Below are 72,089 nucleotides of genomic sequence, written 5' to 3' on the forward strand. Positions count from 1 at the left end.
GGAATGTAAAACTAGTGACACAGGAAACGCTCAAAACATAGATAGTAGGAAGACTCAATCTTCCTGTTCCTAAGTCGGCATTGTGTCTCTTATATTTAATTCCGATGCAATTTCTGTGTTTCAGCGTCAAAGTGAAGGTCCAAGGGATACAGTAGACGTGCAGAGGAGCTTCGGAATGTAAAACTAGTGACACAGGAAACGCTCAAAATATACACAGTAGGAAGACAGTCATCCTGTTCTTAAGTCGGCATTGTGTCTCTTATATTTAATTCCGATGCAATTTCAGTGTTTCATCGTCACTGTGACGGTCTAAGGAATACAGAAAACCTGCAGAGGTGCACCGGAATGTAAAAGTGGTTACACAGGAAACGCTCAAAACATAGACAGTAGGAAGACTCAGTCTTCCTGTACTTAAGTCGGCATTGTGTCTCTTATACTTAATTCCGATTCAATTTCTGTGCTTCATCGTCACTATGAAGGTCCAAGGGATACAGGAAACCTGCAGAGGTGCAGCGGAATGTAAATCTGGTGACACAGGAAACGCTCAAAACATAGACAGTAGGAAGACTCAGATTTCCTGTACTTAAGTCAGCATTGTGCCTCTTATATTTAATTCCTATGAAATTTCTGTGTTTCACGGTCAAAGGGAAAGTCCAATGGATACAGTACACCTGCAGAGGTGCATCGGAATGTAAAAGTGATGACACAGGAAACGCTCAAAACATGGACAGTAGGAAGACTCAGTCTTCCTGTCCTTAAGAGGGCATTGTGCCTCTTATATTTAATTCCGATGAAATTTCTGTGTTTCACGGTCAAAGGGAAGGTCCAATGGATACAGTTCACCTGCAGAGGTGCATCGGAATATAAAAGTGATGACACAGGAAACGCTCAAAACATAGACAGTAGGAAGACTCAATCTTCCTGTACTTAAGTGGGCATTGTGCCTCTTATATTTAATTCCGATGCAATTTCTGTGTTTCATCGACAATGGGAAGGTCCAAGGGATACAGTAAACCTGTAGAGATGCATTGGAATGTAAAACTGGTGACACAGGAAACGCTCAAAACATAGACCCTAAGAAGACTCAGTTTTCTGGTACTTAAGTCGGCATTGTGCCTCTTATATTTAATTCCGATGCAATTTCTGTGTTTCATCGTCAATGGGAAGGTCCAAGGGATACAGTAAACGTGCAGAGGAGCTTCGGAATGTAAAACTAGTGACACAGGAAACGCTCAAAATATAGACAGTAGGAAGACTCAGTCTTCTTGTCCTTAAGTCGGCATTGTGTCTCTTATATTTAATTTCGATGCAATTTCTGTGTTTCATCGTCACTGTAAAGGTCCAATGGATGCAGTAAACCTGCAGACGTGCATCGGAATGTAAAACTGGTGACACAGGAAACGCTAAAAGCATAGACAGTAGGAAGACTCAGATTTCCTGTACTTAAGTCAGCATTGTGCCTCTTATATTTAATTCCGATGCAATTTCTGTGTTTCATCGTCAATGGGAAGGTCCAAGGGATACAGTAAACGTGCAGAGGAGCTTCGGAATGTAAAACTAGTGACACAGGAAACGCTCAAAATATAGACAGTAGGAAGACTCAGTCTTCTTGTCCTTAAGTCGGCATTGTGTCTCTTATATTCAATTCCGATGCAATTTCTGTATTTCATCGTCACTGTGAAGTTGCAATGGATACAGTAAACCAGCAGATTTACATCAGAATGTAAAACTGATGACACAGGAAACCTTGAAAACATAGACAGTAGGAAGACTCAGTCTTCCTGTACTTAAGTCGGCATTGTGCCTCTTATATTTAATTCCTATGCAATTTCTGTGTTTCATCGTCAATGGGAAGGTCCAAGGGATACAGTAAACCGGCAGAGGTGCACCGGAATGTAAAACTGATGACTCAGGAAACGCTCAAAACATAGACAGTAGGAAGACTCAGTCTTACTGTACTTAAGTTGGCATTGTGTCTCTTAGATTTAATTCCGATGAAATTTCTGTGTTTCATCGTCAATGGGAAGGTCCAAGGGATACAGTAAACCTTCAGAGATGCATCGGAATGTAAAACTGGTGACACAGGAAACGCCCAAAACATAGCCCCTAAGAAGACTCAGTTTTCTTGTACTTAAGTCGGCATTGTGTCTCTTATATTTAATTCCGATGCAATTTCTGTGTTTCATCGACAATGGGAAGGTCCAAGGGATACAGTAAACCTGCAGAGCTGCATCGGAATGTAAAACTGGTGACACAGGAAACGCTCAAAGCATAGACAGTAGGAAGACTCAGATTTCCTGTACTTAAGTCAGCATTGTGCCTCTTATATTTAATTCCGATGCAATTTCTGTGTTTCATCGACAATGGGAAGGTCCAAGGGATACAGTAAACCTGTAGAGATGCATCGGAATGTAAAACTGGTGACACAGGAAACGCTCAAAACATAGACCCTAAGAAGACTCAGTTTTCTGGTACTTAAGTCGGCATTGTGTCTTTTATATTTAATTCCGATGCAATTTCTGTGTTTCATCGTCAATGGGAAGGTCCAAGGTATACAGTAAACGTACAGAGGAGCTTCGGAATGTAAAACTAGTGACACAGGAAACGCTCAAAACATAGACAGTAGGAAGACTCAGTCTTCCTGTTCCTAAGTCGGCATTGTGTCTCTTATATTTAATTCCGATGCAATTTCTGTGTTTCAGCGTCAATGTGAAGGTCGAAGGGATACAGTAGACGTGCAGAGGAGCTTCGGAATGTAAAACTAGTGACACAGGAAACGCTCAAAATATACACAGTGGGAAGACAGTCATCCTGTTCTTAAGTCGGCATTGTGTCTCTTATATTTAATTCCGATGCAATTTCAGTGTTTCATCGTCACTGTGACGGTCTAAGGGATACAGAAAACCTGCAGAGGTGCACCGGAATGTAAAAGTTGTTACACAGGAAACGCTCAAAACATAGACAGTAGGAAGACTCAGTCTTCCTGTACTTAAGTCGGCATTGTGTCTCTTATACTTAATTCCGATTCAATTTCTGTGCTTCATCGTCACTATGAAGGTCCAAGGGATACAGTAAACCTGCAGAGGTGCAGCGGAATGTAAAACTGGTGGCACAGGAAACGCTCAAAACATAGACAGTAGGAAGACTCAGATTACCTGTACTTAAGTCAGCATTGTGCCTCTTATATTTAATTCCTATGAAATTTCTGTGTTTCACGGTCAAAGGGAAAGTCCAATGGATACAGTACACCTGCAGAGGTGCATCGGAATATAAAAGTGATGACACAGGAAACGCTCAAAACATGGACAGTAGGAAGACTCAGTCTTCCTGTACTTAAGAGGGCATTGTGCCTCTTTTATTTAATTCCGATGAAATTTCTGTGTTTCACGGTCAAAGGGAAGGTCCAATGGATACAGTTCACCTGCAGAGGTGCATCGGAATATAAAAGTGATGACACAGGAAACGCTCAAAACATAGACAGTAGGAAGACTCAGTCTTCCTGTACTTAAGTGGGCATTGTGCCTCTTATATTTAATTCCGATGCAATTTCTGTGTTTCATCGACAATGGGAAGGTCGAAGGGATACAGTAAACCTGTAGAGATGCATCGGAATGTAAAACTGGTGACACAGGAAACGCTCAAAACATAGACCCGAAGAAGACTCAGTTTTCTGGTACTTAAGTCGGCATTGTGTCTCTTATATTTAATTCCGATTCAATTTCTGTGTTTCATCGTCAATGGGAAGGTCCAAGGGATACAGTAAACGTGCAGAGGAGCTTCGGAATGTAAAACTAGTGACACAGGAAACGCTCAAAATATAGACAGTAGGGAGACTCAGTCTTCTTGTCCTTAAGTCGGCATTGTGTCTCTTATATTTAATTTCGATGCAATTTCTTTGTTTCATCGTCACTGTAAAGGTCCAATGGATACAGTAAACCTCTAGCCGTGCATCGGAATGTAAAACTGGTGACACAGGAAACGCTCAAAACATAGATAGTAGGAAGACTCAGTCTTCCTGTACTTAAGTCGGCATTGTGTCTCTTATATTTAATTTCGATGCAATTTCTGTGTTTCATCGTCACTGTAAGGGTCCAATGGATACAGTAAACCTGCAGACGTGCATCGGAATGTAAAACTGGTGACACAGGAAACGCTCAAAACATAGACAGTAGGAAGACTCAGTCTTCCTATACTTAAGTCGGCATTGTGTCTCTTATATTCAATTCCGATGCAATTTCTGTATTTCATCGTCACTGTGAAGTTGCAATGGATACAGTAAACCAGCAGATTTACATCAGAATGTAAAACTGATGACACAGGAAACCTTGAAAACATAGACAGTAGGAAGACTCAGTCTTCCTGTACTTAAGTCGGCATTGTGCCTCTTATATTTAATTGCTATGCAATTTCTGTGTTTCATCGTCAATGGGAAGGTCCAAGGGATACAGTAAACCTGCAGAGGTGCACCGGAATGTAAAACTGATGACTCAGGAAACGCTCAAAACATAGACAGTAGGAAGACTCAGTCTTACTGTACTTAAGTTGGCATTGTGTCTCTTATATTTAATTCCGATGAAATTACTGTGGTTCATCGTCAATGGGAAGGTCCAAGGGATACAGTAAACCTTCAGAGATGCATCGGAATGTAAATCTGGTGACACAGGAAACGCCCAAAACATAGCCCCTAAGAAGACTCAGTTTTCTTGTACTTAAGTCGGCATTGTGTCTCTTATATTTAATTCCGATGCAATTTCTGTGTTTCATCGACAATGGGAAGGTCCAAGGGGTACAGTAAACCTGCAGAGCTGCATCGGAATGTAAAACTGGTGACACAGGAAACGCTCAAAGCATAGACAGTAGGAAGACTCAGATTTCCTGTACTTAAGTCAGCATTGTGCCTCTTATATTTAATTCCTAGGAAATTTCTGTGTTTCACGGTCAAAGGGAAGGTCCAATGGATACAGTACACCTGCAGAGGTGCATCGGAATGTAAAAGTGATGACACAGGAAACGCTCAAAACATAGATAGTAGGAAGACTCAGTCTTCCTGTACTTAAGTCGGCATTGTGTCTCTTATATTCAGTTCCGATGCAATTTCTGTATTTCATCGTCACTGTGAAGGTCCAATGGATACAGTAAACCAGCAAATTTAAATCGGAATGTAAACTGATGACACAGGAAACCTTGAAAACATAGACAGTAGGAAGACTCAGTCTTCATCTACTTAAGTCGGCATTGTGCCTCTTATATTTAATTCCTATGCAATTTCTGTGTTTAATCGTCAATGGGAAGGTCCAATGGATACAGTAAACCTGCAGATGTGCATCGGAATGTAAAACTGGTGACACAGGAAACGCTCAAACATAGACCCTACGAAGACTCAGTTTTCTTGTACTTCAGTCGGCATTGTGTCTCTTATATTTAATTCCGATGCAATTTCTGTGTTTCATCGTCACAGTCTAGGTCCAATGGATACAGTAAACCTGCAGAGGTGCATCGTCATCGTCAATGGGAAGGTCCAAGGGATACAGTAAACGTGCAGAGGAGCTTCGGAATGTAAATCTGGTGACACAGTAAACGCTCAAAAGCTAGACAGTAGGAAGACTCAGACTTCCTGTACTTAAGTCGGCATTGTGCCTGTTATATTTAATTCCTATGCAATTTCTGTGTTTCATCGTCAATGGTGAGGTCCAAGGGATACAGTAAACCTGCAGAGCTGCATCGGAATGTAAAACTGATGACAAAGTAAACGATCAAATCATAGACAGTAGGAATACTCAGTCTTCCTGTACTGAAGTCGGCTTTGTGTCTCTTATATTTAATTCCGATGCAATTTCTGTGTTTCATCGTCACAGTCAAGGTCCAATGGATACAGTAAACCTGCAGAGGTGCATTGGAATGTAAAACTGGTGACACAGGAAACGCTCAAAACATAGACAGTAGGAAGACTCAGTCATCCTGTACTTAAGTCAGCATTGTGCCTATTATATTCAATTCCGATGCAATTTCTGTGATTCAACGTCAATGGGAATGTCCAAGGGATACAGTACACCTGCAGAGGTGCATCGGAATGTAAAACTGATGACACAGGAAACGCTCAAAACATAGACTGTTGGAAGACTCAGTCTTCCTGTACTTAAGTTGGCATTGTGTCTCTTATATTTAATTCCGATGTAATTTCTGTGTTTCATCGTCAATGGGAAGGTCCAAGGGATACAGTAAACCTGCAGAGATGCATCGGAATGTAAAACTGGTGACACAGGAAACGCTCAAATCATAGACCCTAAGAAGACTCAGCTTTCTTGTACTTAAGTCGGCATTGTGTGTCTTATATTTAATTCCGATGCATTTTCTGTGTTTCATCGTCAATGGGAAGGTACAAGGGATACAGTAAGCGTGCAGAGGAGCTTCGGAATGTAAAAGTAGTGACACAGGAAACGCTCAAACATAGAGAGTAGAAAGATTTAGTCTTCCTGTACTTAAGTCGGCATTGTGTCTCTTATATTTAATTCCGTTGCAATTTCTGTGTTTCATCATCAATGGGAAGGTCCAAGGGATACAGTAAACCTGCAGAGGTGCGTCGTACTGTAACACTGGTGACACAGGAAACGCTCAAAACATAGACCGTAAGAAGACTCAGTTTTCTTGTACTTAAGACGGCGTTGTGCCTCTTATATTTAATTTCGATGCAATTTATGTGTTTCATCGGCAATGGGAAGGTACAATGGCTACAGTAAACCAGCAGAGGTGCATCGGAATGTAAAACTGGTGACACAGGAAACGCTCAAAGCATAGATTGTAGGAAGACTCAGTCTTCCTGTACTTATGTCGGCATTGTGTCTCTTATATTTAATTTCGATGCAATTTCTGTGTTTCGTCGCCACTGTAAAGGTCCAATGGATTCAGTAAACCTGCAGAAGTGCATCGGAATGTAAAACTGGTGACACAGGAAACCTTCAAAACATAGACAGTAGGAAGACTCAGTCTTCCTGTACTTAAGTTGGCATTCTGTCTCTTATATTTAATTCCGATGCAATTTCTGTGTTTCATCGTCACTGTGACGGTCTAAGGGATACAGAAAACCTGCAGAGGTGCACCGGAATGTAAAACTGGTGACACAGGAAACGCTCAAAACATAGATAGTAGGAAGACTCAGTCTTCCTGTACTTATGTCGGCATTGTGTCTCTTATATTTAATTCCGATGCAATTTCTGTGTTTCATCGTCACTGTGAAGGTCCAATGGATACAGTAAACCGGCAGACGTGCATCGGAATGTGAAACTGGTGACACAGGAAACGCTCAAAACATAGACCGTAGGAAGACTCAGTCTTCCTGTACTTCAGTCGGCATTGTGTCTCTTATATTCAATTCCGATGCAATTTCTGTATTTCATCGTCACTGTGAAGGTCCAATGGATACAGTAAACCAGCAGATTTACATCGGAATGTAAAACTGATGACACAGAAAACCTTGAAAACATAGGCAGTAGGACGACTCAGTCTTCCTGTACTTAAGTCGGCATAGTGCCTCTTATATTTAATTCAGATGCGATTTCTGTGTTTCATCGACAATGGGAAGGTCCAAGGGATACAGTAAACCTGCAGAGGTGCATCGGAATGTAAAACTGGTGACACAGGAAACGCTCAAAATCATAGACAGTAGGAAGACTCAGTCTTACTGTACTTAAGTTGGCATTGTGTCTCTTATATTTAATTCCGATGAAATTTCTGTGTTTCATCGTCAATGGGAAGGTCCAAGGGATACAGTAAACCTTCAGAGATGCATCGGAATGTAAAACTGGTGACACAGGAAACGCCCAAAACATAGCCCCTAAGAGGACTCAGTTTTCTTGTACTTAAGTCGGCATTGTGTCTCTTATATTTAATTCCGATGCAATTTCTGTGTTTCATCGACAATGGGAAGGTCCAAGGGATACAGTAAACCTGCAGAGCTGCATCGGAATGTAAAACTGGTGACACAGGAAACGCTCAAAACGTAGAGAGTAGGAGGACTCAGTCTTCCTGTTCTTAAGTCGGCATTGTGCCTCTTATATTTAATTCCGATGTAATTTCTGTGTTTCATCGTCAATGGGTAGGTCCAAGGGATACAGTAACCTGCAGAGATGCATCGGAATGTAAAACTGGTGACACAGGAAACGCTCAAAACATAGACCCTAAGAAGACTCAGTTTTCTTGTACTTTAGTCAGCATTGTTTCTCTTATATTTAATTCCGATGCAATTTCTGTTTCATCGTCAATGGGAAGGTCCAAGGGCTACAGTAAACGTGCAGAGGAGCTTCGGAATGTAAAACTAGTGACACAGGAACCGCTCAAAACATAGACAGTAGGAAGACTCAGTCTTGCTGTTCCTAAGTCGTCATTGTGTCTCTTATATTTAATTCCAATTAATTTCTGTGTTTCAGCGTCACTGTGAAGGTCCAAGGGATACAGTAAACGTGCAGAGGAGCTTCCGAATGTAAAACTAGTGACACAGAAAACGCTCAAAACATAGACAGTAGGAAGACTCAGTCTTCCTGTTCTTAAGTCGGCATTGTGTCTCTTATATTTAATTCCGATGCAATTTCAGTGTTTCATCGTCACTGTGACGGTCTAAGGGATACAGTAACCCTACAGAGGTGCACCGTAATGTAAAACTGGTGACACAGTAAACGCCCAAAACATAGAGAGTAGGAAGACTCAGTCTTTGTGTACTTAAGTCCCCATTGTGTCTCTTATATTTAATTCCGATGCAATTTCTGTGTTTCATTGTCAATGGGAAGGTCCAAGGGATACAGTAAACCTGCAGAGATGCGTCGGAATGTATAACTGGTGACACATGGAACGCTCTAAACATAGACCATAAGAAGACACATTTTTCTTGTACTTAGGTCGGCGTTGTGTCTCTTATATTTAATTCCGATGCAATTTATGTGTTTCATCGTCAATGGGAAGGTACAATGGATACAGTAAACCTGCAGAGGTGCATCGGAATGTAAAACTGGTGACACAGGAAACGCTCAAAACATAGATAGTAGGAAGACTCAGTCTTCCTGTACTTAAGTCGGCATTGTGTCTCTTATATTCAGTTCCGATGCAATTTCTGTATTTCATCGTCACTGTGAGGGTCCAATGGATACAGTAAACCAGCAGATTTAAATCGGAATGTAAACTGGTGACACAGGAAACCTTGAAAACATAGACAGTAGGAAGACTCTGTCTTCCTCTACTTAAGTCGGCATTGTGCCTCTTATATTTAATTCCGATGCAATTTCTGTGTTTCATCGTCACAGTCTAGGTCCAATGGATACAGTAAACCTGCAGAGGTGCATCGTCATCGTCAATGGGAAGGTCCAAGGGATACAGTAAACGTGCAGAGGAGCTTCGAAATGTAAAACTGGTGACACAGTAAACGCTCAAAAGCTAGACAGTAGGAAGACTCAGACTTCCTGTACTTAAGTCGGCATTATGCCTGTAATATTTAATTCCTATGCAATTTCTGTGTTTCATCGTCAATGGTGAGGTCCAAGGGATACAGTAAACCGGCAGAGCTGCATCGGAATGTAAAACTGATGACAAAGTAAACGATCAAATCATAGACAGTAGGAATACTCAGTCTTCCTGTACTGAAGTCGGCTTTGTGTCTCTTATATTTAATTCCGATGCAATTTCTGTGTTTCATCGTCACAGTCAAGGTCCAATGGATACAGTAAACCTGCAGAGGTGCATTGGAATGTAAAACTGGTGACACAGGAAACGCTCAAAACATAGACAGTAGGAAGACTCAGTCATCCTGTACTTAAGTCAGCATTGTGCCTATTATATTTAATTCCGATGCAATTTCTGTGATTCATCGTCAATGGGAATGTCCAAGGGATACAGTACACCTGCAGAGGTGCATCGGAATGTAACACTGGTGACACAGGAAACGCTCAAAACATAGACCGTAAGAAGACTCAGTTTTCTTGTACTTAAGACGGCGTTGTGCCTCTTATATTTAATTCCGATGCAATTTATGTGTTTCATCGTCAATGGGAAGGTACAATGGCTACAGTAAACCTGCAGAGGTGCATCGGAATGTAAAACTGGTGACACAGGAAACGCTCAAAACATAGATTGTAGGAAGACTCAGTCTTCCTGTACTTACGTCGGCATTGTGTCTCTTATATTTAATTTCGATGCAATTTCTGTGTTTCGTCGCCACTGTAAAGGACCAATGGATTCAGTAAACCTGCAGAAGTGCATCGGAATGTAAAACTGGTGACACAGGAAACCTTCAAAACATAGACAGTAGGAAGACTCAGTCTTCCTGTACTTAAGTTGGCATTCTGTCTCTTATATTTAATTCCGTTATAATTTCAGTGTTTCATCGTCACTGTGACGGTCTAAGGGATACAGAAAACCTGCAGAGGTGCACCGGAATGTAAAACTGGTGACACAGGAAACGCTCAAAACATAGATAGTAGGAAGACTCAGTCTTCCTGTACTTATGTCGGCATTGTGTCTCTTATATTTAATTCCGATGCAATATCTGTGTTTCATCGTCACTGTGAAGGTCCAATGGATACAGTAAACCGGCAGACGTGCATCGGAATGTAAAACTGGTGACACAGGAAACGCTCAAAACATAGACCGTAGGAAGACTCAGTCTTCCTGTACTTCAGTCGGCATTGTGTCTCTTATATTCAATTCCGATGCAATTTCTGTATTTCATCGTCACTGTGAAGGTCCAATGGATACAGTAAACCAGCAGATTTACATCGGAATGTAAAACTGATGACACAGGAAACCTTGAAAACATAGACAGTAGGAAGACTCAGTCTTCCTGTACTTAAGTCGGCATAGTGCCTCTTATATTTAATTCCCATGCGATTTCTGTGTTTCATCGACAATGTGAAGGTCCAAGGGATACAGTAAACCTGCAGAGGTGCATGGGAATGTAAAACTGATGACACAGGAAACGCTCAAAACATAGACAGTAGGAAGACTCAGTCATCCTGTACTTAAGTCAGCATTGTGCCTCTTATATTTAATTCCGATGCAATTTCTGTGTTTCACCGTCAATGGGGAGGTCCAAGGGATACAGTACACCTGCAGAGATGCATCGGAATGTAAAACTGATGACACAGGAAACGCTCAAAACATAGACAGTAGGAAGACTCAGTCTTCCTGTACTTAAGTCGGCATTGTGCCTCTTCTATTTAATTTCATGTAATTTCTGTGTTTCATCGTCAATGGGAAGGTCCAAGGGATACAGTAAACCTGCAGAGATGCATCGGAATGTAAAACTGGTGACACAGGAAACGCTCAAATCATAGACCCTAAGAAGACTAAGTTTTCTTGTACTTAAGTCGGCATTGTGTCTCTTATATTTAATTCCGATGCAATTTCTGTTTTTCATCGACAGTGGGAAGGTCCAAGGGATACAGTAAACCTGCAGAGGTGCATCGGAATGTAACACTTGTGACACAGGAAACGCTCAAAACATAGACAGTAGGAAGACTCAGTCTTCCTGTTCTTAAGGCTTCATTGTGTCTCTAATATTTAATTCCGAAGCAATTTCTGTGTTTCATCGTCAATGGGAAGGTCCAAGGAATACAGTAAACCTGCAGAGGTGCATCGGAATGTAAAACTGGTGACACAGGAAACGCTCAAAGCATAGACAGTAGGAAGACTCAGTCTTCCTGTACTTAAGTGGGCATTGTGCCTCTTATATTTAATTCCGATGCAATTTCTGTGTTTCATCGACAATGGGAAGGTCCAAGGGATACAGTAAACCTGTAGAGATGCATCGGAATGTAAAACTGGTGACACAGGAAACGCTCAAAACATAGAAACTAAGAAGACTCAGTTTTCTGGTACTTAAGTCGGCATTGTGTCTCTTATATTTTATTCCGAAGCAATTTCTGTGTTTCATCGTCAATGGGAAGGTCCAAGGGAAACAGTAAACGTGCAGAGGAGCTTCGGAATGTAAAGCTAGTGACACAGGAAACGCTCAAAACATAGACAGTAGGAAGACTCAGTCTTCCTGTTCCTAAGTCGGCATTGTGTCTCTTATATTTAATTCCGATGCAATTTCTGTGTTTCATCGTCACTGTAAAGGTCCAAGGGATACAGTAGACGTGCAGAGGAGCTTCGTAATGTAAAACTAGTGACACAGGAAACGCTCAAAATATATGCAGTAGGAAGACAGTCATCCTGTCCTTAAGTCGGCATTGTGTCTCTTATATTTAATTCCGATGCAATTTCAGTGTTTCATAGTCACTGTGACGGTCTAAGTGATACAGAAAACCTGCAGAGGTGCACCGGAATGTAAAACTGGTTACACAGGAAACAATCAAAACATAGACAGTAGGAAGACTCAGTCTTCCTGTACTTAAGTCGGCATTGTGTCTCTTTTACTTAATTCCGATTCAATTTCTGTGTTTCATCGTCACTATGAAGGTCCAATGGATACAGTAAACCTGCAGAGGTGAAGCGGAATGTAAAACTGGTGACACAGGAAACGCTCAAAACATAGACAGTAGGAAGGCTCAGTCTTCCTGTACTTAAGCCGGCATTGTGTCTCTTATATTTATTTCCGATACAATTTGTGTGTTTCACCGCCAATGGGAAGGTCCAAGGGATACAGTAAAACTGCAGAGGTGCTTCGGAATGTAAAACTGGTGACACAGGAAACGCTCAAAATATAGACAGTTGGGAGACTCAGTCTTCCTGTACTTAAGTCTGCATTGTGTCTCTTATATCTAATTCCGATGCAATTTCTGTGTTTCATCGTCACTGTGAAGGTCCAAGGGATATAGTAAACCTGCAGAGGTGCTTCGGAATGTAAAACTGGTGACACAGGAAACCCTCAAAGCATAGACAGTAGGAAGACTCAGTCTTCCTGTACTTAAGTCAGCATTGTGCATCTTATATTTAATTCCTATGAAATTTCTGTGTTTCACGGTCAAAGGGAAGGTCCAAGGGATACAGTACACCTGCAGAGGTGCATCGGAATGTAAAAGTGATGACACAGGAAACGCTCAAAACATGGACAGTAGGAAGACTCAGTCTTCCTGTACTTAAGTGGGCATTGTGCCTCTTACATTTCATTCCGATGAAATTTCTGTGTTTCACGGTCAAAGGGAAGGTCCAATGGATACAGTACACCTGCAGAGGTGCATCGGAATGTAAAAGTGATGACACAGGAAACGCTCAAACATAGATAGTAGGAAGACTCAGTCTTCCTGTACTTAAGTCGGCATTGTGTCTCTTATATTTAATTTCGATGCAATTTCTGTGTTTCATCGTCAATGGTAAGGTCCAATGGATACAGTAAACCTGCAGACGTGCATCGGAATGTAAAACTGGTGACACAGGAAACGCTCAAAATCATAGACAGTAGGAAGACTCAGTCTTACTGTACTTAAGTCGGCATTGTGTCTCTTATATTTAATTCCGAAGTAATTCCTGTGCTTCATCGTCAATGGGAAGGTCCAATGGATACAGTAAAGCTGTAGAGGTGCATTGGAATGTAAAACTGGTGACACAGGAAACGCTCAAAACGTAGACAGTAGGAAGACTCAGTCTTCCTGTTCTTAAGTCGGCATTGTGCCTCTTATATTTAATTCCGATGTATTTTCTGTGTTTCATCGTCAATGGGAAGGTTCAAGGGATACAGTAAACCTGCAGGGATGCATCGGAATGTAAAACTGGTGACACAGGAAACGCTCAAAACATAGACCCTAAGAAGACTCAGTTTTCTTGTACTTTTGTCAGCATTGTGTCTCTTATATTTAATTCCGATGCAATATCTGTTTCATCGTCAATGGGAAGGTCCAAGGGCTACAGTAAACGTGCAGTTGAGCTTCGGAATGTAAAACTAGTGACACAGGAACCGCTCAAAACATAGACAGCAGGAAGACTCAGTCTTGCTGTTCCTAAGTCGGCATTGTGTCTCTTATATTTAATGCCGATGCAATTTCTGTGTTTCATCGTCACTGTGAATGTCCAAGGGATACAGTAAACGTGCAGAGGAGCTTCGGAATGTAAAACTAGTGACACAGGAAACGCTCAAAACATAGACAGTAGGAAGACTCAGTCTTCCTGTTCTTAAGTCGGCATTGTGTCTCTTATATTTAATTCCGATGCAATTTCAGTGTTTCAATTTTCACTGTGACGGACTAAGGGATACAGTAAACCTGCAGAGGTGCACCGGAATGTAAAACTGGTGACACAGTAAACGCTCAAAACATAGAGAGTAGGAAGACTCAGTCTTTGTGTACTTAAGTCGCCATTGTGTCTCTTATATTTAATTCCGATGTCTTTCTGTGTTTCATCGTCAATGGGAAGGTCCAATGGATACAGTAAACCTGCAGAGGTGCATCGGAATGTAAAACTGCTGACACAGGAAACGCCCAAAACATAGACCCTAAGAAGACTCAGTTTTCATGTACTTAAGTCGGCATTGTGTCTCTTATATTTAATTCCGATGAAATTCTGTGTGCCATCAACAATGCGAAGGTCCAATTGATACAGTAAACCTGCAGAGGTTCATCATCATTGTCAATGGGAAGGTCCAAGGGATACAGTAAACGTGCAGAGGAGCTTCGGAATGTAAAACTGGTGACATAGTAAACGCTCAAAACATAGACAGTAGGAAGACTCAGACTTCCTGTACTGAAGTCGGCATTGTGCCTCTTATATTTAATTCCTATGCAATTTCTGTGTTTCATCGTCAATGGGAAGGTCCAAGGGATACAGTAAACCTGCAGAGCTGCATCGGAATGTAAAACTGATGACAAAGTAAACGATCAAATCATAGACAGTAGGAATACTCAGTCTTCCTGTACTGAAGTCGGCATTGTGTCCTTATATTTAATTCCGATGCAATTTCTGTGTTTCATCGTCTCAGTCTAGGTCCAATGGATACAGTAAACCTGCAGAGGTGCATTGGAATGTAAAACTGGTGACACAGGAAACGCTCAAAACATAGACAGTAGGAAGACTCAGTCATCCTGTACTTAAGTCAGCATTGTGTCTCTTAAATTTAATTCCGAGGTAATTTCTGTGTTTCATCGTCAATGGGAAGGTCCAAGGGATACAGTAAACCTGCAGAGATGCATCGGAATGTAAAACTGGTGACACAGGAAACGCTCAAATCATAGACCCTAAGAAGACTCAGTTTTCTTGTACTTAAGTCGGCATTGTATCTCTTATATTTAATTACGATGCAATTTCTGTGTTTCATCGTCAATGGGAAGGTCCAAGGGATACAGTAAACTTGCAGAGGAGCTTCGGAATGTAAAACTAGTGACACAGGAAACGCTCAAAACATAGAGAGTAGAAAGATTTAGTCTTCCTGTACTTAAGTCGGCATTGTGTCTCTTATATTTAATTCCGATGCAATTTCTGTGTTTCATCGTCAATGGGAAGGTCCAAGGGATACAGTAAACCTGCGGAGGTGCGTCGTAATGTAACACTGGTGACATAGGAAACGCTCAAACATAGACCGTAAGAAGACTCAGTTTTCCTGTACTTAAGACGGCGTTGAGCCTCTTATATTTATTTCCGATGCAATTTATGTGTTTCACCGTCAATGGGAAGGTACAATGGCTACAGTAAACCTGCAGAGGTGCATCGGAATGTAAAACTGGTGACACAGGAAACGCTCAAAACATAGATAGTAGGAAGACTCAGTCTTCCTGTACTTATGTCGGCATTGTGTCTCTTATATTTAATTTCGATGCAATTTCTGTGTTTCGTCGCCACTGTAAAGGTCCAATGGATTCAGTAAACCTGGAGAGGTGCATCGGAATGTAAAACTGGTGACACAGCAAACGCTCAAAACATAGACAGTAGGAAGACTCAGTCTTCCTGTACTTAAGTTGGCATTGTGTCTCTTATATATAATTCCGATGTAATTTCAGTGTTTCATCGTCACTGTGACGGTCTAAGGGATACAGAAAACCTGCAGAGGTGCACCGGAATGTAAAACTGGTGACACAGGAAACGCTCAAAGCATAGATAGTAGGAAGACTCAGTCATCCTGTACTTAAGTCGGCATTGTGTCTCTTATATTTAATTCCGATGCAATTTCTGCATTTCATCGTCACTGTGAAGAACCAATGGATACAGTAAACCAGCAGATTTACATCGGAATGTAAAGCTGATGACACAGGAAACCTTGAAAAAATAGACAGTCGGTAGACTCGGTCTTCCTGTACTTAAGTCGGCATTGTGCCTCTTATATTTAATTCCTATGCAATTTCTGTGTTTCATCGACAATGGGAAGGTCCAAGGGATACAGTAAACCTGCAGAGGTGCATCGGAATGTAAAACTGGTGACACAGGAAACGCTTAAAATCATAGACAGTAGGAAGACTCAGACTTCCTGTACTTAAGTCGGCATTGTTCCTATTATATTTAATTCCTATGCTATTTCTGTGTTTCATCGTCAATGGGAAGGTCCAAGGGATACAGTACACCTCCAGAGGTGCATCGGAATGTAAAACTGATGACACAGGAAACGCTCAAAACATAGACAGTAGGAAGACTCAGTCTTCCTGTTCTTAAGTCGGCATTGTGCCTCTTATATTTAATTCCGATGTAATTTCTGTGTTTCATCGTCAATGGGAAGGTCCAACTAATACAGTAAACCTGCAGAGATGCATCGGAATGTAAAACTGGTGACACAGGAAACGCTCAAAACTTAGACCCTAAGGAGACTCAGTTTTTTTGTACTTTAGTCGGCATTGTGTCTCTTATATTTAATTCCGATGCAATTTGTTTTTCATCTTCAGTGGGAAGGTCCAAGGGCTACAGTAAACGTGCAGAGGAGCCTTGGAATGTAAAACTAGTGACACAGGAAACATTCAAAACATAGACATTGGGAAGACTCAGTCTTGCTGTTCCTAAGTCGGCATTGTTTGTCTTATATTTAATTCCGATGCAATTTCTGTGTTTCATCGTCAGTATGAAGGTCCAAGGGATACAGTAAACGTGCAGAGGTGCATCGGAATGTAAAACTGGTGACACAGTAAACGCTCAAAACATAGACAGTAGGAAGACTCAGTCTTCCCTTTCTTAAGTCGGCATTGTGTCTCTTATATTTAATTCCGATGCAATTTCAGTGTTTCATCGTCACTGTGACGGTCTAAGGGATACAGTAAACCTGCAGAGATGCGTCGGAATGTAAAACTGGTGACACAGGAAACGCTCAAAACATAGACCCTAAAAAGACTCATTTTTCTTGTACTTAAGTCGGCATTGTGCCTCTTATATTTAATTCCGATGCTATTTCTATGTTTCATCGTCAATGGGAAGGTCCAAGGGATACAGTAAACCTGCAGAGGTGCTTCGGAATGTAAAACTGGTGACACAGGAAACGCTCAAAACATAGACAGTAGGAATACTCTGTCTTCCTGTACTGAAGTCGGCATTGTGTCTCTTACATTTAATTCCGATGCAATTTCTGTGTTTCATCGTCAATTGAAAGGTCCAAGGGATACAGTAAACCTGCAGAGTTGCATCGGAATTTAAAACTGATGACACAGGAGACGCTCAAAACGTAGACAGTAGGAAGACTCAGACTTCATTGTACTTATGTGGGCATTGTGCCTCATATTTAATTCCGATGCAATTTCTGTGTTTCATCGTCAATTGGAAGGTCCAAGGTATACAGTTAACCTGCAGAGATGCATCGGAATGGAAAACTGGTGACACAGGTAACGCTCAAAACATAGACCCTAAGAAGACTCATTTTTCTTGTACTTAAGTCGGCATTGTGCCTCTTATATTTAATTCCGATGCTATTTCTATGTTTCATCGTCAATGGGAAGGTCCTAGGGATACAGTAAACCTGCAGAGGTGCTTCGGAATGTAAAACTGGTGACACAGGAAACGCTCAAAACATAGACAGTAGGAAGACTCTGTCTTCCTGTACTTAAGTCGGCATTGTGTCTCTTATATTTAATTCCGATGCAATTTCTGTGTTTCATCGTCAATGGGAAGGTCCAAGGAATACAGTAAACCTTCAGAGATGCATCGGAATGTAAAACTGGTGACACAGGAAACGCTCAAAACTTAGACCCTAAGGAGACTCAGTTTTCTTGTACTTTAGTTGGCATTGTGTCTCTGATATTTAATTCCGATGCAATTTCTGTTTCATCTTCAGTGAGAAAGTCCGAGGGCTACAGTAAACGTGCAGAGGAGCCTTGGAATGAAAAACTAATGACACAGGAAACGCTCAAAACATAGACATTGGGAAGACTCAGTCTTGCTGTTCCTAAGTCGGCATTGTTTGTCTTATATTTAATTCCGATGCAATTTCTGTGTTTCATCGTCAGTGTGAAGGTCCAAGGGATACAGTAAACGTGCAGAGGTGCTTCGGAATGTAAAACTAGTGACACAGGAAACGCTCAAAACATAGACAGTAGGAAGACTCAGTCTTCCTGTTCTTAAGTCGGCATTGTGTCTCTTATATTTAATTCCGATGCAATTTCAGTGTTTCATCGTCACTGTGACGGTCTAAGGGATACAGAAAACCTGCAGAGGTGCACCGGAATGTAAAACTGGTGACACAGTAAACGCTCAAAACATAGAGAGTAGGAAGACTCAGTCTTCCTGTAGTTAAGTCAGCATTGTGTCTCTTATATTTAATTCCGATGCAATTTCTGTGTTTCATCGTCAATGGGAAGGTCCAAGGGATACAGTAAACCTGCAGAGATGCGTCGGAATGTAAAACTGGTGACACGTGAAACGCTCAAAGCGTAGACCATAAGAAGACACAGTTTTCTTGTACTTAGGTCGGCGTTGTGTCTCTTATATTTAATTCCGATGCAATTTATGTGTTTCATCATCAATGGGAAGGTACAATGGATACAGTAAACCTGCAGTGGTGCATCGGAATGTAAAACTGGTGACACAGGAAACGCTCAAAACATAGACCCTAAAAAGACTCATTTTTCTTGTACTTAAGTCGGCATTGTGCCTCGTATATTGAATTCCGATGCTATTTCTATGTTTCAACGTCAATGGGAAGGTCCAAGGGATACAGTAAACCTGCAGAGGTGCTTCGAAATGTAAAACTGGTGAAACAGGAAACGCTCAAAACATAGACAGTAGGAAGACTCAGTCTTCCTGTACTGAAGTCGGCATTGTGTCTCTTATATTTAATTCCGATGCAATTTCTGTGTTTCATCGTCAATTGGAAGGTCCAAGGGATACAGTAAACCTGCAGAGTTGCAACGGAATTAAAAACTGATGACACAGGTGACGCTCAAAACGTAGACAGTAGGAAGACTCAGACTTCCTGTACTTAAGTGGGCATTGTGCCTCATATTTAATTCCGATGCAATTTCTGTGTTTCATCGTCAATTGGAGGGTCCAAGGGATACAGTAAACCTGCAGAGATGCATCGGAATGGAAAACTGGTGACACAGGTAACGCTCAAAACATAGACCCTAAGAAGACTCATTTTTCTTGTACTTAAGTCGGCATTGTGCCTCTTCTATTTAATTCCGATGCTATTTCTATGTTTCATCGTCAATGGGAAGGTCCTAGGGATACAGTAAACCTGCAGAGGTGCTTCGGAATGTAAAACTGGTGACACAGGAAACGCTCAAAACATAGACAGTAGGAAGACTCTGTCTTCCTGTACTTATGTCGGCATTGTGTCTCTTATATTTAATTCCGATGCAATTTCTGTGTTTCATCGTCATTGTGAAGGTCCAAGTGATACAGTAAACCTGCAGAGGTGCATCGGAATGTAAAACTGGTGACACAGGAAACGCTCAAACATATCCAGTAGGAAGACTCAGTCTTCGTGTCCTTAAGTCGGCATTGTGTCTCTAATATTTAATTCCGAAGCAATTTCTATGTTTCATCGTCAATGGTAAGGTCCAAGGAATACAGTAAACCTGCAGAGGTGCATCGGAATGTAAAACTGGTGACACAGGAAACGCTCAAAACATACACAGTAGGAAGACTCAGTCTTCATGTACTTAAGTCAGCATTGTGCCTCTTATATTTAATTCCGATGCAATTTCTGTGTTTCACCGACAATGGGAAGGTATAAGGGATACAGTACACCTGCAGAGGGGCATCGGAATGTAAAACTGATGACACAGGAAACGCTCAAAACATAGACAGTGAGAAGACTCAGTCTTCCTGTACTTAAGTCGGCATTGTGCCTCTTATATTTAATCCGATTCAATTTCTGTGTTTTATCGTCAATGGGAAGGTCCAAGGGATACAGTAAAACTGCAGAGATGCATCGAAATGTAAAACTGGTGACACAGGAAACTCTCAAAACATAGACCCTAAGATGACTCAGTTTTCTTGTACTTAAGTCGGCATTGTGCCTCTTATATTTAATTCCGATGCAATTTCTGTGTTTCATCGTCAATGGGAAGGTCCAAGGGATACAGTAAACGTGCAGAGGAGCTTCGGAATGTAAAACTAGTGACACAGGAAACACTCAAAACGTAAACAGTACGAAGACTCAGTCTTCCTGTTCTTAAGTCGGCATTATGTCTCTTATATTTAATTCCGATGCAATTTCTGTGTTTCATCGTCACTGTGAAGGTCCAAGGGATAAGGTAAACTTGCAGAGGTGCATCGGAATTCAAAACTGGTGACACAGGAAACGCCCAAAACATACACAGTAGGAAGACTCAGTCTTCCTGTACTTAAGTCAGCATTGTGCCTCTTATATTTAATCCGATTCAATTTCTGTGTTTCATCGTCAATGGGAAGGTCCAAGGGATACAGTAAAACTGCAGAGATGCATCGAAATGTAAAACTGGTGACACAGGAAACGCTCAAAACATAGACCCTAAGATGACTCAGTTTTCTTGTACTTAAGTCGGCATTGTGTCTCTTATATTTAATTCCGATGCAATTACTGTGTTTCATCGTCAATGGGAAGGTCCAAGTGATACAGTAAACGTGCAGGAGAGCTTCGTAATGTAAAACTGATGACACAGGAAAGGCTCAAAACATAGACAGTAGGAAGACTCAGTCTTCCTGTACTGAAGTCGGCATTGTGTCTCTTATATTTAATTCCGATGCAATTCTGTGTTTCATCGTCAATTGGAAGGTCCAAGGGATACAGTAAACCTGCAGAGTTGCATCGGAATTTAAAACTGATGACACAGGAGACGCTCAAAACGTAGACAGTAGGAAGACTCAGACTTCCTGTACTTAAGTGGGCATTGTGCCTCATATTTTATTCCGATGCAATATCTGTGTTTCATCGTCAATTGGAAGGTCCAAGGGATACAGTAAACCTGCAGAGATGCATCGGAATGGAAAACTGGTGACACAGGTAACGCTCAAAACATAGACCCTAAGAAGACTCATTTTTCTTGTACTTAAGTCGGAATTGTGCCTCTTATATTTAATTCCGATGCTATTTCTATGTTTCATCGTCAATGGGAAGGTCCTAGGGATGCAGTAAACCTGCAGAGGTGCTTCGGAATGTAAAACTGGTGACACAGGAAACGCTCAAAACATAGACCGTAGGAAGACTCTGTCTTCCTGTACTTATGTCGGCATTGTGTCTCTTATATTTAATTCCGATGGAATTTCTGTGTTTCATCGTCACAGTAAAGGTCCAAGGGATACAGTAAACCTGCAGAGGTGCACCGGAATGTAAAACTGGTGACACAGGAAACGCTCAAAACATATACAGTAGGGAGACTCAGTCTTACTGTACTTACGTCGGCATTGTGTCTCTTATATTTAATTCCGATGTAATTTCTGTGTTTCATCGTCGATGGGAAGGTCCAATGGATAGAGTAAACCTGCAGAGGTGCATTGGAATGTAAAACTGATGACACAGGAAACGCTCAAAACATAGACAGTAGGAAGACTCAGTCTTCCTGTTCTTAAGTCAGCATTGTGAATCTTATATTTAATTCCGATGCAATTTCTGTGTTTCATCGTCAATGGGAAGGTCCAAGGGATACATTACACCTCCAGAGATGCATCGGAATGTAAAACTGGTGACACAGTAAACGCTCAAAACATAGAGAGTAGGAAGATTCAGTCTTCCTGTACTTAAGTCGCCATTGTGTCTCTTATATTTAATTCCGATGCAATTTCTGTGTTTCATCGTCAATGGGAAGGTCCAAGGGATACAGTAAACCTGCAGAGATGCGTCGGAATGTAAAACTGGTGACACGTGAAATGCTCAAATCGTAGACCATAAGAAGACACAGTTTTCTTGTACTTAGGTCGGCGTTATGTCTCTTATATTTAATTCCGATGCAATTTATGTGTTTCATCGTCAATGGGAAGGTACAATGGATACAGTAAACCTGCAGAGGTGCATCGGAATGTAAAACTGGTGACACAGGAAACGCTCAAAGCATAGACCCTAAAAAGACTCATTTTTCGTGTACTTAAGTCGGCATTGTGCCTCTTATATTTAATTCCGATGCTATTTCTGTGTTTCATCGTCAATGGGAAGGACCAAGGGATACAGTAAACGTGCAGAGGAGCTTCGGAATGTAAAACTAGTGACACAGGAAACACTCAAAACATAGACAGTAGGAAGACTCTGTCTTCCTGTACTTAAGTCGGCATTGTGTCTCTTATATTTAATTCCGATGCAATTTCTGTGTTTCATCGTCACTGTGAAAGTCCAAGTGATACAGTAAACCTGCAGAGGTGCATCGGAATGTAAAACTGGTGACACAGGAAACGCTCAAATATAGCCAGTAGTAAGACTCAGTCTTCGTGTCCTTAAGTCGGCATTGTGTCTCTAATATTTAATTCCGAAGCAATTTCTGTGTTTCATCGTCAATGGTAAGGTCCAAGGAATACAGTAAACCTGCAGAGGTGCATCGGAATGTAAAAGTGGTGACACAGGAAACGCTCAATACATACACAGTAGGAAGACTCAGTCTTCCTGTACTTAAGTCAGCATTGTGCCTCTTATATTTAATTCCGATGGAATTTCTGTGTTTCACCGACAATGGGAAGGTATAAGGGATACAGTACACCTGCAGAGGGGCATCGGAATGTAAAACTGATGACACAGGAAACGCTCAAAACATAGACAGTAAGAAGACTCAGTCTTCCTGTACTTAAGTCGGCATTGTGCCTCTTATATTTAATCCGATTCAATTTCTGTGTTTTATCGTCAATGGGAAGGTCCAAGGGATACAGTAAAACTGCAGAGATGCATCGAAATGTAAAACTGGTGACACAGGAAACTCTCAAAACATAGACCCTAAGATGACTCAGTTTTCTTGTACTTAAGTCGGCATTGTGTCTCTTATATTTAATTCCGATGCAATTTCTGTGTTTCATCGTCAATGAGAAGGTCCAAGGGATACAGTAAACGTGCAGAGGAGCTTCGGAATGTAAAACTAGTGACACAGGAAACACTCAAAACGTAAACAGTACGAAGACTCAGTCTTCCTGTTCTTAAGTCGGCATTATGTCTCTTATATTTAATTCCGATGCAATTTCTGTGTTTCATCGTCACTGTGAAGGTCCAAGGGATAAGGTAAACTTGCAGAGGTGCATCGGAATTCAAAACTGGTGACACAGGAAACGCCCAAAACATACACAGTAGGAAGACTCAGTCTTCCTGTACTTAAGTCAGCATTGTGCCTCTTATATTTAATCCGATTCAATTTCTGTGTTTCATCGTCAATGGGAAGGTCCAAGGGATACAGTAAAACTGCAGAGATGCATCGAAATGTAAAACTGGTGACACAGGAAACGCTCAAAACATAGACCTTAAGATGACTCAGTTTTCTTGTACTTAAGTCGGCATTGTGTCTCTTATATTTAATTCCGATGCAATTACTGTGTTTCATCGTCAATGGGAAGGTCCAAGTGATACAGTAAACGTGCAGGAGAACTTCGGAATGTAAAACTGATGACACAGGAAAGGCTCAAAACATAGACAGTAGGAAGACTCAGTCTTCCTGTACTGAAGTCGGCATTGTGTCTCTTATATTTAATTCCGATGCAATTCTGTGTTTCATCGTCAATTGGAAGGTCCAAGGGATACAGTAAACCTGCAGAGTTGCATCGGAATTTAAAACTGATGACACAGGAGACGCTCAAAACGTAGACAGTAGGAAGACTCAGACTTCCTGTACTTAAGTGGGCATTGTGCCTCATATTTTATTCCGATGCAATTTCTGTGTTTCATCGTCAATTGGAAGGTCCAAGGGATACAGTAAACCTGCAGAGATGCATCGGAATGGAAAACTGGTGACACAGGTAACGCTCAAAACATAGACCCTAAGAAGACTCATTTTTCTTGTACTTAAGTCGGAATTGTGCCTCTTATATTTAATTCCGATGCTATTTCTATGTTTCATCGTCAATGGGAAGGTCCTAGGGATGCAGTAAACCTGCAGAGGTGCTTCGGAATGTAAAACTGGTGACACAGGAAACGCTGAAAACATAGACAGTAGGAAGACTCTGTCTTCCTGTACTTAAGTCGGCATTGTGTCTCTTATATTTAATTCCGATGCAATTTCTGTGTTTCATCGTCACAGTAAAGGTCCAAGGGATACAGTAAACCTGCAGAGGTGCACCGGAATGTAAAACTGGTGACACAGGAAACGCTCAAAACATATACAGTAGGGAGACTCAGTCTTACTGTACTTACGTCGGCATTGTGTCTCTTATATTTAATTCCGATGTAATTTCTGTGTTTCATCGTCGATGGGAAGGTCCAATGGATAGAGTAAACCTGCAGAGGTGCATTGGAATGTAAAACTGATGACACAGGAAACGCTCAAAAACATAGACAGTAGGAAGACTCAGTCTTCCTGTTCTTAAGTCAGCATTGTGAATCTTATATTTAATTCCGATGCAATTTCTGTGTTTCATCGTCAATGGGAAGGTCCAAGGGATACATTACACCTCCAGAGATGCATCGGAATGTAAAACTGGTGACACAGTAAACGCTCAAAACATAGAGAGTAGGAAGACTCAGTCTTCCTGTACTTAAGTCGCCATTGTGTCTCTTATATTTAATTCCGATGCAATTTCTGTGTTTCATCGTCAATGGGAAGGTCCAAGGGATACAGTAAACCTGCAGAGATGCGTCGGAATGTAAAACTGGTGACACGTGAAATGCTCAAATCGTAGACCATAAGAAGACACAGTTTTCTTGTACTTAGGTCGGCGTTATGTCTCTTATATTTAATTCCGATGCAATTTATGTGTTTCATCGTCAATGGGAAGGTACAATGGATACAGTAAACCTGCAGAGGTGCATCGGAATGTAAAACTGGTGACACAGGAAACGCTCAAAGCATAGACCCTAAAAAGACTCATTTTTAGTGTACTTAAGTCGGCATTGTGCCTCTTATATTTAATTCCGATGCTATTTCTGTGTTTCATCGTCAATGGGAAGGACCAAGGGATACAGTAAACGTGCAGAGGAGCTTCGGAATGTAAAACTAGTGACACAGGAAACACTCAAAACATAGACAGTAGGAAGACTCTGTCTTCCTGTACTTAAGTCGGCATTGTGTCTCTTATATTTAATTCCGATGCAATTTCTGTGTTTCATCGTCACTGTGAAAGTCCAAGTGATACAGTAAACCTGCAGAGGTGCATCGGAATGTAAAACTGGTGACACAGGAAACGCTCAAATATAGCCAGTAGGAAGACTCAGTCTTCGTGTCCTTAAGTCGGCATTGTGTCTCTAATATTTAATTCCGAAGCAATTTCTGTGTTTCATCGTCAATGGTAAGGTCCAAGGAATACAGTAAACCTGCAGAGGTGCATCGGAATGTAAAAGTGGTGACACAGGAAACGCTCAATACATACACAGTAGGAAGACTCAGTCTTCCTGTACTTAAGTCAGCATTGTGCCTCTTATATTTAATTCCGATGCAATTTCTGTGTTTCACCGACAATGGGAAGGTATAAGGGATACAGTACACCTGCAGAGGGGCATCGGAATGTAAAACTGATGACACAGGAAACGCTCAAAACATAGACAGTAAGAAGACTCAGTCTTCCTGTACTTAAGTCGGCATTGTGCCTTTTATATTTAATCCGATTCAATTTCTGTGTTTCATCTTCAATGGGAAGGTCCAAGGGATACAGTAAAACTGCAGACATGCATCTAAATGTAAAACTGGTGACACAGGAAACGCTCAAAACATTGACCCTAAGATGACTCAGTTTTCTTGTACTTAAGTCGGCATTGTGTCTCTTATATTTCATTCCGATGCAATTTCTGTGTTTCATCGTCAATGGGAAGGTCCAAGGGATACAGTAAACGTGCAGAGGAGCTTCGGAATGTAAAACTAGTGACACAGGAAACACTCAAAACGTAAACAGTAGGAAGACTCAGTCTTCCTGTTCTTAAGTCGGCATTATGTCTCTTATATTTAATTCCGATGCAATTTCTGTGTTTCATCGTCACTGTGAATGTCAAAGGGATGAGGTAAACTTGCAGAGGTGCATCGGAATGTAAAACTGGTGACACAGGAAACGCTCAAAACATACACAGTAGGAAGACTCAGTCTTCCTGTACTTAAGTCAGCATTGTGCCTCTTATATTTAATTCCGATGTTATTTCTGTGTTTCATCGTCAATGGGAAGGTCCTAGGGATACAGTAAACCTGCAGAGGTGCTTCGGAATGTAAAACTGGTGACACAGGAAACGCTCATAACAAAGACAGTAGGAAGACTCTGTCTTCCTGTACTTAAGTCGGCATTGTGTCTCTTATATTTAATTCCGATGCAATTTCTGTGTTTTATCGTCAATGGGAAGGTCCAAGGAATACAGTAAACCTTCAGAGATGCATCAGAATGTAAAACTGGTGACACAGGAAACGCTCAAAACTTAGACCCTAAGGAGACTCAGTTTTCTTGTACTTTAGTCGGCATTGTGTCTCTGATATTTAATTCCGATGCAATTTCTGTTTCATCTTCAGTGGGATAGTCCGAGGGCTACAGTAAACGTGCAGAGGAGCCTTGGAATGAAAAACTAATGACACAGGAAACGCTCAAAACATAGACATTGGGAAGACTCAGTCTTGCTGTTCCTAAGACGGCATTGTTTGTCTTATATTTAATTCCGATGCAATTTCTGTGTTTCATCGTCGGTGTGAAGGTCCAAGGGATACAGTAAACGTGCAGAGGTGCTTCGGAATGTAAAACTAGTGACACAGGAAACGCTCAAAACATAGACAGTAGGAAGACTCAGTCTTTCTGTGTCTTAAGTCGGCATTGTGTCTCTTATATTTAATTCCGATGCAATTTCAGTGTTTCATCGTCACTGTGACGGTCTAAGGGATACAGTAAACCTGCAGAGGTGCACCGGAATGTAAAACTGGTGACACAGTAAACGCTCAAAACATAGAGATTAGGAAGACTCAGTCTTCCTGTACTTAAGTCGCCATTGTGTCTCTTATATTTAATTCCGATGCAATTTCCGTGTTTCATCGTCAATGGGAAGGTCCAAGGGATACAGTAAACCTGCAGAGATGCGTCGGAATGTAAAACTGGTGACACGTGAAACGCTCAAATCGTAGACCATAAGAAGACACAGTTTTCTTGTACTTAGGTCGGCGTTGTGTCTCTTATATTTAATTCCGATGCAATTTATGTGTTTCATCATCAATGGGAAGGTACAATGGATACAGTAAACCTGCAGAGGTGCATCGGAATGTAAAACTGGTGACACAGGAAACGCTCAAAACATAGACCCTAAAAAGACTCATTTTTCTTGTACTTAAGGCGGCATTGTGCCTCTTATATTTAATTCCGATGCTATTTCTATGTTTCAACGTCAATGGGAAGGTCCAAGGGATACAGTAAACCTGCAGAAGTGCTTCGGAATGTAAAACTGGTGAAACAGGAAACGCTCAAAACATAGACAGTAGGAAGACTCAGTCTTCCTGTACTGAAGTCGGCATTGTGTCTCTTATATTTAATTCCGATGCAATTTCTGTGTTTCATCGTCAATTGGAAGGTCCAAGGGATACAGTAAACCTGCAGAGTTGCATCGGAATTAAAAACTGATGACACAGGAGACGCTCAAAACGTAGACAGTAGGAAGACTCAGACTTCCTGTACTTAAGTGGGCATTGTGCCTCATATTTAATTCCGATGCAATTTCTGTGTTTCATCGTCAATTGGAAGGTCCAAGGGATACAGTAAACCTGCAGAGATGCATCGGAATGGAAAACTGGTGACACAGGTAACGCGCAAAACATAGACCCTAAGAAGACTCAATTTTCTTGTACTTAAGTCGGCATTGTGCCTCTTATATTTAATTCCGATGCTATTTCTATGTTTCATCGTCAATGGGAAGGTCCTAGGGATACAGTAAACCTGCAGAGGTGCTTCGGAATGTAAAACTGGTGACACAGGAAACGCTCAAAACATAGACAGTAGGAAGACTCTGTCTTCCTGTACTTAAGTCGGCATGTTGTCTCTTATATTTAATTCCGATGCAATTTCTGTGTTTCATCGTCATTGTGAAGGTCCAAGAGATACAGTAAACCTGCAGAGGTGCATCGGAAAGTAAAACTGGTGACACAGGAAACGCTCAAAACATAGCCAGTAGGAAGACTCAGTCTTCGTGTCCTTAAGTCGGCATTGTGTCTCTAATATTCAATTCCGAAGCAATTTCTGTGTCTCATCGTCAATGGTAAGGTCCAAGGAATACAGTAAACCTGCAGAGATGCGTCGGAATGTAAAACTGGTGACACGTGAAATGCTCAAATCGTAGACCATAAGAAGACACAGTTTTCTTGTACTTAGGTCGGCGTTATGTCTCTTATATTTAATTCCGATGCAATTTATGTGTTTCATCGTCAATGGGAAGGTACAATGGATACAGTAAACCTGCAGAGGTGCATCGGAATGTAAAACTGGTGACACAGGAAACGCTCAAAGCATAGACCCTAAAAAGACTCATTTTTAGTGTACTTAAGTCGGCATTGTGCCTCTTATATTTAATTCCGATGCTATTTCTGTGTTTCATCGTCAATGGGAAGGACCAAGGGATACAGTAAACGTGCAGAGGAGCTTCGGAATGTAAAACTAGTGACACAGGAAACACTCAAAACATAGACAGTAGGAAGACTCTGTCTTCCTGTACTTAAGTCGGCATTGTGTCTCTTATATTTAATTCCGATGCAATTTCTGTGTTTCACCGACAATGGGAAGGTATAAGGGATACAGTACACCTGCAGAGGGGCATCGGAATGTAAAACTGATGACACAGGAAACGCTCAAAACATAGACAGTAAGAAGACTCAGTCTTCCTGTACTTAAGTCGGCATTGTGCCTTTTATATTTAATCCGATTCAATTTCTGTGTTTCATCTTCAATGGGAAGGTCCAAGGGATACAGTAAAACTGCAGACATGCATCTAAATGTAAAACTGGTGACACAGGAAACGCTCAAAACATTGACCCTAAGATGACTCAGTTTTCTTGTACTTAAGTCGGCATTGTGTCTCTTATATTTCATTCCGATGCAATTTCTGTGTTTCATCGTCAATGGGAAGGTCCAAGGGATACAGTAAACGTGCAGAGGAGCTTCGGAATGTAAAACTAGTGACACAGGAAACACTCAAAACGTAAACAGTAGGATGACTCAGTCTTCCTGTTCTTAAGTCGGCATTATGTCTCTTATATTTAATTCCGATGCAATTTCTGTATTTCATCGTCACTGTGAATGTCAAAGGGATGAGGTAAACTTGCAGAGGTGCATCGGAATGTAAAACTGGTGACACAGGAAACGCTCAAAACATACACAGTAGGAAGACTCAGTCTTCCTGTACTTAAGTCAGCATTGTGCCTCTTATATTTAATTCCGATGCAATTTCTGTGTTTCACCGACAATGGGAAGGTATAAGGGATACAGTACACCTGCAGAGGGGCATCGGAATGTAAAACTGATGACACAGGAAACGCTCAAAACATAGACAGTAAGAAGACTCAGTCTTCCAGTACTTAAGTCGGCATTGTGTCTCTTATATTTAATTCCGATGCAATTTCTGTGTTTCATCGTCAATGGGAAGGTCCAAGGGATACAGTAAACGTGCAGAGGAGCTTCGGAATGTAAAACTAGTGACACAGGAGACACTCAAAACGTAAACAGTAGGAAGACTCAGTCTTCCTGTTCTTAAGTCGGCATTATGTCTCTTATATTTAATTCCGATGCAATTTGTGTGTTTCATCGTCACTGTGAATGTCCAAGGGATAAGGTAAACTTGCAGAGGTGCATCGGAATGTAAAACTGGTGACACAGGAAACGCTCAAAACATACACAGTAGGAAGACTCAGTCTTCCTGTACTTAAGTCAGCATTGTGCCTCTTATATTTAATTCCGATGTAATTTCTGTGTTTCATCGTCAATGGGAAGGTCCAAGGAATACAGTAAACCTGCAGAGGTGCATCGGAATGTAAAACTGATGACACAGGAAACGCTCAAATCATAGACAGCAGGAATACTCACACTTCCTGCACTGAAGTCGGCATTGTGTCTCTTATATTTAATTCCGATGCAATTTCTGTGTTTCATCGTCACAGTGAAGGTCCAAGGGATACAGTAAACCTGCAGAGGTGCACCGGAATGTAAAACTGGTGACACAGGAAACGCTCAAAGCATATACAGTAGGGAGACTCAGTCTTACTGTACTTACGTCGGCATTGTGTCTCTTATATTTAATTTAGATGTAATTTCTGTGTTTCATCGTCAATGGGAAGGTCCAAGGGATACAATAAACGTGCAGAGGAGCTTCGGAATGTAAAACTAGTGACACAGGAAACGCTCAAAACATAGAGAGTAGAAAGATTTAGTCATCCTGTACTTAAGTCGGCATTGTGTCTCTTATATTTAATTCCGATGCAATTTCTGTGTTTCATCGTCAATGGGAAGGTCCAAGGGATACAGTAAACCTGCGGAGGTGCGTCGTAATGAAACACCGGTGACACAGGAAACGCTCAAAACATAGACCGTAAGAAGACTCAGTTTTCTTGTACTTAAGACGGCGTTGTGCCTCTTATATTTAATTCCGATGCAATTTATGTGTTTCATCGTCAATGGGAAGGTACAATGGCTACAGTAACCCTGCAGAGGTGCATCGGAATGTAAAACTGGTGACACAGGAAACGCCCAAAACATAGATAGTAGGAAGACTCAGTCTTCCTGTACTTATGTCGGCATTGTGTCTCTTATATTTAATTTCGATGAATTTCTGTGTTTCGTCGCCACTGTAAAGGTCCAATGGATTCAGTAAACCTGGAGAGGTGCATCGGAATGTAAAACTGGTGACACAGCAAACGCTCAAAGCATAGACAGTAGGAAGACTCAGTCTTCCTGTACTTAAGTGTGCATTGTGTCTCTTATATTTAATTCCGATGTAATTTCAGTGTTTCATCGTCACTGTGACGGTCGAAGGGATACAGAAAACCTGCAGAGGTGCACCGGAATGTAAAACTGGTGACACAGGAAACGCTCAAAGCATAGATAGTAGGAAGACTCAGTCTTCCTGTACTTAAGTCGGCATTGTGTCTCTTATATTTAATTCCGATGCAATTTCTGTGTTTCATCGTCACTGTAAAGGTCCAATGGATACAGTAAACCTGCAGACGTGCATCGGAATGTAAAACTGGTGACACAGGAAACGCTCAAAACATAGACAGTAGGAAGACTCAGTCTTCCTGTACTTCAGTCGGCATTGTGTCTCTTATATCCAATTCCGATGCAATTTCTGTATTTCATCGTCACTGTGAAGGTCCAATGGATACAGTAAACCAGCAGATTTACATCGGAATGTAAAGCTGATGACACAGGAAACCTTGAAAACATAGAGAGTAGGAAGACTCAGTCTTCCTGTACTTAAGTCGGCACTGTGCCTCTTATATTTAATTCCGATGCTATTTCTATGTTTCATCGTCAATGGGAAGGTCCAAGGGATACAGTAAACCTGCAGAGGTGCTTCGGAATGTAAAACTGGTGACACAGGAAACGCTCAAAACATAGACAGTAGGAAGACTCAGTCTTCCTGTACTGAAGTCGGCATTGTGTCTCTTATATTTAATTCCGATGCAATTTCTGTGTTTCATCGTCAATTGGAAGGTCCAAGGGATACAGTAAACCTGCAGAGTTGCATCGGAATTTAAAACTGATGACACAGGAGACGCTCAAAACGTAGACAGTAGGAAGACTCAGACTTCCTGTACTTAAGTGGGCATTGTGCCTCATATTTAATTCCGATGCAATTTCTGTGTTTCATCGTCAATTGGAAGGTCCAAGGGATACAGTAAACCTGCAGAGATGCATCGGAATGGAAATCTGGTGACACAGGTAACGCTCAAAACATAGACCCTAAGAAGACTCATTTTTCTTGTACTTAAGTCGGCATTGTGCCTCTTATATTTAATTCCGATGCTATTTCTATGTTTCATCGTCAATGGGAAGGTCCTAGGGATACAGTAAACCTGCAGAGGTGCTTCGGAATGTAAAACTGGAGACACAGGAAACGCTCAAATCATAGACAGTAGGAAGACTCTGTCTTCCTGTACTTAAGTCGGCATTGTGTCTCTTATATTTAATTCCGATGCAATTTCTGTGTTTCATCGTCACTGTGAAGGTCCAAGTGATACAGTAAACCTGCAGAGGTGCATCGGAATGTAAAACTGGTGACACAGGAAACGCTCAAAACATAGACAGTAGGAAGACTCAGTCTTCCTGTTCTTAAGTCGGCATTGTGCCTCTTATATTTAATTCCGATATAATTTCTATGTTTCATCGTCAATTGGAAGGTCCAAGGAATACAGTAAACCTGCAGAGGTGCATCGGAATGTAAAACTGATGACACAGTAAACGATCAAATCATAGACAGTAGGAATACTCAGTCTTCCTGTACTGAAGTCGGTATTGTGCCTCTTATATTTAATTCCGATGCAATTTCTGTGTTTCATCGTCACAGTAAAGGTCCAAGGGATACAGTAAACCTGCAGAGGTGCACCGGGATGTAAAACTGGTGACACAGGAAACGCTCAAAACATATACAGTAGGGAGACTCAGTCTTACTGTACTTACGTCGGCATTGTGTCTCTTATATTTAATTCCGATGTAATTTCTGTGTTTCATCGTCAATGGGAAGGTCCAATGGATAGAGTAAACCTGCAGAGGTGCATTGGTATGTAAAACTGATGACACAGGAAACGCTCAAAACATAGACAGTAGGAAGACTCAGTCTTCCTGTACTTAAGTCAGCATTGTGAATCTTATATTTAATTCCGATGCAATTTCTGTGTTTCATCGTCAATGGGAAGGTCCAAGGGATACAGTACACCTCCAGAGGTGCATCGGAATGTAAAACTGGTGACACAGTAAACGCTCAAAACATAGAGATTAGGAAGACTCAGTCTTCCTGTACTTCAGTCGCCATTGTGTCTCTTATATTTAATTCCGATGCAATTTCTGTGTTTCATCGTCAATGGGAAGGTCCAAGGGATACAGTAAACCTGCAGAGATGCGTCAGAATGTAAAACTGGTGACACGTGAAACGCTCAAATCATAGACCATAAGAAGACACAGTTTTCTTGTACTTAGGTCGGCGTTGTGTCTCTTATATTTGATTCCGATGCAATTTATGTGTTTCATCGTCAATGGGAAGGTACAATGGATACAGTAAACCTGCAGAGGTGCATAGGAATGTAAAACTGGTGACACCGGAAACGCTCAAATCAAAGACCCTAAAAAGACTCATTTTTCTTGTACTTAAGTCGGCATTGTGCCTCTTATATTTAATTCCGATGCTATTTCTGTGTTTCATCGTCAATGGGAAGGTCCAAGGGATACAGTAAACGTGCAGAGGAGCTTCGGAATGTAAAACTAGTGACACAGGAAACACTCAAAACATAGACAGTAGGAAGAGTCTGTCTTCCTGTACTTAAGTCGGCATTGTGTCTCTTATATTTAATTCCGATCCAATTTCTGTGTTTCATCGTCACTGTGAACGTCCAAGTGATACAGTAAACCTGCAGAGGTGCATCGGAATGTAAAACTGGTGACACAGGAATCGCTCAAAACATAGCCAGTAGGAAGACTCAGTCTTCGTGTCCTTAAGTCGGCATTGTGTCTCTAATATTTAATTCCGAAGCAATTTCTGTGTTTCATCGTCAATGGTAAGGTCCAAGGAATTCAGTAAACCTGCAGAGGTGCATCGGAATGTAAAACTGGTGATACAGGAAACGCTCAATACATACACAGTAAGAAGACTCAGTCTTCCTGTACTTAAGTCAGCATTGTGCCTCTTATATTTAATTCCGATGCAATTTCTGTGCTTCACCGACAATGGGAAGGTATAAGGGATACAGTACACCTGCAGAGGGGCATCGGAATGTAAAACTGATGACACAGGAAACGCTCAAAACATAGACAGTAAGAAGAATCAGTCTTCCTGTACTTAAGTCGGCATTGTGCCTCTTATATTTAATCTGATTCAATTTCTGTGTTTCATCGTCAATGGGAAGGTCCAAGGGATACAGTAAAACTGCAGAGATGCATCGAAATGTAGAACTGGTGACACAGGAAACGCTCAAAACATAGACCCTAAGATGACTCAGTTTTCTTGTACTTAAGTCGGCATTGTGTCTCTTATATTTAATTCCGATGCAATTTCTGTGTTTCATCGTCAATGGGAAGGTCCAAGGGATACAGTAAACGTGCAGAGGAGCTTCGGAATGTATAACTAGTGACACAGGAAACACTCAAAACGTAAACAGTAGGAAGACTCAGTCTTCCTGTTCTTAAGTCGGCATTATGTCTCTTATATTTAATTCCGATGCAATTTCTGTGTTTCATCGTCACTGTGAATGTCCAAGGGATAAGGTAAACTTGCAGAGGTGCATCGGAATGTAAAACTGGTGACACAGGAAACGCTCAAAACATACACAGTAGGAAGACTCAGTCTTCCTGTACTTAAGTCAGCATTGTGCCTCTTATATTTAATTCCGATGTAATTTCTGTGTTTCATCGTCAATGGGAAGGTACAATGGCTACAGTAAACCTGCAGAGGTGCATCGGAATGTAAAACTGGTGACACAGGAAACGCTCAAAACATAGATAGTAGGAAGACTCAGTCTTCCTGTACTTATGTCGGCATTGTGTCTCTTATATTTAATTTCGATGAATTTCTGTGTTTCGTCGCCACTGTAAAGGTCCAATGGATTCAGTAAACCTGGAGAGGTGCATCGGAATGTAAAACTGGTGACACAGCAAACGCTCAAAGCATAGACAGAAGGAAGACTCAGTCTTCCTGTACTTAAGTGTGCATTGTGTCTCTTATATTTAATTCCGATGTAATTTCAGTGTATCATCGTCACTGTGACGGTCTAAGGGATACAGAAAACCTGCAGAGGTGCACCGGAATGTAAAACTGGTGACACAGGAAACGCTCAAAGCATAGATAGTAGGAAGACTCAGTCTTCCTGTACTTAAGTCGCCATTGTGTCTCTTATATTTAATTCCGATGCAATTTCTGTGTTTCATCGTCAATGGGAAGGTCCAAGGGATACAGTAAACCTGCAGAGATGCGTCGGAATGTAAAACTGGTAACACGTGAAACGCTCAAATCATAGACCATAAGAAGACACAGTTTTCTTGTACTTAGGTCGGCGTTGTGTCTCTTATATTTAATTCCGATGCAATTTATGTGTTTCATCGTCAATGGGAAGGTACAATGGATACAGTAAACCTGCAGAGGTGCATCGGAATGTAAAACTGGTGACACAGGAAACGCTCAAAACATAGACCCTAAAAAGTCTAATTTTTCTTGTACTTAAGTCGGCATTGTGCCTCTTATATTTAATTCCGATGCTATTTCTATGTTTCATCGTCAATGGGAAGGTCCAAGGGATACAGTAAACCTGCAGAGGTGCTTCGGAATGTAAAACTGGTGACACAGGAAACGCTCAAAACATAGACAGTAGGAAGACTCAGTCTTCCTGTACTGAAGTCGGCATTGTGTCTCTTATATTTAATTCCGAAGCAATTTCTATGTTTCATCGTCAATTGGAATGTCCAAGGGATACAGTAAACCTGCAGAGTTGCATCGGAATTTAAAACTGATGACACAGGAGACGCTCACAACGTAGACAGTAGGAAGACTCAGACTTCCTGTATTTAAGTGGGCATTGTGCCTCATATTTAATTCCGATGCAATTTCTGTGTTTCATCGTCAATTGGAAGGTCCAAGGGATACAGTAAACCTGCAGAGATGCATCGGAATGGAAAACTGGTGACACAGGTAACGCTCAAAACATAGACCCTAAGAAGACTCATTTTTCTTGTACTTAACTCGGCATTGTGCCTCTTATATTTAATTCCGATGCTATTTCTATGTTTCATCGTCAATGGGAAGGTCCTAGGGATACAATAAACCTGCAGAGGTGCTTCGAAATGTAAAACTGGGGACACAGGAAACGCTCAAATCATAGACAGTAGGAATACTCAGTCTTCCTGTACTTAAGTCGTCATTGTGTCTCTTATATTTAATTCCGATGCAATTTCTGTGTTTCATCGTCACTGTGAAGGTCCAAGTGATACAGTAAACCTGCAGAGGTGCATCGGAATGTAAAACTGGTGACACAGGAAACGCTCAAAGCATAGACAGTAGGAAGACTCAGTCTTCCTGTTCTTAAGTCGGCATTGTGCCTCTTATATTTAATTCCGATATAATTTCTGTGTTTCAACGTCAATGGGAAGGTCCAAGGAATACAGTAAACCTGCAGAGGTGCATCGGAATGTAAAACTGATGACACAGTAAACGATCAAATCATAGACAGTAGGAATACTCAGTCTTCCTGTACTGAAGTCGGTATAGTGTCTCTTATATTTAATTCCGATGCAATTTCTGTGTTTCATCGTCACAGTAATGGTCCAAGGGATACAGTAAACCTGCAGAGGTGCATGGGAATGTAAAACTGGTGACACAGGAAACGCTCAAAACATATACAGTAGGGAGACTCAGTCTTACTGTACTTACGTCGGCATTGTGTTTCTTATATTTAATTCCGATGTAATTTCTGTATTTCATCGTCAATGGGAAGGTCCAATGGATAGAGTAAACCTGCAGAGGTGCATTGGAATGTAAAACTGATGACACAGGAAACGCTCAAAACATAGACAGTAGGAAGACTCAGTCTTCCTGTGCTTAAGTCAGCATTGTGAATCTTATATTTAAATCCGATGCAATTTCTGTGTTTCATCGTCAATGGGAAGGTCCAAGGGATACAGTACACCTCCAGAGGTGCATCGGAATGTAAATCTGGTGACACAGTAAACGCTCAAAACATAGAGAGTAGGAAGACTCAGTATTCCTGTACTTAAGTCGCCATTGTGTCTCTTATATTTAATTCCGATGCAATTTCTGTGTTTCATCGTCAATGGGAAGGTCCAAGGGATACAGTAAACCTGCAGAGATGCGTCGGAATGTAAAACTGGTGACACGTGAAACGCTCAAATCATAAACCATAAGAAGACACAGTTTTCTCGTACTTAGGTCGGCGTTGTGTCTCTTATATTTAATTCCGATGCAATTTATGTGTTTCATCGTCAATGGGAAGGTACAATGGATACAGTAAACCTGCAGAGGTGCATCGGAATGTAAAACTGGTGACACAGGAAACGCTCAAAACATAGACCCTAAAAAGACTCATTTTTCTTGTACTTAAGTCGGCATTGTGCCTCTTATATTTAATTCCGATGCTATTTCTGTGTTTCATCGTCAATGGGAAAGTCCAACGGATACAGTAAACGTGCAGAGGAGCTTCGGAATGTAAAACTAGTGACACAGGAAACACTCAAAACATAGACAGTAAGAAGACTCTGTCTTCCTGTACTTAAGTCGGCATTGTGTCTCTTATATTTAATTCCGATGCAATTTCTGTGTTTCATCGTCACTGTGAACGTCCAAGAGATACAGTAAACCTGCAGAGGTGCATCGGAATGTAAAACTGGTGACACAGGAAACGCTCAAAACATAGCCAGTAGGAAGACTCAGTCTTCGTGTCCTTAAGTCGGCATTGTGTCTCTAATATTTAATTCCGAAGCAATTTCTGTGTTTCATCGTCAATGGTAAGGTCCAAGGAATACAGTAAACCTGCAGAGGTGCATCGGAATGTAAAACTGGTGACACAGGAAACGCTCAAAACATAGACCCTAAAAAGACTCATTTTTCTTGTACTTAAGTCGGCATTGTGCGTCTTATATTTAATTCCGATGCTATTTCTATGTTTCATCGTCAATGGGAAGGTCCAAGGGATACAGTAAACCTGCAGAGGTGCTTCGGAATGTGAAACTGGTGAAACAGGAAACGCTCAAAACATAGACAGTAGGAAGACTCAGTCTTCCTGTACTGAAGTCGGCATTGTGTCTCTTATATTTAATTCCGATGCAATTTCTGTGTTTAATCGTCAATTGGAAGGTCCAAGGGATACAGTAAACCTGCAGAGTTGCATCGGAATTTAAAACTGATGACACAGGAGACGCTCAAAACGTAGACAGTAGGAAGACTCAGACTTAGTGTACTTAAGTGGGCATTGTGCCTCATATTTAATTCCAATGCAATTTCTGTGTTTCATCGTCAATGGGAAGGTCCAAAGGATACAGTAAACCTACAGAGATGCATCGGAATGGAAAACTGGTGACACAGGTAACGCTCAAAACATAGACCCTAAGAAGACTCATTTTTCTTGTACTTAAGTCGGCATTGTGCCTCTTATATTTAATTCCGATGCTATTTCTATGTTTTATCGTCAATGGGAAGGTCCTAGGGATACAGTAAACCTGCAGAGGTGCATCGGAATGTAAAACTGGTGACACAGGAAACGCTCAAAACATAGACAGTAGGAAGACTCAGTCTTCCTGTTCTTAAGTCGGCATTGTGCCTCTTATATTTAATTCCGATGTAATTTCTGTGTTTCATCGTCAATGGGAAGGTCCAAGGAATACAGTAAACCTGCAGAGGTGCATCGGAATGTAAAACTGATGACACAGTAAACGATCAAATCATAGACAGTAGGAATACTCAGTCTTCCTGTACTGAAGTCGGCATTGTGTCTCTTATATTTAATTCCGATGCAATTTCTGTGTTTCATCGTCACAGTGAAGGTCCAAGGGATACAGTAAACCTGCAGAGGTGCACCGGAATGTAAAACTGGTGACACAGGAAACGCTCAAAACATATACAGTAGGGAGACTCAGTCTTACTGTACATACGTCGGCATTGTGTCTCTAATATTTAATTCCGATGTAATTTCTGTGTTTCATCGTCAATGGGAAGGTCCAATGGATAGAGTAAACCTGCAGAGGTGCATGGGAATGTAAAACTGATGTCACAGGAAACGCTCAAAACATAGACAGTAGGAAGACTCAGTCTTCCTGTTCTTAAGTCGGCATTGTGCCTCTTATATTTAATTCCGATGCAATTTCTGTGTTTCATCGTCAATGGGAAGGTCCAATGGATAGAGTAAACCTGCAGAGGTGCATGGGAATGTAAAACTGGTGACACAGGAAACGCTCAAAACATAGACAGTAGGTAGACTCAGTCTTCCTGTTCTTAAGTCGGCATTGTGCCTCTTATATTTAATTCCGATGTAATTTCTGTGTTTCATCGTCAATGGGAAGGTCCAAGGAATACAGTAAACCTGCAGAGATGCATCGGAATGTAAAACTGATGACACAGTAAACGATCAAATCATAGACAGTAGGAATACTCAGTCTTCCTGTACTGAAGTCGGCATTGTGTCTCTTATATTTAATTCCGATGCAATTTCTGTGTTTCATCGTCACAGTGAAGGTCCAAGGGATACAGTAAACCTGCAGAGGTGCACCGGAATGTAAAACTGGTGACACAGGAAACGCTCAAAACATATACAGTAGGGAGACTCAGTCTTACTGTACTTACGTCGGCATTGTGTCTCTTATATTTAATTCCGATGTAATTTCTGTGTTTCATCGTCAATGGGAAGGTCCAATGGATAGAGTAAACCTGCAGAGGTGCATGGGAATGTAAAACTGATGACACAGGAAACGCTCAAAACATAGACAGTAGGAAGACTCAGTCTTCCTGTACTTAAGTCAGCATTGTGAATCTTATATTTAATTCCGATGCAATTTCTGTGTTTCATCGTCAATGGGAAGTTCCAAGGGATACAGCACACCTCCAGAGGTGCATCGGAATGTAAAACTGATGACACAGGAAACGCTCGAAACATAGACAGTAGGAAGACTCAGTCTTCCTGTTCTTAAGTCGGCATTGTGCCTCTTATATTTAATCCGATTCAATTTCTGTGTTTCATCGCCAATGGGAAGGTCCAAGGGATACAGTAAAACTGCAGAGATGCATCGAAATGTAAAACTGGTGACACAGGAAACGCTCAAAACTTAGACCCTAAGGAGACTCAGTTTTCTTGTACTTTAGTCGGCATTGTGTCTCTTATATTTAATTCCGATGCAATTTCTGTGTTTCATCGTCAATGGGAAGGTCCAAGGGATACAGTAAACGTGCAGAGGAGCTTCGGAATGTAAAACTAGTGACACAGGAAACACTCAAAACGTAAACAGTAGGAAGACTCAGTCTTCCTGTTCTTAAGTCGGCATTATGTCTCTTATATTTAATTCCGATGCAATTTCTGTGTTCATCGTCAATTGGAAGGTCCAAGGGATACAGTAAACCTGCAGAGTTGCATCGGAATTTAAAACTGATGACACAGGAGACGCTCAAAACGTAGACAGAAGGAAGACTCAGACTTCCTGTTCTTAAGTCGGCATTGTGCCTCTTATATTTAATTCCGATGTAATTTCTGTGTTTCATCGTCAATTGGAAGATCCAAGGGATACAGTAAACCTGCAGAGATGCATCGGAATGGAAAACAGGTGACACAGGTAACGCTCAAAACATAGACCCTAAGAAGACTCATTTTTCTTGCACTTAAGTCGGCATTGTGCCTCTTATATTTAATTCCGATGCTATTTCTATGTTTCATCGTCAATGGGAAGGTCCTAGGGATACAGTAAACCTGCAGAGTTGCTTCGGAATGTAAAACTGGTGACACAGGAAACGCTCAAAACATAGACAGTAGGAAGACTCTGTCTTCCTGTACTTAAGTCGGCATTGTGTCTCCTATATTTAATTCCGATGCAATTTCTGTGTTTCATCGTCACTGTGAAGGTCCAAGTGATACAGTAAACCTGCAGAGGTGCATCGGAATGTAAAACTGGTGACACAGGAAACGCTCAAAACATAGACAGTAGGAAGACCCAGTCTTCCTGTTCTTAAGTCGGCATTGTGCCTCTTATATTTAATTCCGATGTAATTTCTGTGTTTCATCGTCAATGGGAAGGTCCAACGAATACAGTAAACCTGCAGAGGTGCATCGGAATGTAAAACTGATGACACAGTAAACGATCAAATCATAGACAGTAGGAATACTAAGTCTTCCTGTACTGAAGTCGGCATTGTGTCTCTTATATTTAATTCCGATGCAATTTCTGTGTTTCATCGTCACAGTGAAGGTCCAAGGGATACAGTAAACCTGCAGAGGTGCATTGGAATGTAAAACTGGTGACACAGGAAACGCTCAAAACATATACAGTAGGGAGACTCAGTCTTAGTGTACTTACGTCGGCATTGTGTCTCTTATATTTAATTCCGATGTAATTTCTGTGTTTCATCGTCAATGGGAAGGTCCAATGGATAGAGTAAACCTGCAGAGGTGCATTGGAATGTAAAACTGATGACACAGGAAACGCTCAAAACATAGACAGTAGGAAGACTCAGTCTTCCTGTACTTAAGTCAGCATTGTGAATCTTATATTTAATTCCGATGCAATTTCTGTGTTTCATCGTCATTGGGAGGGTCCAAGGGATACAGTACACCTCCAGAGGTGCATCGGAATGTAAAACTGATGACACAGGAAACGCTCAAAACATAGATAGTAGGAAGACTCAGTCTTCCTGTTCTTAAGTCGGCATTGTGCCTCTTATATTTAATTCCGATGTAATTTCTGTGTTTCATCGTCAATGGGAAGGTCCAAGGAATACAGTAAACCTGCAGAGATGCATCGGAATGTAAAACTGGTGACACAGGAAACGCTCAAAACTTAGACCCTAAGGAGTCTCAGTTTTCTTGTACTTTAGTCGGCATTGTGTCTCTGATATTTAATTCCGATGCAATTTCTGTTTCATCTTCAGTGGGAAGGTCCAAGGGCTACAGTAAACGTGCAGAGGAGCCTTGGAATGTAACACTAGTGACACAGGAAACGCTCAAAACAAAGACATTGGGAAGACTCAGTCTTGCTGTTCCTAAGTCGGCATTGTTTGTCTTATATTTAATTCCGATGCAATTTCTGTGTTTCATCGTCAGTGTGAAGGTCCAAGGGATACAGTAGACGTGCAGAGGTGCTTCGGAATGTAAAACTAGTGACACAGGAAACGCTCAAAACATAGACAGTAGGAAGACTCAGTCTTCCTGTTCTTAAGTCGGCATTGTGTCTCTTATATTTATATCCGATGCAATTTCAGTGTTTCATCGTCACTGTGACGGTCTAAGGGATACAGTAAACCTGCAGAGGTGCACCGGAATGTAGAACTGGTGACACAGTAAACGCTCAAAACATAGAGAGTAGGAAGACTCAGTCTTCCTGTACTTAAGTCGCCATTGTGTCTCTTATATTTAATTCCGATGCAATTTCTGTGTTTCATCGTCAATGGGAAGGTCCAAGGGATACAGTAAACCAGCAGAGATGCGTCGGAATGTAAAACTGGTGACACGTGAAACGCTCAAATCATACACCATAAGAAGACACAGTTTTCTTGTACTTAGGTCGGCGTTGTGTCTCTTATATTTAATTCCGATGCAATTTATGTGTTTCATCGACAATGGGAAGGTACAATAAATACAGTAAACCTGCAGAGGTGCATCGGAATGTAAAATTGGTGACACAGGAAACGCTCAAAACATAGACACTAAGAAGACTCATTTTTCTTGTACTTAAGTCGGCATTGTGCCTCTTATTTTTAATTCCGATGCTATTTCTATGTTTCATCGTCAATGGGAAGGTCCTAGGGATACAGTAAACCTGCAGAGGTGCTTCGGAATGTAAAACTGGTGAAACAGGAAACGCTCAAAACATAGACAGTAGGAAGACTCAGTCTTCCTGTACTGAAGTCGGCATTGTGTCTCTTATATTTAATTCCGATGCAATTTCTGTGTTTCATCGTCAATTGGAAGGTCCAAGGGATACAGTAAACCTGCAGAGTTGCATCGGAATTTAAAATTGATGACACAGGAGACGCTCAAAACGTAGACAGTAGGAAGACTCAGACTTCCTGTACTTAAGTGGGCATTGTGCCTCATATTTAATTCCGATGCAATTTCTGTGTTTCATCGTCAATTGGAAGGTCCAAGGGATACAGTAAACCTGCAGAGGTGCACCGGAATGTAAAACTGGTGACACAGGAAACGCTCAAAACATAGACAGTAGGAAGACTCCGTTTTCTTGTACTTATGTCGGCATTGTGCCTCTTATATTTAATTCCGATGCTATTTCTATGTTTCATCGTCAATGGGAAGGTCCTAGGGATACAGTAAACCTGCAGAGGTGCTTCGGAATGTAAAACTGGTGACACAGGAAACGCTCACAACATAGACAGTAGGAAGACTCTGTCTTCCTGTACTTAAGTCGGCATTGTGTCTTTTATATTTAATTCCGATGCAATTTCTGTGTTTCATCGTCACTGTGAAGGTCCAAGTGATACAGTAAACCTGCAGAGGTGCATCGGAATGTAAAACTGGTGACACAGGAAACTCTCAAAACATAGCCAGTAGGAAGACTCAGTCTTCGTGTCCTTAAGTCGGCATTGTGTCTCTAATATTTAATTCCGAAGCAATTTCTGTGTTTCATCGTCAATGGTAAGGTCCAAGGAATACAGTAAACCTGCAGAGGTGCATCGGAATGTAAAACTGGTGACACAGGAAACGCTCAAAACATACACAGTAGGAAGACTCAGTCTTCCTGTACTTAAGTCAGCATTGTGCCTCTTATATTTAATTCCGATGCAATTTCTGTGTTTCACCGACAATGGGAAGGTATAAGGGATACAGTACCCCTGCAGAGGGGCATCGGAATGTAAAACTGATGACACAGGAAACGCTCAAAACATAGACAGTAAGAAGACTCAGTCTTCCTGTACTTAAGTCGTCATTGTGCATCTTATATTTAATCCGATTCAATTTCTGTGTTTCATCGTCAATGGGAAGGTCCAAGGGATACAGTAAAACTGCAGAGATGCATCGAAATGTAAAACTGGTGACACAGGAAACGCTCAAAACATAGACCCTAAGATGACTCAGTTTTCTTGTACTTAAGTCGGCATTGTGTCTCTTATATTTAATTCCGATGCAATTTCGGTGTTTCATCGTCAATGGGAAGGTCCAAGGGATACAGTAAACGTGCAGAGGAGCTTCGGAATGTAAAACTAGTGACACAGGAAACACTCAAAACGTAAACAGTAGGAAGACTCAGTCTTCCTGTTCTTAAGTCGGCATTATGTCTCTTATATTTAATTCCGATGCAATTTCTGTGTTTCATCGTCACTGTGAAGATCCAAGGGATAAGGTAAACTTGCAGAGGTGCATCGGAATGTAAAACTGGTGACACAGGAAACGCTCAAATCATACACAGTAGGAAGACACAGTCTTCCTGTACTTAAGTCAGCATTGTGCCTCTTATATTTAATTCCGATGCAATTTCTGTGTTTCACCGACAATGGGAAGGTATTAGGGATACAGTACACCTGCAGAGGGGCATCGGAATGTTAAACTGATGACACAGGAAACGCTCAAAACATAGACAGTAAGATATCTCAGTCTTCCTGTACTTAAGTCGGCATTGTGCCTCTTATATTTAATCCGATTCAATTTCTGTGTTTCATCGTCAATGGGAAGGTCCAAGGGATACAGTAAAACTGCAGAGATGCATCGAAATGTAAAACTGGTGACACAGGAAACGCTCAAAACATAGACCCTAAGATGACTCAGTTTTCTTGTACTTAAATCGGCATTGTGTCTCTTATATTTAATTCTGATGCAATTTCTGTGTTTCATCGTCAATGGGAAGGACCAAGGGATACAGTAAACGTGCAGAGGAGCTTCGGAATGTAAAACTGATGACACAGGAAACGCTCAAAACATAGACAGTAGGAAGACTCAGTCTTCCTGTACTGAAGTCGGCATTGTGTCTCTTATATTTAATTCCGATGCAATTTATGTGTTTCATCGTCAATTGGAAGGTCCAAGGGATACAGTAAAACTGCAGAGTTGCATCTGAATTTAAAACTGATGACACAGGAGACGCTCAAAACGTAGACAGTAGGAAGACTCAGACTTCCTGTACTTAAGTGGGCATTGTGCCTCATATTTAATTCCGATGCAATTTCTGTGTTTCATCGTCAATTGGAAGGTCCAAGGGATACAGTAAACCAGCAGAGATGCATCGGAATGTAAAACTGTTGACACAGGAAACGCTCAAAACATAGACAGTATGAAGACTCAGTCTTCCTGTTCTTAAGTCGGCATTGTGCCTCTTATATTTAATTCCGATGTAATTTCTGTGTTTCATCGTCAATGGGAAGGTCCAAGGAATACAGTAAACCTGCAGAGGTGCATCGGAATGTAAAACTGATGACACAGTAAACGATCAAATCATAGACAGTAGGAATACTCAGTCTTCCTGTACTGAAGTCGGCATTGTGTCTCTTATATTTAATTCCGATGCAATTTCTGTGTTTCATCGTCACAGTGAAGGTCCAAGGGATACAGTAAACCTGCAGAGGTGCACCGGAATGTAAAACCGGTGACACAGGAAACGCTCAAAACATATACAGTAGGGAGACTCAGTCTTACTGTACTTACGTCGGCATTGTGTCTCTTATATTTAATTCCGATGTAATTTCTGTGTTTCATCGTCAATGGGAAGGTCCAATGGATAGAGTAAACCTGCAGAGGTGCATGGGAATGTAAAACTGATGACACAGGAAACGCTCAAAACATAGACAGTAGGAAGACTCAGTCTTCCTGTACTTAAGTCAGCATTGTGAATCTTATATTTAATTCCGATGCAATTTCTGTGTTTCATCGTCAATGGGAAGTTCCAAGGGATACAGCACACCTCCAGAGGTGCATCGGAATGTAAAACTGATGACACAGGAAACGCTCGAAACATAGACAGTAGGAAGACTCAGTCTTCCTGTTCTTAAGTCGGCATTGTGCTTCTTATATTTAATCCGATTCAATTTCTGTGTTTCATCGCCAATGGGAAGGTCCAAGGGATACAGTAAAACTGCAGAGATGCATCGAAATGTAAAACTGGTGACACAGGAAACGCTCAAAACTTAGACCCTAAGGAGACTCAGTTTTCTTCTACTTTAGTCGGCATTGTGTCTCTTATATTTAATTCCGATGCAATTTCTGTGTTTCATCGTCAATGGGAAGGTCCAAGGGATACAGTAAACGTGCAGAGGAGCTTCGGAATGTAAAACTAGTGACACAGGAAACACTCAAAACGTAAACAGTAGGAAGACTCAGTCTTCCTGTTCTTAAGTCGGCATTATGTCTCTTATATTTAATTCCGATGCAATTTCTGTGTTTCATCGTCACTGTGAAGGTCCAAGGGATAAGGTAAACTTGCAGAGGTGCATCGGAATGTAAAACTAGTGACACAGGAAACACTCAAAACGTAAACAGTAGGAAGACTCAGTCTTCCTGTTCTTAAGTCGGCATTATGTCTCTTATATTTAATTCCGATGCAATTTCTGTGTTTCATCGTCAATGGGAAGGTCCAAGGGATACAGTAAACGTGCAGAGGAGCTACGGAATGTAAAACTGATGACACAGGAAACGCTCAGAACATAGACAGTAGGAAGACTCAGTCTTCCTGTACTGAAGTCGGCATTGTGTCTCTTATATTTAATTCCGATGCAATTTCTGTGTTTCTTCGTCAATTGGAAGGTCCAAGGGATACAGTAAACCTGCAGAGTTGCATCGGAATTTAAAACTGATGACACAGGAGACGCTCAAAACGTAGACAGTAGGAAGACTCAGACTTCCTGTACTTAACGGGGCATTGTGCCTCATATTTAATTCCGATGCAATTTCTGTGTTTCATCGTCAATTGGAAGATCCAAGGGATACAGTAAACCTGCAGGGATGCATCGGAATGGAAAACTGGTGACACAGGTAACGCTCAAAACATAGACCCTAAGAAGACTCATTTTTCTTGTACTTAAGTCGGCATTGTGCCTCTTATATTTAATTCCGATCCTATTTCTATGTTTCATCGTCAATGGGAAGGTCCTAGGGATACAGTAAACCTGCAGAGGTGCTTCGGAATGTAAAACTGGTGACACAGGAAACGCTCAAAACATAGACAGTAGGAAGACTCTGTCTTCCTGTACTTAAGTCGGCATTGTGTCTCTTATATTTAATTCCGATGCAATTTCTGTGTTTCATCGTCACTGTGAAGGTCCAAGTGATACAGTAAACCTGCAGAGGTGCATCGGAATGTAAAACTGGTGACACAGGAAACGCTCAAAACATAGACAGTAGGAAGACTCAGTCTTCCTGTTCTTAAGTCGGCATTGTGCCTCTTATATTTAATTCCGATGTAATTTCTGTGTTTCATCGTCAATGGGAAGGTCCAACGAATACAGTAAACCTGCAGAGGTGCATCGGAATGTAAAACTGATGACACAGTAAACGATCAAATCATAGACAGTAGGAATACTAAGTCTTCCTGTACTGATGTCGGCATTGTGTCTCTTATATTTAATTCCGATGCAATTTCTGTGTTTCATCGTCACAGTGAAGGTCCAAGGGATACAGTAAACCTGCAGAGGTGCACCGGAATGTAAAACTGGTGACACAGGAAACGCTCAAAACATATACAGTAGGGAGACTCAGTCTTAGTGTACTTACGTCGGCATTGTGTCTCTTATATTTAATTCCGATGTAATTTCTGTGTTTCATCGTCAATGGGAAGGTCCAATGGATGGAGTAAACCTGCAGAGGTGCATTGGAATGTAAAACTGATGACACAGGAAACGCTCAAAACATAGACAGTAGGAAGACTCGGTCTTCCTGTACTTAAGTCAGCATTGTGAATCTTATATTTAATTCCGATGCAATTTCTGTGTTTCATCGTCAATGGGAGGGTCCAAGGGATACAGTACACCTCCAGAGGTGCTTCGGAATGTAAAACTGATGACACAGGAAACGCTCAAAACATAGATAGTAGGAAGACTCAGTCTTCCTGTTCTTAAGTCGGCATTGTGCCTCTTATATTTAATTCCGATGTAATTTCTGTGTTTCATCGTCAATGGGAAGGTCCAAGGAATACAGTAAACCTGCAGAGATGCATCGGAATGTAAAACTGGTGACACAGGAAACGCTCAAAACTTAGACCCTAAGGAGTCTCAGTTTTCTTGTACTTTAGTCGGCATTGTGTCTCTGATATTTAATTCCGATGCAATTTCTGTTTCATCTTCAGTGGGAAGGTCCAAGGGCTACAGTAAACGTGCAGAGGAGCCTTGGAATGTAAAACTAGTGACACAGGAAACGCTCAAAACATAGACATTGGGAAGACTCAGTCTTGCTGTTCCTAAGTCGGCATTGTTTGTCTTATATTTAATTCCGATGCAATTTCTGTGTTTCATCGTCAGTGTGAAGGTCCAAGGGATACAGTAGACGTGCAGAGGTGCTTCGGAATGTAAAACTAGTGACACAGGAAACGCTCAAAACATAGACAGTAGGAAGACTCAGTCTTCCTGTTCTTAAGTCGGCATTGTGTCTCTTATATTTATATCCGATGCAATTTCAGTGTTTCATCGTCACTGTGACGGTCTAAGGGATACAGTAAACCTGCAGAGGTGCACCGGAATGTAGAACTGGTGTCACAGTAAACGCTCAAAACATAGAGAGTAGGAAGACTCAGTCTTCCTGTACTTAAGTCGCCATTGTGTCTCTTATATTTAATTCCGATGCAATTTCTGTGTTTCATCGTCAATGGGAAGGTCCAAGGGATACAGTAAACCAGCAGAGATGCGTCGGAATGTAAAACTGGTGACACGTGAAACGCTCAAATCATACACCATAAGAAGACACAGTTTTCTTGTACTTAGGTCGGCGTTGTGTCTCTTATATTTAATTCCGATGCAATTTATGTGTTTCATCGACAATGGGAAGGTACAATAAATACAGTAAACCTGCAGAGGTGCATCGGAATGTAAAACTGGTGACACAGGAAACGCTCAAAACATAGACACTAAGAAGACTCATTTTTCTTGTACTTAAGTCGGCATTGTGCCTCTTATTTTTAATTCCGATGCTATTTCTATGTTTCATCGTCAATGGGAAGGTCCTAGGGATACAGTAAACCTGCAGAGGTGCTTCGGAATGTAAAACTGGTGAAACAGGAAACGATCAAAACATAGACAGTAGGAAGACTCAGTCTTCCTGTACTGAAGTCGGCATTGTGTCTCTTATATTTAATTCCGATGCAATTTCTGTGTTTCATCGTCAATTGGAAGGTCCAAGGGATACAGTAAACCTGCAGAGTTGCATCGGAATTTAAAATTGATGACACAGGAGACGCTCAAAACGTAGACAGTAGGAAGACACAGACTTCCTGTACTTAAGTGGGCATTGTGCCTCATATTTAATTCCGATGCAATTTCTGTGTTTCATCGTCAATTGGAAGGTCCAAGGGATACAGTAAACCTGCAGAGATGCATCGGAATGGAAAACTGGTGACACAGGTAACGCTCAAAACATAGACCCTAAGAAGACTCATTTTTCTTGTACTTAAGTCGGCATTGTGCCTCTTATATTTAATTCCGATGCGATTTCTATGTTTCATCGTCAATGGGAAGGTCCTAGGGATACAGTAAACCTGCAGAGGTGCTTCGGAATGTAAAACTGGTGACACAGGAAACGCTCAAAACATACACAGTAGGTGGACTCAGTCTTCCTGTACATAAGTCAGCATTGTGCCTCTTATATTTAATTCCGATGCAGTTTCTATGTTTAACCGACAATGGGAAGGTATAAGGGATACAGTACACCTGCAGAGGGGCATCGGAATGTAAAACTGATGACACAGGAAACGCTCAAAACATAGACAGTAAGAAGGCTCAGTCTTCCTGTACTTAAGTCGGCATTGTGCCTCTTATATTTAATCCGATTCAATTTCTGTGTTTCATCTTCAATGGGAAGGTCCAAGGGATACAGTAAAACTGCAGAGATGCATCGGAATGTAAAACTGGTGACACAGGAAACGCTCAAAACATGGACAGTAGGAAGACTCAGTCTTCCTGTTCTTAAGTCGGCATTGTGCCTCTTATATTTAATTCCGATGTAATTTCTGTGTTTCATCGTCAATGGGAAGGTCCAAGGAATACAGTAAACCTGCAGAGGTGCATCGGAATGTAAAACTGATGACACAGTAAACGATCAAATCATAGACAGTAGGAATACTCAGTCTTCCTGTACTGAAGTCGGCATTGTGTCTCTTATATTTAATTCCGATGCAATTTCTGTGTTTCATCGTCACAGTGAAGGTCCAAGGGATACAGTAAACCTGCAGAGGTGCACCGGAATGTAAAACCGGTGACACAGGAAACGCTCAAAACATATACAGTAGGGAGACTCAGTCTTACTGTACTTACGTCGGCATTGTGTCTCTTATATTTAATTCCGATGTAATTTCTGTGGTTCATCGTCAATGGGAAGGTCCAATGGATAGAGTAAACCTGCAGAGGTGCATGGGAATGTAAAACTGATGACACAGGAAACGCTCAAAACATAGACAGTAGGAAGACTCAGTCTTCCTGTACTTAAGTCAGCATTGTGAATCTTATATTTAATTCCGATGCAATTTCTGTGTTTCATCGTCAATGGGAAGTTCCAAGGGATACAGCACACCTCCAGAGGTGCATCGGAATGTAAAACTGATGACACAGGAAACGCTCGAAACATAGACAGTAGGAAGACTCAGTCTTCCTGTTCTTAAGTCGGCATTGTGCTTCTTATATTTAATCCGATGTAATTTCTGTGTTTCATCGCCAATGGGAAGGTCCAAGGGATACAGTAAAACTGCAGAGATGCATCGAAATGTAAAACTGGTGACACAGGAAACGCTCAAAACTTAGACCCTAAGGAGACTCAGTTTTCTTGTACTTTAGTCGGCATTGTGTCTCTTATATTTAATTCCGATGCAATTTCTGTGTTTCATCGTCAATGGGAAGGTCCAAGGGATACAGTAAACGTGCAGAGGAGCTTCGGAATGTAAAACTAGTGACACAGGAAACACTCAAAACGTAAACAGTAGGAAGACTCAGTCTTCCTGTTCTTAAGTCGGCATTATGTCTCTTATATTTAATTCCGATGCAATTTCTGTGTTTCATCGTCACTGTGAAGGTCCAAGGGATAAGGTAAACTTGCAGAGGTGCATCGGAATGTAAAACTGGTGACACAGGAAACGCTCAAAACATACACAGTAGGTGGACTCAGTCTTCCTGTACTTAAGTCAGCATTCTGCCTCTTATATTTAATTCCGATGCAGTTTCTATGTTTAACTGACAATGGGAAGGTATAAGGGATACAGTACACCTGCAGAGGGGCATCGGAATGTAAAACTGATGACACAGGAAACACTCAAAACGTAAACAGTAGGAAGACTCAGTCTTCCTGTTCTTAAGTCGGCATTATGTCTCTTATATTTAATTCCGATGCAATTTCTGTGTTTCATCGTCAATGGGAAGGTCCAAGGGATACAGTAAACGTGCAGAGGAGCTACGGAATGTAAAACTGATGACACAGGAAACGCTCAGAACATAGACAGTAGGAAGACTCAGTCTTCCTGTACTGAAGTCGGCATTGTGTCTCTTATATTTAATTCCGATGCAATTTCTGTGTTTCTTCGTCAATTGGAAGGTCCAAGGGATACAGTAAACCTGCAGAGTTGCATCGGAATTTAAAACTGATGACACAGGAGACGCTCAAAACGTAGACAGTAGGAAGACTCAGACTTCCTGTACTTAACGGGGCATTGTGCCTCATATTTAATTCCGATGCAATTTCTGTGTTTCATCGTCAATTGGAAGATCCAAGGGATACAGTAAACCTGCAGAGATGCATCGGAATGGAAAACTGGTGACACAGGTAACGCTCAAAACATAGACCCTAAGAAGACTCATTTTTCTTGTACTTAAGTCGGCATTGTGCCTCTTATATTTAATTCCGATGCTATTTCTATGTTTCATCGTCAATGGGAAGGTCCTAGGGATACAGTAAACCTGCAGAGGTGCTTCGGAATGTAAAACTGGTGACACAGGAAACGCTCAAAACATAGACAGTAGGAAGACTCTGTCTTCCTGTACTTAAGTCGGCATTGTGTCTCTTATATTTAATTCCGATGCAATTTCTGTGTTTCATCGTCACTGTGAAGGTCCAAGTGATACAGTAAACCTGCAGAGGTGCATCGGAATGTAAAACTGGTGACACAGGAAACGCTCAAAACATAGACAGTAGGAAGACTCAGTCTTCCTGTTCTTAAGTCGGCATTGTGCCTCTTATATTTAATTCCGATGTAATTTCTGTGTTTCATGGTCAATGGGAAGGTCCAACGAATACAGTAAACCTGCAGAGGTGCATCGGAATGTAAAACTGATGACACAGTAAACGATCAAATCATAGACAGTAGGAATACTAAGTCTTCCTGTACTGATGTCGGCATTGTGTCTCTTATATTTAATTCCGATGCAATTTCTGTGTTTCATCGTCACAGTGAAGGTCCAAGGGATACAGTAAACCTGCAGAGGTGCACCGGAATGTAAAACTGGTGACACAGGAAACGCTCAAAACATATACAGTAGGGAGACTCAGTCTTAGTGTACTTACGTCGGCATTGTGTCTCTTATATTTAATTCCGATGTAATTTCTGTGTTTCATCGTCAATGGGAAGGTCCAATGGATAGAGTAAACCTGCAGACGTGCATTGGAATGTAAAACTGATGACACAGGAAACGCTCAAAACATAGACAGTAGGAAGACTCGGTCTTCCTGTACTTAAGTCAGCATTGTGAATCTTATATTTAATTCCGATGCAATTTCTGTGTTTCATCGTCAATGGGAGGGTCCAAGGGATACAGTACACCTCCAGAGGTGCATCGGAATGTAAAACTGATGACACAGGAAACGCTCAAAACATAGATAGTAGGAAGACTCAGTCTTCCTGTTCTTAAGTCGGCATTGTGCCTCTTATATTTAATTCCGATGTAATTTCTGTGTTTCATCGTCAATGGGAAGGTCCAAGGAATACAGTAAACCTGCAGAGATGCATCGGAATGTAAAACTGGTGACACAGGAAACGCTCAAAACTTAGACCCTAAGGAGTCTCAGTTTTCTTGTACTTTAGTCGGCATTGTGTCTCTGATATTTAATTCCGATGCAATTTCTGTTTCATCTTCAGTGGGAAGGTCCAAGGGCTACAGTAAACGTGCAGAGGAGCCTTGGAATGTAAAACTAGTGACACAGGAAACGCTCAAAACATAGACATTGGGAAGACTCAGTCTTGCTGTTCCTAAGTCGGCATTGTTTGTCTTATATTTAATTCCGATGCAATTTCTGTGTTTCATCGTCAGTGTGAAGGTCCAAGGGATACAGTAGACGTGCAGAGGTGCTTCGGAATGTAAAACTAGTGACACAGGAAACGCTCAAAACATAGACAGTAGGAAGACTCAGTCTTCCTGTTCTTAAGTCGGCATTGTGTCTCTTATATTTATATCCGATGCAATTTCAGTGTTTCATCGTCACTGTGACGGTCTAAGGGATACAGTAAACCTGCAGAGGTGCACCGGAATGTAGAACTAGTGTCACAGTAAACGCTCAAAACATAGAGAGTAGGAAGACTCAGTCTTCCTGTACTTAAGTCGCCATTGTGTCTCTTATATTTAATTCCGATGCAATTTCTGTGTTTCATCGTCAATGGGAAGGTCCAAGGGATACAGTAAACCAGCAGAGATGCGTCGGAATGTAAAACTGGTGACACAGGAAACGCTCAAAACATAGACACTAAGAAGACTCATTTTTCTTGTACTTAAGTCGGCATTGTGCCTCTTATTTTTAATTCCGATGCGATTTCTATGTTTCATCGTCAATGGGAAGGTCCTAGGGATACAGTAAACCTGCAGAGGTGCTTCGGAATGTAAAACTGGTGACACAGGAAACGCTCAAAACATAGACAGTAGGAAGACTCTGTCTTCCTGTACTTAAGTCGGCATTGTGTCTCATATATTTAATTCCGATGCAATTTATGTGTTTCATCGACAATGGGAAGGTACAATAAATACAGTAAACCTGCAGAGGTGCATCGGAATGTAAAACTGGTGACACAGGAAACGCTCAAAACATAGACACTAAGAAGACTCATTTTTCTTGTACTTAAGTCGGCATTGTGCCTCTTATTTTTAATTCCGATGCTATTTCTATGTTTCATCGTCAATGGGAAGGTCCTAGGGATACAGTAAACCTGCAGAGGTGCTTCGGAATGTAAAACTGGTGAAACAGGAAACGATCAAAACATAGACAGTAGGAAGACTCAGTCTTCCTGTACTGAAGTCGGCATTGTGTCTCTTATATTTAATTCCGATGCAATTTCTGTGTTTCATCGTCAATTGGAAGGTCCAAGGGATACAGTAAACCTGCAGAGTTGCATCGGAATTTAAAATTGATGACACAGGAGACGCTCAAAACGTAGACAGTAGGAAGACACAGACTTCCTGTACTTAAGTGGGCATTGTGCCTCATATTTAATTCCGATGCAATTTCTGTGTTTCATCGTCAATTGGAAGGTCCAAGGGATACAGTAAATCTGCAGAGATGCATCGGAATGGAAAACTGGTGACACAGGTAACGCTCAAAACATAGACCCTAAGAAGACTCAATTTTCTTGTACTTAAGTCGGCATTGTGCCTCTTATATTTAATTCCGATGCGATTTCTATGTTTCATCGTCAATGGGAAGGTCCTAGGGATACAGTAAACCTGCAGAGGTGCTTCGGAATGTAAAACTGGTGACACAGGAAACGCTCAAAACATAGACAGTAGGAAGACTCTGTCTTCCTGTACTTAAGTCGGCATTGTGTCTCATATATTTAATTCCGATGCAATTTCTGTGTTTCATCGTCACTGTGAAGGTCCAAGTGATACAGTAAACCTGCAGAGGTGCATCGGAATGTAAAACTGGTGACACAGGAAACGCTCAAAACATAGACAGTAGGAAGACTCAGTCTTCCTGTTCTTAAGTCGGCATTGTGCGTCTTATATTTAATTCCGATGTAATTTCTGTGTTTCATCGTCACTGTGAAGGTCCAAGGGATAAGGTAAACTTGCAGAGGTGCATCGGAATGTAAAACTGGTGACACAGGAAACGCTCAAAACATACACAGTAGGTGGACTCAGTCTTCCTGTACATAAGTCAGCATTGTGCCTCTTATATTTAATTCCGATGCAGTTTCTATGTTTAACCGACAATGGGAAGGTATAAGGGATACAGTACACCTGCAGAGGGGCATCGGAATGTAAAACTGATGACACAGGAAACGCTCAAAACATAGACAGTAAGAAGGCTCAGTCTTCCTGTACTTAAGTCGGCATTGTGCCACTTATATTTAATCCGATTCAATTTCTGTGTTTCATCTTCAATGGGAAGGTCCAAGGGATACAGTAAAACTGCAGAGATGCATCGAAATGTAAAACTGGTGACACAGGAAACGCTCAGAACATAGACCCTAAGATGACTCAGTTTTCTTGTACTTAAGTCGGCATTGTGCCTCTTATATTTAATTCCGATGTAATTTCTGTGTTTCATCGTCAATGGGAAGGTCCAACGAATACAGTAAACCTGCAGAGGTGCATCGGAATGTAAAACTGATGACACAGTAAACGATCAAATCATAGACAGTAGGAATACTAAGTCTTCCTGTACTGATGTCGGCATTGTGTCTCTTATATTTAATTCCGATGCAATTTCTGTGTTTCATCGTCACAGTGAAGGTCCAAGGGATACAGTAAACCTGCAGAGGTGCACCGGAATGTAAAACTGGTGACACAGGAAACGCTCAAAACATATACAGTAGGGAGACTCAGTCTTAGTGTACTTACGTCGGCATTGTGTCTCTTATATTTAATTCCGATGTAATTTCTGTGTTTCATCGTCAATGGGAAGGTCCAATGGATAGAGTAAACCTGCAGAGGTGCATTGGAATGTAAAACTGATGACACAGGAAACGCTCAAAACATAGACAGTAGGAAGACTCAGGCTTCCTGTACTTACTCAGCATTGTGAATCTTATATTTAATTCCGATGCAATTTCTGTGTTTCATCGTCAATGGGAGGGTCCAAGGGATACAGTACACCTCCAGAGGTGCATCGGAATGTAAAACTGATGACACAGGAAACGCTCAAAACATAGATAGTAGGAATACTCAGTCTTCCTGTTCTTAAGTCGGCATTGTGCCTCTTTAATTTAATTCCGATGTAATTTCTGTGTTTCATCGTCAATGAGAAGGTCCAAGGAATACAGTAAACCTGCAGAGATGCATCGGAATGTAAAACTGGTGACACAGGAAACGCTCAAAACTTAGACCCTAAGGAGTCTCAGTTTTCTTGTACTTTAGTCGGCATTGTGTCTCTGATATTTAATTCCGATGCAATTTCTGTTTCATCTTCAGTGGGAAGGTCCAAGGGCTACAGTAAACGTGCAGAGGAGCCTTGGAATGTAAAACTAGTTACACAGGAAACGCTCAAAACATAGACATTGGGAAGACTCAGTCTTGCTGTTCCTAAGTCGGCATTGTTTGTCTTATATTTAATTCCGATGCAATTTCTGTGTTTCATCGTCAGTGTGAAGGTCCAAGGGATACAGTAGACGTGCAGAGGTGCTTCGGAATGTAAAACTAGTGACACAGGAAACGCTCAAAACATAGACAGTAGGAAGACCCAGTCTTCCTGTTCTTAAGTCGGCATTGTGTCTCTTATATTTATATCCGATGCAATTTCAGTGTTTCATCGTCACTGTGACGGTCTAAGGGATACAGTAAACCTGCAGAGGTGCACCGGAATGTAGAACTGGTGACACAGTAAACGCTCAAAACATAGAGAGTACGAAGACTCAGTCCTCCTGTACTTAAGTCGCCATTGTGTCTCTTATATTTAATTCCGATGCAATTTCGGTGTTTCATCGTCAATGGGAAGGTCCAAGGGATGCAGTAAACCAGCAGAGATGCGTCGGAATGTAAAACTGGTGACACGTGAAACGCTCAAATCATACACCATAAGAAGACACAGTTTTCTTGTACTTAGGTCGGCGTTGTGTCTCTTATATTTAATTCCGATGCAATTTATGTGTTTCATCGACAATGGGAAGGTACAATAAATACAGTAAACCTGCAGAGGTGCATCGGAATGTAAAACTGGTGAAACAGGAAACGCTCAAAACATAGACAGTAGGAAGACTCAGCCTTCCTGTACTGAAGTCGGCATTGTGTCTCTTATATTTAATTCCGATGCAATTTCTGTGTTTCATCGTCAATTGGAAGGTCCAAGGGATACAGTAAACCTGCAGAGTTGCATCGGAATTTAAAATTGATGACACAGGAGACGCTCAAAACGTAGACAGTAGGAAGACTCAGACTTCCTGTACTTAAGTGGGCATTGTGCCTCATATTTAATTCCGATGCAATTTCTGTGTATCATCGTCACTGTGAAGGTCCAAGTGATACAGTAAACCTGCAGAGGTGCATCGGAATGTAAAACTGGTGACACAGGAAACGCTCAAAACATAGACAGTAGGAAGACTCAGTCTTCCTATTCTTAAGTCGGCATTGTGCCTCTTATATTTAATTCCGATGTAATTTCTGTGTTTCATCGTCACTGTGAAGGTCCAAGGGATAAGGTAAACTTGCAGAGGTGCATCGGAATGTAAAACTGGTGACACAGGAAACGCTCAAAACATACACAGTAGGTGGACTCAGTCTTCCTGTACATAAGTCAGCATTGTGCCTCTTATATTTAATTCCGATGCAGTTTCTATGTTTAACCGACAATGGGAAGGTATAAGGGATACAGTACACCTGCAGAGGGGCATCGGAATGTAAAACTGATGACACAGGAAACGCTCAAAACATAGACAGTAAGAAGGCTCAGTCTTCCTGTACTTAAGTCGGCATTGTGCCTCTTATATTTAATCCGATTCAATTTCTGTGTTTCATCTTCAATGGGAAGGTCCAAGGGATACAGTAAAACTGCAGAGATGCATCGAAATGTAAAACTGGTAACACAGGAAACGCTCAGAACATAGACCCTAAGATGACTCAGTTTTCTTGTACTTAAGTCGGCATTGTGTCTCTTATATTTAATTCCGATGCAATTTCTGTGTTTCATCGTCAATGGGAAAGTCCAAGGGATACAGTAAACGTGCAGAGGAGCTACGGAATGTAAAACTGATGACACAGGAAACGCTCAGAACATAGACAGTAGGAAGACTCAGTCTTCCTGTACTGAAGTCGGCATTGTGTCTCTTATATTTAATTCCGATGCAATTTCTGTGTTTCATCGTCAATTGGAAGGTCCAAGGGATACAGTAAACCTGCAGAGTTGCATCGGAATTTAAAACTGATGACACAGGAGGCGCTCAAAACGTAGACAGTAGGAAGACTCAGACTTCCTGTACTTAACTGGGCATTGTGCCTCATATTTAATTCCGATGCAATTTCTGTGTTTCATCGTCAATTGGAAGATCCAAGGGATACAGTAAACCTGCAGAGATGCATCGGAATGGTAAACTGGTGACACAGGTAACGCTCAAAACATAGACCCTAAGAAGACTCATTTTTCTTGTACTTAAGTCGGCATTGTGCCTCTTATATTTAATTCCGATGCTATTTCTATGTTTCATCGTCAATGGGAAGGTCCTAGGGATACAGTAAACCTGCAGAGGTGCTTCGGAATGTAAAACTGGTGACACAGGAAACGCTCAAAACATAGACAGTAGGAAGACTCTGTCTTCCTGTACTTAAGTCGGCATTGTGTCTCTTATATTTAATTCCGATGCAATTTCTGTGTTTCATCGTCACTGTGAAGGTCCAAGTGATACAGTAAACCTGCAGAGGTGCATCGGAATGTAAAACTGGTGACACAGGAAACGCTCAAAACATAGACAGTAGGAAGAGTCAGTCTTCCTGTTCTTAAGTCGGCATTGTGCCTCTTATATTTAATTCCGATGTAATTTCTGTGTTTCATCGTCAATGGGAAGGTCCAACGAATACAGTAAACCTGCAGAGGTGCATCGGAATGTAAAACTGATGACACAGTAAACGATCAAATCATAGACAGTAGGAATACTAAGTCTTCCTGTACTGAAGTCGGCATTGTGTCTCTTATATTTAATTCCGATGCAATTTCTGTGTTTCATCGTCACAGTGAAGGTCCAATGAATACAGTAAACCTGCAGAGGTGCACCGGAATGTAAAACTGGTGACACAGGAAACGCTCAAAACATATACTGTAGGGAGACTCAGTCTTAGTGTACTTACGTCGGCATTGTGTCTCTTATATTTAATTCCGATGTAATTTCTGTGTTTCATCGTCAATGGGAAGGTCCAATGGATAGAGTAAACCTGCAGAGGTGCATTGGAATGTAAAACTGATGACACAGGAAACGCTCAAAACATAGACAGTAGGAAGACTCAGTCTTCCTGTACTTAAGTCAGCATTGTGAATCTTATATTTAATTCCGATGCAATTTCTGTGTTTCATCGTCAATGGGAGGGTCCAAGGGATACAGTACACCTCCAGAGGTGCATCGGAATGTAAAACTGATGACACAGGAAACGCTCAAAACATAGATAGTAGGAAGACTCAGTCTTCCTGTTCTTAAGTCGGCATTGTGCTTCTTATATTTAATTCCGATGTAATTTCTGTGTTTCATCGTGAATGGGAAGGTCCAAGGAATACAGTAAACCTGCGGAGATGCATCGGAATGTAAAACTGGTGACACAGGAAACGCTCAAAACTTAGACCCTAAGGAGTCTCAGTTTTCTTGTACTTTAGTCGGCATTGTGTCTTTGATATTTAATTCCGATGCAATTTCTGTTTCATCTTCAGTGGGAAGGTCCAAGGGCTACAGTAAACGTGCAGAGGAGCCTTGGAATGTAAAACTAGTGACACAGGAAACGCTCAAAACATAGACATTGGGAAGACTCAGTCTTGCTGTTCCTAAGTCGGCATTGTTTGTCTTATATTTAATTCCGATGCAATTTCTGTGTTTCATCGTCAGTGTGAAGGTCCAAGGGATACAGTAGACGTGCAGAGGTGCTTCGGAATGTAAAACTAGTGACACAGGAAACGCTCAAAACATAGACAGTAGGAAGACTCAGTCTTCCTGTTCTTAAGTCGGCATTGTGCCTCTTATATTTAATTCCGATGTAATTTCTGTGTTTCATCGTGAATGGGAAGGTCCAAGGAATACAGTAAACCTGCGGAGATGCATCGGAATGTAAAACTGGTGACACAGGAAACGCTCAAAACTTAGACCCTAAGGAGTCTCAGTTTTCTTGTACTTTAGTCGGCATTGTGTCTTTGATATTTAATTCCGATGCAATTTCTGTTTCATCCTCAGTGGGAAGGTCCAAGGGCTACAGTAAACCTGCAGAGGTGCACCGGAATGTAGAACTGGTGACACAGTAAACGCTCAAAACATAGAGAGTAGGAAGACTCAGTCTTCCTGTACTTAAGTCGCCATTGTGTCTCTTATATTTAATTCCGATTAATTTCTGTGTTTCATCGTCAATGGGAAGGTCCAAGGGATACAGTAAACCAGCAGAGATGCGTCGGAATGTAAAACTGGTGACACGTGAAACGCTCAAATCATACACCATAAGAAGACACAGTTTTCTTGTACTTAGGTCGGCGTTGTGTCTCTTATATTTAATTCCGATGCAATTTATGTGTTTCATCGACAATGGGAAGGTACAATAGATACAGTAAACCTGCAGAGGTGCATGGGAATGTAAAACTGGTGACACAGGAAACGCTCAAAGCATAGACACTAAGAAGACTCATTTTTCTTGTACTTAAGTCGGCATTGTGCCTCTTATTTTTAATTCCGATGCTATTTCTATGTTTCATCGTCAATGGGAAGGTCCTAGGGATACAGTAAACCTGCAGAGGTGCTTCGGAATGCAAAACTGGTGAAACAGGAAACGCTCAATACATAGACAGTAGGAAGACTCAGTCTTCCTGTACTGAAGTCGGCATTGTGTCTCTTATATTTAATTCCGATGCAATATCTGTGTTTCATCGTCAATTGGAAGGTCCAAGGGATACAGTAAACCTGCAGAGTTGCATCGGAATTTAAAATTGATGACACAGGAGACGCTCAAAACGTAGACAGTAGGAAGACTCAGACTTCCTGTACTTAAGTGGGCATTGTGCCTCATATTTAATTCCGATGCAATTTCTGTGTTTCACCGACGATGGGAAGGTATAAGGGATACAGTACACCTGCAGAGGGGCATCGGAATGTAAAACTGATGACACAGGAAACGCTCAAAGCATAGACAGTAAGAAGACTCAGTCTTCCTGTACTTAAGTCGGCATTGTGTCTCTTACATTTAATTCCGATGCAATTTCTGTGTTTCATCGACACTATAAAGGTCCAATGGATACAGTAAACCTGCGGAGGTGCATCGGAGTGTAAAACTGGTGACACAGGAAACGCTCAAAACATAAACAGTAGGAAGACTCAGTCTTCCTGTACTTAAGTCGGCATTGTGTCTCTTAAATTTAATTCCGATGCAATTACTGTGTTTCACCGTCAATGGGAAGGTCCAAGGGATACAGTAAACCTGCAGAGGTGCTTCGGAATGTAAAACTGGTGACACAGGAAACGCTCAAATCATAGAGAGTAGGAAGACTCAGTCTTCCTGTCCTTAAAACTTCATTGTGTCTCTAATCTTTAATTCCGAAGCAATTTCTGTGTTTCATCGTCAATGGGAAGCTCCACATAATACAGTAAACCTGCAGAGGTGCATCGGAATGTAAAACTTGTGACACAGGAAACGCTCAAAGCGTAGACAGTAGGAAGACTCAGTCTTCCTGTACTTAAGTCAGCATTGTGCCTCTCATATTTCATTTCGATGAAATTTCTGTATTTCACCGTCAAAGGGAAGGTCCAAGGGATACAGTACACCTGCAGAGGTACATCGGAATTTAAAACTGGTGACACAGGAAATGCTTATAACATAGACAGTAGGAAGACTCAGTTTTCCTGTTCTTAAGTCGGCATTGTGTCTCTTATATTTAATTCCGATGCAATTTCTGTGTTTCATCGTCACTGTGAAGGTCCACGTGATACAGTAAACCAGCAGAGGGGCATTGGAATGTAAAACTGGTGACACAGGAAACGCTCAAAACATAGACAGTAGGAAGACACAGTCTTCGAGTTCTTAAGTCGGCATTGTGTCTCTAATATTTAATTCCGAAGCAATTGCTGTGTTTCATAGTCAATGGGAAGGTCCAAGGAATACAGTAAACGTGCAGAGGAGCTTCGGAATGTAAAACTGGTGACACAGGAAACGCTCAAAACATAGACAGTAGGAAAACTCAGTTTACTTGTACTTAAGTCGGCATTGTGTCTCTTATATTTAATTCCGATGCAATTTCTGTGTTTCATCGACAATGGGAAGGCCCAAGGGATACAGTAAACGTGCAGAGGAGCTTCGGAATGTAAAACTAGTGACACAGGAAACGCTCAAAACTTAGACAGTAGGAAGACTCAGTCTTCCTGTACTTAAGTCGGCATTGTGTCTCTTATATTTAATTCCGATGCAATTTCTGTGTTTCACCGTCAATGGGAAGGTCCAAGGGATACAGTAAACCTGCAGAGATGCATCTGAATATAAAACTGGTGACACAGGAAACGCTCAAATCATAGACCCTAAGGAGACTCAGTTTTCTTGTACTTAAGTCGCCATTGTGTCTCTTATATTTAATTCCGATGCAATTTCTGTGTTTCATCGTCAATGGGAAGGTCCAAGGGATAAAGTAAACGTGCAGAGGAACTTCGGAATGTAAAACTAGTGACACAGGAAACACTCAAAACATAAACAGTAGGAAGACTCAGTCTTCCTGTTCTTAAGTCGGCATTATGTCTCTTATATTTAATTCCGATGCAATTTCTGTGTTTCATCGTCACTGTGAAGGTCCAAGGGATACAGTAAACCTGCAGAGGTGCACCGGAATGTAAAACTGATGACACAGGAAACGCTCAAAACATAGAGAGTAGGAAGACACAGTCTTCCTGTTCTTAAGGCTTCATTGTGTCTCTAATATTTAAATCCGAAGCAATTTCTGAGTTTCATCGTCAATGGGAAGCTCCAAGGAATACAGTAAACCTGCAGAGGTGCATCGGAATGTAAAACTGGTGTCACAGGAAACGCTCAAAGCATAGACAGTAGCAAGACTCAGTCTTCCTGTACTTAAGTCAGCATTGTGCCTCTTATATTTAATTCCGATGAAATATCTGTATTTAACCGTCAAAGGGAAGGTCCAAAGGATACAGTACACCTGCAGAGGTGCATCGGAATGTAAAACTGATGACACAGTAGACGCTCAAACATAGACCCTAAGAAGACTCAGTTTTCTGGTACTTCAGTCGGTATTGTGTCTCTTATATTTAATTCCGATGCAATTTCTGTGTTTCATCGACACTGTGAAGGTCCAGAGGGGCATTGGAATGTAAAACTGGTGACACAGGAAACGCTCAAAACATAGACAGTAGGAAGACTCAGTCTTCGAGTTCTTAAGTCGGCATTGTGTCTCTAATATTTAATTCCGATGCAATTTCTGTGTTTCATCGTCACTGTGAACGTCCAAGGGTTACAGTAAACCTGCAGAGGTGCACCGGAATGTAAAACTGGTTACACAGGAAACGCTCAAAACATAGACAGTAAGAAGACTCAGTTTTCTTGTACTTAAGTCGGCGTTGTGTCTCTTATATTTAATACCGAAGCATTTTCTGTGTTTCATCGCCACTGTAAAGGTCCAATGGATACAGTAAACGTGCAGAGGAGCTTCGGAATGTAAAACTAGTGACACAGGAAACGCTCAAAACATAGCTATTAGGAACACTCAGTCTTCCTGTTCTTAAGTCGGCATTGTGTCTCTTATATTTAATTCCGATGCAATTTCTGTGTTTCATCGACACTGTGAAGGTCCAGAGGGGCATTGGAATGTAAAACTGGTGACACAGGAAACGCTCAAAACATAAACAGTAGGAAGACTCAGTCTTCGAGTTCTTAAGTCGGCATTGTGTCTCTAATATTTAATTCCGAAGCAAATTCTGTGTTTCATCGTCAATGGTAAGGTCCAAGGAATACAGTAAACCTGCAGAGCTGCATCGGAATGTAAAACTGGTGACACAGGAAACGCTCAAAACATACACAGTAGGAATACTCAGTCTTCCTGTACTTAAGTCAGCATTGTGCCTCTTATATTTAATTCCGATGCAATTTCTGTGTTTCACCGACAATGGGAAGGTATAAGGGATGCAGTACACCTGCAGAGGGGCATCGGAATGTAAAACTGATGACACAGGAAACGCTCAAAACATAGAGAGTAGGAAGACTCAGTCTTCCTGTCCTTAAAACTTCATTGTGTCTCTAATATTTAATTCCGAAGCAATTTCTGTGTTTCATCGTCAATGGGAAGCTCCACATAATACAGTAAACCTGCAGAGGTGCATCGGAATGTAAAACTTGTGACACAGGAAACGCTCAAAGCGTAGACAGTAGGAAGACTCAGTCTTCCTGTACTTAAGTCAGCATTGTGCCTCTCATATTTCATTTCGATGAAATTTCTGTATTTCACCGTCAAAGGGAAGGTCCAAGGGATACAGTACACCTGCAGAGGTGCATCGGAATTTAAAACTGGTGACACAGGAAACGCTTATAACATAGACAGTAGGAAGACTCAGTTTTCCTGTTCTTAAGTCGGCATTGTGTCTCTTATATTTAATTCCGATGCAATTTCTGTGTTTCATCGTCACTGTGAAGGTCCACGTGATACAGTAAACCAGCAGAGGGGCATTGGAATGTAAAACTGGTGACACAGGAAACGCTCAAAACATAGACAGTAGGAAGACTCAGTCTTCGAGTTCTTAAGTCGGCATTGTGTCTCTAATATTTAATTCCGAAGCAATTGCTGTGTTTCATCGTCAATGGGAAGGTCCAAGGAATACAGTAAACGTGCAGAGGAGCTTCGGAATGTAAAACTGGTGACACAGGAAACGCTCAAAACATAGACAGTAGGAAAACTCAGTATACTTGTACTTAAGTCGGCATTGTGTCTCTTATATTTAATTCCGATGCAATTTCTGTGTTTCATCGACAATGGGAAGGTCCAAGGGATACAGTAAACGTGCAGAGGAGCTTCGGAATGTAAAACTAGTGACACAGGAAACGCTCAAAACATAGACAGTAGGAAGACTCAGTCTTCGAGTTCTTAAGTCGGCATTGTGTCAATAATATTTAATTCCGAAGCAATTTCTGTGACTCATCGCCACTGTAAAGGTCCAATGGATACAGTAAACCTGCAGATGTGCATCGGAATGTAAAACTGATGACATAGGAAACGCTCAAAACATAGACCCTAAGATGGCTCAGTCTTCCTGTACTTAAGTCGGCATTGTGTCTCTTATATTTAATTCCGATGCAATTTCTGTGTTTCACCGTCAATGGGAAGGTCCAAGGGATACAGTAAACCTGCAGATATGCATCTGAATATAAAACTGGTGACACAGGAAACGCTCAAAACATAGACCCTAAGGAGACTCAGTTTTCTTGTACTTAAGTCGCCATTGTGTCTCTTATATTTAATTCCGATGCAATTTCTGTGTTTCATCGTCAATGGGAAGGTCCAAGGGATAAAGTAAACGTGCAGAGGAACTTCGGAATGTAAAACTAGTGACACAGGAAACACTCAAAACATAAACAGTAGGAAGACTCAGTCTTCCTGTTCTTAAGTCGGCATTATGTCTCTTATATTTAATTCCGATGCAATTTCTGTGTTTCATCGTCACTGTGAAGGTCCAAGGGATACAGCAAACCTGCAGAGGTGCACCGGAATGTAAAACTGGTGACACAGGAAACGCTCAAAACATAGACAGTAAGAAGATTCAGTTTTCTTGTACTTAAGTCGGCGTTGTGTCTCTTATATTTAATACCGATGCATTTTCTGTGTTTCATCGCCACTGTAAAGGTCCAATTGATACAGTAAACGTGCAGAGGAGCCTCGGAATGTAAAACTAGTGACACAGGAAACGCTCAAAACATAGCTATTAGGAACACTCAGTCTTCCTGTTCTTAAGTCGGCATTGTGTCTCTTATATTTAATTCCGATGCAATTTCTGTGTTTCATCGTCACTGTGAAGGTCCAGAGGGGCATTGGAATGTAAAACTGGTGACACAGGAAACGCTCAAAACATAGACAGTAGGAAGACTCAGTCTTCGAGTTCTTAAGTCGGCATTGTGTCTCTAATATTTAATTCCGAAGCAATTGCTGTGTTTCATCGTCAATGGGAAGGTCCAAGGAATACAGTAAACCTGCAGAGGTGCATCGGAATGTAAAACTGGTGACACAGGAAACGCTCAAAACATAGACAGTAGGAAGGCTCAGTTTACTTGTACTTATGTCGGCATTGTGTCTCTTATATTTAATTCCGATGCAATTTCTGTGTTTCATCGACAATGGGAAGGTCCAAGGGATACATTAAACGTGCAGAGGAGCTTTGGAATGTAAAACTAGTGACACAGGAACCGCTCAAAACATAGACAGTAGGAAGACTCAGTCTTCGAGTTCTTAAGTCGGCATTGTGTCTCTAATATTTAATTCCGAAGCAATTTCTGTGTTTCATCGCCACTGTAAAGGTCCAATGGATACAGTAAACCTGCAGATGTGCATCGGAATGTAAAACTGATGACATAGGAAACGCTCAAAACATAGACCCTAAGATGGCTCAGTCTTCCTGTACTTAAGTCGGCATTGTGTCTCTTATATTTAATTCCGATGCAATTTCTGTGTTTCACCGTCAATGGGAAGGTCCAAGGGATACAGTAAACCTGCAGATATGCATCTGAATATAAAACTGGTGACACAGGAAACGCTCAAAACATAGACCCTAAGGAGACTCAGTTTTCTTGTACTTAAGTCGCCATTGTGTCTCTTATATTTAATTCCGATGCAATTTCTGTGTTTCATCGTCAATGGGAAGGTCCAAGGGATAAAGTAAACGTGCAGAGGAACTTCGGAATGTAAAACTAGTGACACAGGAAACACTCAAAACATAAACAGTAGGAAGACTCAGTCTTCCTGTTCTTAAGTCGGCATTATGTCTCTTATATTTAATTCTGATGCAATTTCTGTGTTTCATCGTCACTGTGAAGGTCCAAGGGATACAGCAAACCTGCAGAGGTGCACCGGAATGTAAAACTGGTGACACAGGAAACGCTCAAAACATAGACAGTAAGAAGACTCAGTTTTCTTGTACTTAAGTCGGCGTTGTGTCTCTTATATTTAATACCGATGCATTTTCTGTGTTTCATCGCCACTGTAAAGGTCCAATTGATACAGTAAACGTGCAGAGGAGCCTCGGAATGTAAAACTAGTGACACAGGAAACGCTCAAAACATAGCTATTAGGAACACTCAGTCTTCCTGTTCTTAAGTCGGCATTGTGTCTCTTATATTTAATTCCGATGCAATTTCTGTGTTTCATCGTCACTGTGAAGGTCCAGAGGGGCATTGGAATGTAAAACTGGTGACACAGGAAACGCTCAAAACATAGACAGTAGGAAGACTCAGTCTTCGAGTTCTTAAGTCGGCATTGTGTCTCTAATATTTAATTCCGAAGCAATTGCTGTGTTTCATCGTCAATGGGAAGGTCCAAGGAATACAGTAAACCTGCAGAGGTGCATCGGAATGTAAAACTGGTGACACAGGAAACGCTCAAAACATAGACAGTAGGAAGGCTCAGTTTACTTGTACTTATGTCGGCATTGTGTCTCTTATATTTAATTCCGATGCAATTTCTGTGTTTCATCGACAATGGGAAGGTCCAAGGGATACATTAAACGTGCAGAGGAGCTTTGGAATGTAAAACTAGTGACACAGGAAACGCTCAAAACATAGACAGTAGGAAGACTCAGTCTTCGAGTTCTTAAGTCGGAATTGTGTCTCTAATATTTAATTCCGAAGCAATTTCTGTGTTTCATCGCCACTGTAAACGTCCAATGGATACAGTAAACGTGCAGAGGTGCTTCGGAATGTAAAACTGGTGACACAGGAAACGCTCAAAACATAGACAGTAGGAAGACTCAGTCTTCCTGTACTTAAGTTGGCATTGTGTCCCTCATATTTAATTCCGATGCAATTTCTGAGTTTCATCGTCACTGTGAAGGTCCAAGGGATACAGTAAACCTGCAGATGTGCATCGGAATGTAAAACTGATGACATAGGAAACGCTCAAAACATAGAAAGTAAGAAGACTCAGTCTTCCTGTTCTTAAGTCGGCATTGTGTCTCTTATATTTAATTCCGATGCAATTTCTGTGTTTCACCGTCAATGGGAAGGTCCAAGGGATACAGTAAACCTGGAGAGATGCATCTGAATATAACACTGGTGACACAGGAAACGCTCAAAACATAGACCCTAAGAAGACTCCGTTTTCTTGTACTTAAGTCGGCATTGTGTCTCTTATATTTAATTCCGATGCAATTTCTGTGTTTCATCGTCAATGGGAAGGTCCAAGGGTTAAAGTAAACGTGCAGAGGAGCTTCGGAATGTAAAACTAGTGACACAGGAAACACTCAAAACATAAACAGTAGGAAGACTCAGTCTTCCTGTACTTAAGTCAGCATTGTACCTCTTATATTTATTTCCGATGCAATTTCTGTGTTTCATCGTCAATGGGAAGGTCCAAGGGATACAGTAAACCTGCAGAGATGCGTCGGAATGTAAAACTGGTGACACGTGAAACGCTCAAATCATAGACCATAAGAAGACACAGTTTTCTTGTACTTAGGTGGGCGTTGTGTCTCTTATATTTAATTCCGATGCAATTTCTGTGTTTCATCGTCAATGGGAAGGTACAATGGATACAGTAAACCTGCAGAGGTGCATCGGAATGTAAAACGGGTGACACAGGAAACGCTCAAAACATAGATAGTAGGAAGACTCAGTCTTCCTGTACTTAAGTCGGCATTGTGTCTCTTATATTTAATTTCGATGCAATTTCTGTGTTTCATCGCCACTGTAAAAGTCCAATGGATACAGTAAACCTGCAGAGGTGCATCGGAATGTACAATTGGTGACACAGGAAACACTCAAAACATAGACAGTAGGAAGACTCAGTCTTCCTGTACCTAAGTTGGCATTGTGTCCCTTATATTTAATTCCCATGCCATTTCTGAATTTCATCGTCACTGTGAAGGTCCAAGGGATACAGTAAACCTGCAGAGGTGCATGGGAATGTACAACTGATGACACAGGAAACGCTCAAAACATAGACAGTAGGAAGACTCAGTCTTCCTGTACTTAAGTCGGCATTGTGTCTCTTACATTTAATTCCGATGCAATTTCTGTGTTTCATCGTCGCTGTAAAGGTCCAATGGATACAGTAAACCTGCAGAGGTGCATCGGAATGTAAAACTGGAGACACAGGAAACGCTCAAAACATAGACAGTAGGAAGACTCAGTCTTCCTGTACTTAAGTCGGCAAGGTGTCCCTTATATTTAATTCCGATGCAATTTCTGAGTTTCATCGTCACTGTGAAGGTCCAAGGGATACAGTAAACCTGCAGATGTGCATCGGAATGTAAAACTGATGACATAGGAAACGCTCAAAACATAGAAAGTAATAAGACTCAGTCTTCCTGTACTTAAGTCGGCATTGTGTCTCTTATATTTAATTCCGATGCAATTTCTGTGTTTCACCGTCAATGGGAAGGTCCAAGGGATACAGTAAACCTGCAGAGATGCATCTGAATGTAAAACTGGTGACACAGGAAACGCTTAGAACATAGACCCTAAGAAGACTCAGTTTTCTTGTACTTAAGTCGGCATTGTGTCTCTTATATTTAATTCCGATGCAATTTCTGTGTTTCATCGTCAATGGGAAGGTCCAAGGGATACAGTAAACGTCCAGAGGAGCTTCGGAATGTAAAGCTAGTGACACAGGAAACGCTCAAAACATATACAGTAGGAAGACGCAGTCTTCCTGTACTTAAGTTGGCATTGAGTCCCTTATATTTAATTCCCATGCAATTTCTGTGTTTCATCGTCACTGTGAAGGTCCAAGGGATACAGTAAACCTGCAGAGGTGCACCGGAATGTAAAACTGGTGACACAGGAAACGCTCAAAACATAGACAGTAGGAAGACTCAGTTTTCTTGTACTTAAGTCGGCATTGTGTCTCTCATATTTAATTCCGATGCAATTTCTGTGTTTCATCGTCAATGGAAAGGACAATGGATACAGTAAACCTGCAGAGGTGAATCGGAATGTAAAACGGGTGACACAGGAATCGTTCAAAACGTAGATAGTAGGAAGACTCAGTCTTCCAGTACTTAAGTCGGCATTGTGTCTCTTATATAAAATTTCCATGCAATTTCTGTGTTTCATCGTCGCTGTAATGGTCCAATGGATACAGTAAACCTGCAGAGGTGCATCGGAATGTAAAACTGGAGACACAGGAAACGCTCAAAACATAGACAGTAGGAAGATTCAGTCTTCCTGTACTTAAGTCGGCATTGTGTCTCTTATATTTAATTCCGATGCAATTTCTGTGTTTCACCGTCAATGGGAAGGTCCAAAGGATGCAGTAAATCTGCAGAGGTGCTTCGGAATGTAAAACTGGTGACACAGGAACCGCTCAAAACATAGACAGTAGGAAGACTCAGTCTTGCTGTTCCTAAGTCGGCATTGTGTCTCTTATATTTAATTCCGATGCAATTTCTGTGTTTCATCGTCACTGTGAAAGTCCAAGGGATACAGTAAACGTGCAGAGGAGCTTTGGAATGTAAAACTAGTGACACAGGAAACGCTCAAAACATAGCTAGTAGGAACACTCTGTCTTCCTGTTCTTAAGTCGGCATTGTGTCTCTTATATTTAATTCCGATGCAATTTCTGTGTTTCATCGTCACTGTGAAGGTCCAAGTGATACAGTAAACCTGCAGAGGTGCATTGGAATGTAAAACTGGTGACACAGGAGACGCTCAAGTCATAGACAGTAGGAAGACTCAGTCTTCGACTTCTTAAGTCGGCATTGTGTCTCTAATATTTAATTCCGATGCAATTTCTGTGTTTCATCGTCACTGTGAAGGTCCAAGTGATACAGTAAACCTGCAGAGGTGCATTGGAATGTAAAACTGGTGACACAGGAGACGCTCAAAACATAGACAGTAGGATGACTCAGTCTTCGACTTCTTAAGTCGGCATTGTGTCTCTAATATTTAATTCCGAAGCAATTTCTGTGTTTCATCGTCAATGGGAAGGTCCAAGGAATACAGTAATCCTGCAGAGGTGCATCGGAATGTAAAACTGGTGACACAGGAAACGCTCAAAACATAGACAGTAGGAAGACTCAGTCTTCCTGTACTTAAGTCGGCATTGTGTCTCTTATAATTTTAATTCCGATGCAATTTCTGTGTTTCACCGTCAATGGGAAGGTCCAAGGGATACAGTAAACCTGCAGAGGTGCTTCGGAATGTAAAACTGGTGACACAGGAAACGCTCAAACATAGACAGTAGGAAGACTCAGTCTTCCTGTACTTAAGTCTGCATTGTGGCTCTTATATTTAATTCCGATGCAATTTCTGTGTTTCATCGTCACTGTGAAGGTCCAAGGGATACAGTAAACCTGCAGAGGTGAATCGGAATGTAAAACTGGTGCACAGGAAACGCTGAAAA

This window comes from Schistocerca nitens, chromosome 4, assembly GCF_023898315.1.
Source record: "Schistocerca nitens isolate TAMUIC-IGC-003100 chromosome 4, iqSchNite1.1, whole genome shotgun sequence".
Lineage (NCBI taxonomy): Eukaryota > Metazoa > Arthropoda > Insecta > Orthoptera > Acrididae > Schistocerca > Schistocerca nitens.